At 42.1% G+C, this 72,089-nt stretch overlaps 2 protein-coding genes and 1 long non-coding RNA gene across 4 annotated transcripts in view; all 3 read left to right on the top strand.

The window, feature by feature from the left end:
- LOC133645457 (E3 ubiquitin-protein ligase znrf2-like) overlaps positions 1 to 1,088 on the top strand; it is a 4,036-nt gene extending 2,948 nt beyond the window's left edge. Inside the window, exons 3-4 of the mRNA XM_062040293.1 lie at positions 34 to 139; positions 224 to 1,088. Of these exons, the coding sequence (XP_061896277.1) occupies positions 34 to 139; positions 224 to 281 (164 nt within the window). The 3' untranslated portion in view covers positions 282 to 1,088. The remainder of the gene's footprint in view (positions 1 to 33; positions 140 to 223) is intronic.
- Positions 1,089 to 2,020: 932 nt separating this feature from the next.
- On the top strand, positions 2,021 to 7,341 carry LOC133645458 (thioredoxin-like protein 4A). 2 transcript variants are annotated; one of them, XM_062040295.1, is made up of 4 exons: positions 2,021 to 2,177; positions 2,439 to 2,617; positions 6,712 to 6,773; positions 7,065 to 7,341. In XM_062040295.1, the coding sequence occupies exons 2-4, from the start codon at positions 2,465 to 2,467 to the stop codon at positions 7,234 to 7,236; spliced, it is 387 nt and encodes a 128-aa protein (XP_061896279.1). In that variant the 5' UTR covers positions 2,021 to 2,177; positions 2,439 to 2,464; the 3' UTR covers positions 7,237 to 7,341. The 2 variants fall into 2 exon arrangements, with proteins under 2 accessions (XP_061896279.1, XP_061896278.1); XM_062040294.1 differs by having other exon boundaries at positions 6,712 to 6,815.
- Positions 7,342 to 30,527: 23,186 nt separating this feature from the next.
- LOC133645459 (uncharacterized) lies at positions 30,528 to 70,097 on the top strand. Its single transcript, XR_009825121.1, has 3 exons — positions 30,528 to 30,854; positions 54,417 to 54,500; positions 70,018 to 70,097. It is a non-coding gene; the product is annotated as an uncharacterized LOC133645459 (long non-coding RNA).
- Positions 70,098 to 72,089: the final 1,992 nt, after the last annotated feature.

Here is a 72,089-nt window from a genome sequence, read left to right as displayed (position 1 = left end):
ATACTCACATACTGTTGCTTTTTGTCCCCTCAGAAGACATCCTGTCCAGAGATTCTGGTGAATGTGCCATCTGCTTAGAGGAGCTGGAGCAAGGAGACACCATTGCCAGGCTCCCCTGCCTGTGTATCTACCATAAAGGGTACAAAAGAAGTATTATTGACTTGTAGAAAAGTACAATGATGGCACATACTGCAGGAAGCAATCATTTTGCCTTTCTTTCTAGATGTATAGATGAGTGGTTTGAGGTGAATCGCTCATGTCCGGAACATCCCTCCAACTAGCAAGAGTACAGCAATCAATCGACTGCACCTGACTTTATCTCTTAACACTGTACGCTCCAGTGTTGTAGTAAGACTTTATCTCTTAACACTGTACGCTCCAGTGTTGTAGTAATTATGTTTTAAGAACTCATCAGGGATCGTGAAACATGATTGTGTTAGAAGAGTATTCACGTGGCCTCGTGGGACATCGGTGGATTTATCGGATGGAGGATTTCATGTCATGGATTGTCTGGAGAACTTCTGGGGGAGTCTGTTTATGTGAATGTTCTTTGGGCCCGCTCTGCAGGCTCCAGCCTTCCCCAAAGCTTGGATCTCGTGGAACTGTCTGCTAAACAGGGTGTGATTTCTATGGCAGAGTAATGTGACATTTCAGCAGACACTTCTGGTTGCTGTTGCCTGTTCTGGCGGCTGTACAATGTGAAATACAGCCATACAGAATACAAAATGTCTATATCAGCTTTAAGGGATGATTAGTGTCGATGGCAGTTGTAGCTTTTTCCACTATTAAAAAACAAATGTGTCCTAGACCGAATTGTCTTATCATGAGCTAGCCACAACACTGGTAATCATTTGGCTATTCTGAACCACATCCATGATGCAATTGTGTAGCGTAGAAGTGGAATTAAAAGCTAGGCTCAGAAATATCTTAACAGTGATTTGTACACTCTTGAAAGGAGTGCCATGATATGCTGCTATGTCATAGACTGGAACCTTTCCTATAACCTTTGGATCTTTGTTCAGTGTCATTTTGTATTTGTACTGTGATGGATTGCACAACAATAAATGTTTTGTCATTGTGTCTGCACAAGAAAACGTCATTTATATATCAAGGTTGTATATACTGGAAATTGTGCATGCTAATATTTGATTACTTATTGTATTTGATAGGGATATATTTGTGATAAGAAAAACAGGATTAAATCAACTATAAACGCGCCGCCCATTTAAGCTCCAATTGTAACAAATATATCTGTTTGTATAAACGTGAGATTTGTTTTTCTCTCTTCACCTAGCCGACATTCTAAGCAACAATTTGGAATAGTGACAAGTGACCAATACTCTCATGTAAACTATTTGTTTGCATTTACTCTCATGTAAACTTTGTTTGCATTTACTCGCATGTAAACTATTTGTATTTATACTCGCATGTAAACTATTTGTATTTATACTCGCATGTAAACTATTTGTATTTATACTCGCATGTAAACTATTTGTATTTAGTCGCATGTAAACTATTTGTTTGTATTTATACTCGCATGTAAACTATTTGTATTTACTCGCATGTAAACTATTTGTTTGTATTTATACTCGCATGTAAACTATTTGTATTTATACTCGCATGTAAACTATTTGTATTTATACTCATGTAAACTATTTGTATTTAGTCGCAAGTAAACTATTTGTTTGTATTTATACTCGCATGTAAACTATTTGTATTTACTCGCATGTAAACTAGTTTTTTGTATTTATACTCGCATGTAAACTATTTGTTTGTATTTATACTCGCATGTAAACTATTTGTATTTACTCGCATGTAAACTATTTGTTTGTATTTATACTCGCATGTAAACTATTTGTATTTACTCGCATGTAAACTATTTGTATTTACTCGCATGTAAACTATTTGTATTTATACTCGCATGTAAACTATTTGTATTTACTCGCATGTAAACTATTTGTATTTATACTCGCATGTAAACTATTTGTATTTAGTCGCAAGTAAACTATTTGTATTTTATTTCCAAACAAAGCATTTGATCAAAACAGCTTAAGTCACTGGTGTACTTCCGGTGCATACTGATGACGTAGTAGCAAGTCTGCCGAAAAGCAAGACGGACCACCGTCGACAACCTTTTCTTTGTACCCTCAAACAACGCACAAAATAACATTATTTGGGTAAGTGAGACGCATTTGATCGGATTTTGAGGAGTCGTTGGATAAAAAGTGTTGGGGTTTGTCAGCCATTATGGAAACACTACAGTCCCCGATGACATCATTGCCCTAACAATTGCCGTCATAATGGCGGCATTACAAATGATTACAATAACATTTAGCGGCATTACAAATGATTACAATAACTTTACAAATGATTGCAATAACTTTACGAATGATTACAATAAGATTGTCACAGCAGGAGTGGGTTGTTGTTGTGTTCAGGAGTGTAAGCCGCCGTCCAACACAAGATGTCGTACATGCTCCCACATCTCCACAATGGCTGGCAAGTAGACCAGGCCATCCTCTCCGAAGAAGACCGAGTGCTCGTCATCCGCTTCGGACACGACTGGGACCCCACGTGTATGAAGATGGACGAGGTCTTGTACAGCATCGCCGAGAAGGTCAGCAGTCACGTGATTAGCAAGCCGCAGTCACGTGATTAGCTGCTTTATTAGCAGCCTACAATCCACAGTCACGTGATTAGCAAGCCACAGTCACGTGATTAGCTGCTTTATTAGCAGCCTACAATCCACAGTCACGTGATTAGCTGCTTTATTAGCAGCCTTCAATCCACAGTCACGTGATTAGCTGCTTTATTAGCAGCCTTCAATCCACAGTCACGTGATTAGCTGCTTTATTAGCAGCCTACAATCCACAGTCATGTGATGATGACTAGATCCCGACCTGTCCTGAATATGATGACTAGATCCCGACCTGTCCTGAGTATGATGACTAGATCCCGACCTGTCCTGAATATGATGACTAGATCCCGACCTGTCCTGAATATGATGACTAGATCCCGACCTGTCCTGAATATGATGACTAGATCCCGACCTGTCCTGAATATGATGACTAGATCCCGACCTGTCCTGAATATGATGACTAGATCCCGACCTGTCCTGAATATGATGACTAGATCCCGACCTGTCCTGAATCCCGACCTGTCCTGAATATGATGACTAGATCCCGACCTGTCCTGAATATGATGACTAGATCCCGACCTGTCCTGAATATGATGACTAGATCCCGACCTGTCCTGAGTATGATGACTAGATCCCGACCTGTCCTGAATATGATGACTAGATCCCGACCTGTCCTGAATATGATGACTAGATCCCGACCTGTCCTGAATATGATGACTAGATCCCGACCTGTCCTGAATATGATGACTAGATCCCGACCTGTCCTGAATATGATGACTAGATCCCGACCTGTCCTGAATCCCGACCTGTCCTGAATATGATGACTAGATCCCGACCTGTCCTGAATATGATGACTAGATCCCGACCTGTCCTGAATATGATGACTAGATCCCGACCTGTCCTGAGTATGATGACTAGATCCCGACCTGTCCTGAATATGATGACTAGATCCCGACCTGTCCTGAATATGATGACTAGATCCCGACCTGTCCTGAATATGATGACTAGATCCCGACCTGTCCTGAATATGATGACTAGATCCCGAGCTGTCCTGAATATGATGACTAGATCCCGAGCTGTCCTGAATATGATGACTAGATGACATGTTTGTCACCTGAGGGCATAACAAGGTGCTTGCTCAAACAGTAATGTGCTTCTACAGGTTGACTTTCTTCATGGAGAAAGACGTTCATGTCTCTTGTTTTCATGTCAGCATTTAAGCGAGCCAGTAGATGAGCAGTCTCACCGGTCTGTGACTTTTATCATCAATCACAGTTTTTAAACAGCATTTTCATTTCAGTTTTACGGCGGTGTATACTTCCATCTCTAAGACCTTGTTTCAGTTTTACGGCGGTGTATACTTCCATCTCTAAGACCTTGTTTCAGTTTTACGGCGGTGTATACTTCCATCTCTAAGACATCATTTCAGTTTTACGGCGGTGTATACTTCCATCTCTAAGACCTTGTTTCAGTTTTACGGCGGTGTATACTTCCATCTCTAAGACCTTGTTTCAGTTTTATGGCGGTGTATACTTCCATCTCTAAGACCTTGTTTCAGTTTTGCGGCGGTGTATACTTCCATCTCTAAGACCTTGTTTCAGTTTTACGGCGGTGTATACTTCCATCTCTAAGACCTTGTTTCAGTTTTATGGCGGTGTATACTTCCATCTCTAAGACCCTGTTTCAGTTTTACGGCGGTGTATACTTCCATCTCTAAGACCTTGTTTCAGTTTTACGGCGGTGTATACTTCCATCTCTAAGACATCATTTCAGTTTTATGGCGGTGTATACTTCCATCTCTAAGACCTTGTTTCAGTTTTATGGCGGTGTATACTTCCATCTCTAAGACCTTGTTTCAGTTTTACGGCGGTGTATACTTCCATCTCTAAGACCTTGTTTCAGTTTTACGGCGGTGTATACTTCCATCTCTAAGACATCATTTCAGTTTTACGGCGGTGTATACTTCCATCTGTAAGACCTTGTTTCAGTTTTACGGCGGTGTATACTTCCATCTCTAAGACCTTGTTTCAGTTTTACGGCGGTGTATACTTCCATCTCTAAGACATCATTTCAGTTTTACGGCGGTGTATACTTCCATCTCTAAGACCTTGTTTCAGTTTTATGGCGGTGTATACTTCCATCTCTAAGACCTTGTTTCAGTTTTACGGCGGTGTATACTTCCATCTCTAAGACATCATTTCAGTTTTACGGCGGTGTATACTTCCATCTCTAAGACCTTGTTTCAGTTTTATGGCGGTGTATACTTCCATCTCTAAGACCTTGTTTCAGTTTTATGGCGGTGTATACTTCCATCTCTAAGACCTTGTTTCAGTTTTACGGCGGTGTATACTTCCATCTCTAAGACCTTGTTTCAGTTTTACGGCGGTGTATACTTCCATCTCTAAGACATCATTTCAGTTTTACGGCGGTGTATACTTCCATCTCTAAGACCTTGTTTCAGTTTTACGGCGGTGTATACTTCCATCTCTAAGACCTTGTTTCAGTTTTATGGCGGTGTATACTTCCATCTCTAAGACCTTGTTTCAGTTTTACGGCGGTGTATACTTCCATCTCTAAGACCTTGTTTCAGTTTTACGGCGGTGTATACTTCCATCTCTAAGACCTTGTTTCAGTTTTATGGCGGTGTATACTTCCATCTCTAAGACCTTGTTTCAGTTTTACGGCGGTGTATACTTCCATCTCTAAGACCTTGTTTCAGTTTTACGGCGGTGTATACTTCCATCTCTAAGACATCATTTCAGTTTTATGGCGGTGTATACTTCCATCTCTAAGACCTTGTTTCAGTTTTATTGCGGTGTATACTTCCATCTCTAAGACCTTGTTTCAGTTTTACGGCGGTGTATACTTCCATCTCTAAGACCTTGTTTCAGTTTTACGGCGGTGTATACTTCCATCTCTAAGACATCATTTCAGTTTTACGGCGGTGTATACTTCCATCTGTAAGACCTTGTTTCAGTTTTACGGCGGTGTATACTTCCATCTCTAAGACCTTGTTTCAGTTTTACGGCGGTGTATACTTCCATCTCTAAGACATCATTTCAGTTTTACGGCGGTGTATACTTCCATCTCTAAGACCTTGTTTCAGTTTTATGGCGGTGTATACTTCCATCTCTAAGACATCATTTCAGTTTTACGGCGGTGTATACTTCCATCTCTAAGACCTTGTTTCAGTTTTATGGCGGTGTATACTTCCATCTCTAAGACCTTGTTTCAGTTTTATGGCGGTGTATACTTCCATCTCTAAGACCTTGTTTCAGTTTTACGCCGGTGTATACTTCCATCTCTAAGACCTTGTTTCAGTTTTACGGCGGTGTATACTTCCATCTCTAAGACCTTGTTTCAGTTTTACGGTGGTGTATACTTCCATCTCTAAGACATCTTTTCAGTTTTACGGCGGTGTATACTTCCATCTCTAAGACCTTGTTTCAGTTTTACGGCGGTGTATACTTCCATCTCTAAGACCTTGTTTCAGTTTTACGGCGGTGTATACTTCCATCTCTAAGACATCATTTCAGTTTTACGGCGGTGTATACTTCCATCTCTAAGACCTTGTTTCAGTTTTATGGCGGTGTATGCTTCCATCTCTAAGACATCCTTTCAGTTTTACGGCGGTGTATACTTCCATCTCTAAGACCTTGTTTCAGTTTTACGGCGGTGTATACTTCCATCTCTAAGACCTTGTTTCAGTTTTATGGCGGTGTATGCTTCCATCTCTAAGACATCCTTTCAGTTTTACGGCGGTGTATACTTCCATCTCTAAGACCTTGTTTCAGTTTTACGGCGGTGTATACTTCCATCTCTAAGACCTTGTTTCAGTTTTATGGCGGTGTATACTTCCATCTCTAAGACCTTGTTTCAGTTTTACGGCGGTGTATACTTCCATCTCTAAGACCTTGTTTCAGTTTTACGGCGGTGTATGCTTCCATCTCTAAGACCTGGTTTCAGTTTTAGGCGGTGTATACTTCCATCTCTAAGACCTTGTTTCAGTTTTACGGCGGTGTATACTTCCATCTCTAAGACCTTGTTTTGCTACTTCCTGTGTCACCTGGCAGGTGAAGAACTTTGCAGTCATCTACCTGGTGGACATCACGGAAGTGCCAGACTTCAACAAGATGTACGAGTTGTACGACCCTTGCACTGTCATGTTCTTCTTCAGGTACTTTTGTCCTGTGCAGCTACTCATGATGATATCTTTGTCCTGTGCAGCTACTCATGATGATATCTTTGTCCTGTGCAGCTACTCATGATGATATCTTTGTCCTGTGCAGCTACTCATGATGATATCTGCTCTACATGTTTACTTCTCTTCTTGCCTTATTTCTATTGGGCTTGATGGGATGATTTGGTGCAGGGGCAGGAGGGCATAGAAAGAAGACAAGAATGTCATCCCAATGTTTGTCCCCAGGAACAAGCACATCATGATCGACTTAGGCACCGGCAACAACAACAAGATCAACTGGACCATGGAGGACAAGCAGGAGATGATAGACATTGTTGAGACGGTGTACCGAGGAGCCAGGAAAGGACGAGGTCTGGTGGTGTCACCCAAGGATTACTCTACAAAATACAGATATTGACTTCACTTCTGCTGGACTTCCAGCCAAATATCTTTTTTTACAACACTCATTCTTGTTGTGTCCTTTTATCTGCTGACATTAAAATCCCTTTCATATCATGTGCGATACAGGCAGTCCTGCAGCGTGTTTACTTGTGTGTGTGTGATATCATGTGCGATACAAGCAGTCCTGCAGCGTGTTTACTTGTGTGTGTGATATCATGTGCGATACAGGCAGTCCTGCAGCGTGTTTACTTGTGTGTGTGATATCATGTGCGATACAGGCAGTCCTGCAGCGTGTTTACTTGTGTGTGATATCATGTGCGATACAAGCAGACCTGCAGCATGTTAAGTTGTGTGTGTGATATCAATCAATGTTTATTTATATAGCCCTAAATCACAAGTGTCTCAAAGGGCTGTACAAGCCACAACGACATCCTCGGTACAGAGCCCACATACGGGCAAGGAAAAACTCACCCCAGTGGGACGTCGGTGAATGACTATGAGAAACCTTGGAGAGGACCGCATATGTGGGTAACCCCCCCCCCCCCCCCCCCCCCCCCCCCCCCTCTAGGGGAGACCGAAAGCAACGGATGTCGAGTGGGTCTGACATAACATTGTGAAAGTCCAGTCCACAGTGGATCCAACACATCAGCGGGAGTCCAGTCCACAGCGGGGCCAACAGGAAACCATCCCGAGCGGAGACGGGTCAGCAGCGCAGAGATGTCCCCAACCGATGCACAGGCTAGTGGTCCACCCGGGGTCCCGACTCTGGACAGCCAGTACTTCATCCATGGCCACCGGACCTATGCAACTCCCCCTCGCAAGGGACAGGGGAGAAGAGGAGAGAAGAAAAGAAACGGCAGATCAACTGGTCTAAAAAAGGGGGGGGTCTATTTAAAGGCTAGATTATACAAATGAGTTTTAAGATGGGACTTAAATGCTTCTACTGAGGTAGCATCTCTAACTGTTACCGGGAGGGCATTCCAGAGTACTGGAGCCCGAATAGAAAACGCTCTATAGCCCGCAGACTTTTTTTTGGCTCTGGGAATCACTAATAAGCCGGAGTTCTTTGAACGCAGATTTCTTGTCGGGACATATGGTACAATACAATCGGCGAGATAGGCTGGAGCTAAACCGTGTAATATTTTATACGTAAGTAGTAAAACCTTAAAGTCGCATCTTAAGTGCACAGGAAGCCAGTGCAAGTGAGCCAGTATAGGCGTAATATGATCAAACTTTCTTGTTTTTGTCAGAAGCCTTGCAGCCGCATTTTGTACCAACTGTAATCTTTTAATGCTAGACATAGGGAGGCCCGAAAATAAAACGTTACAGTAATCGAGACGAGACGTAACGAACGCATGAATAATGATCTCAGCGTCGCTAGTGGACAAGATGGAACGAATTTTAGCGATATTACGGAGATGAAAGAAGGCCGTTTTAGTAACACTCTTAATGTGTGACTCAAACGAGAGAGTTGGGTCGAAGATAATACCCAGATTCTTTACCGAGTCTCCTTGTTTAATTGTTTGGTTGTCAAATGTTAAGGTGGTATTATTAAATAGATGTTGGTGTCTAGCAGGACCGATAATCAGCATTTCCGTTTTCTTAGCGTTGAGTTGCAAAAAGTTAGCGGACATCCATTGTTTAATTTAATTAAGACACGCCTCCAGCTGACTACAATCCGGCGTGTTGGTCAGCTTTAGGGGCATGTAGAGTTGAGTGTCATCAGCATAACAGTGAAAGCTAACACCGTACTTGCGTATGATGTCACCCAGCGGCAGCATGTAAATACTAAAGAGTGCAGGGCCAAGAACCGAACCCTGGGGAACTCCGCACGTTACTTTGACATAGTCCGAGGTCACATTGTTATGGGAGACGCACTGCATCCTGTCAGTAAGATAAGAGTTAAACCAAGACAAGGCTAAGTCTGACATACCAATACGTGTTTTGATACGCTCTAATAAAATATTATGATCGACGGTATCGAAAGCGGCGCTAAGATCAAGAAGCAGCAACATAGATGACGCATCAGAATCCATCGTTAGCAATAGATCATTAGTCATTTTTGCGAGGGCTGTCTCCGTAGAGTGATTTGCCCTGAAACCGGATTGAAAAGGTTCACAGAGATTGTTAGTCACTAAGTGTTCATTTAGCTGCTGTGCAACAATTTTTTCGAGAATTTTAGAAATAAACGGAAGGTGGGAGAGCGGTCGGTAGTTTACCATGAGGTCAGGATCGAGGTTAGGTCTTTTGAGCAGAGGATGAATAACCGCTTTTTTGAATGCTAGGGGAACAGTGCCGGAGGAAAGTGATAAGTTTATAATATTTAACACTGATGGACCTAATAATACAAACAGTTCCTTGATAAGTTTCCCAGGAGGTGGGTCAAGTAAACATGTTGTTTGTTTTATCCCACTTACACGCTGTAATAATTCCTCTAATGTTATTTCATCAAAAATAGAGAGACTATTTTGGAGGGCAGTGTCCGTCGTATATACAGTCGTATTTGTGTTAATAGAACCCAGTTGTAGCTGGGATGCGTTGTCTTCAATCTCCTTTCTAATGAGTTCAATTTTCTTCTTAAAGAAATTCATAAAATCATCTGCCGAGTGGGTGGAGCTACTGGGAGGAGTCCCTTGTTGGGTTAGCGATGCTAGCGTACTAAACAGAAATTTAGGATCATTTTTGTTGAGGCGGATGAGATTTGAGTAGTATTTAGCTTTAGCTAAGGTAAGCATGCGTTTATAAGTTATTAAACTATCACTCCATGCTTGATGGAAAACGTCAAGTTTAGTCGCGCGCCATTTGCGTTCCAGTTTTCTACATGATAATTTATGAGCTCTAATTTCTTCTGTAAACCATGGGGTACGCCTTTTAGGGGCCCTTTTTTGCTTTAGCGGTGCTATACTATCAATAATTTCGCGCAAGGCATCGTCAAAGTTGTTAGTGAGGTTATCAATAGAGCCGACATAATTTGGGAATGGTGCCATTACCGAAGGCAGTAGGTCAGCAAGAGTCATCGTTGTGGCAGCATTAATGTTGCGGCCGCTATAGCAGTTATTATTATTATTAGCTTGTTGACAAAGAGTCAAAACTTCAAATTTTATAAGGTAATGATCGGACATTACTTTAGTATATGGAAGTATCATAACTTTGGAGGTGGTGACACCCCTGACAAGCACTAGATCTATTGTATTACCGTTGCGATGCGTGGGTTCATGTATTATTTGTGTAAGACCACAGCTATCAATTATGGTTTGGAGCGCCACGCACTGAGGGTCCGATGGGGTATTCATATGGATATTAAAGTCCCCCATTATGATTATATTGTCGGCGTGCGTCACTAGATCAGCAACAAACTCTGAGAATTCACTGATAAAGTCCGAATAGGGCCCAGGGGGGCGGTAAATAACAGCTAGGTCGAGAGGTAGCGGTGTGACAGACCTCATAGTAAGCACCTCAAACGATTTATATTTATTATTTAGGTTAGGGGTAAGGTTGAAATTTTCATTGTATATTAGTGCGACACCCCCTCCCCTTTTAAGAGGGCGGGCAACATGCGCATTCGTATAGTTAGGAGGAGATGCTTCATTGAGCGCAAAAAATTCGTCCGGTTTGAGCCAGGTTTCGCTAAGACCAATGACGTTAAGATTGTTGTCTCTAATGACCTCATTAACTAATAACGCCTTGGGAGACAATGATCTTATGTTTAAAAAGCCCATATTATAGGTATTGGGCTGTTTTGACGAGTTTTTGTTAAGATTATCCGTAGTGGCAATATTAACAATGTTGCGTTTATTATGCGTAGTGCACTTTAAATAGTTTCGACCATATCTAGGAATTGATATGACGGGAATTTTCCGATTGTTTGCTTGGTGCTGCAATAGACTGGACATATCATAATTTGCCACCTCAGTAGAATGCATGTCCACCTCTGACACAGACACAACAGAAAAAACATTATGTGAATTGTGTATTATTCTAAGAGAATTGCTATGCGTACATGGATTATCCAGCCTGGCGCTGGCTAGTTCTAGCTTAACTGACTCCTCACCCGGACTAACAGACATTGTAATTGCCTGTGACCGGGCTTGCTCTAGTGTAGTCAGTCAAGTGAGACTTAAATAGTAGTCTATGTTTCTAGACAGGATGATGGCGCCTTCCTGGTTAGGGTGAAGGCCGTCTCTCATCAGCAAGCCTGGTTTGCCCCAGAAAGAGGGCCAGTTATCAATAAACGTTAGTCCCTGCTGCCTACAGTAGCTAGACAACCACTTGTTAAGCGAGACTAATCTGCTATATCTCTCATCATTGCCTCTCGCAGGCAGGGGGCCAGAGACAATTACTCGATGCCTGGACATCTTTCTGGCGAGATCACAAGTCCTGGCTATGTTTCTCTTTGTAATCTCTGACTGTCTCATTCTAGTGTCATTGGAGCCAACGTGTACAACTATATTCGCATAATTAGTGGTGCGATTAGCCTGTCGTACGTGTTTACTAGGCCTGTTGCGAGTTAGCTCCCTAAGATTAGCTTCAATGTCAGGTGCTCTGGCCCCGGGGATACACTTTATTGTGGCTGGTTTGCTAAGCTTTATGTTTCGGGTGATGGAGTCCCCTATGACTAAGGTGTGGTGCCCGGTAGACTGGGGTGTAGGACTAGCTAAAGAGCTAAATCTATTATGCGTCTCAACCGGTACACCGTAGCTTGTAGGCCGCTTAGGACTGCTACAAGCTGGGCTAGTTAGCTCGCTACAGCTAACGCTAGCAGATGTGTCCGCAACATCTAAAGTTACGACATTACTCTGCTCTAACTGGCGGACACGGCCCTCTAGCAGAGCCAACCTCTCCGTGAGTATGGTGCAAGACGCGCAGGAAGCCATTACTCACAGTGTTTTCTGTCACCAAGTGAAGTTCCTGCTGTCCTCAGGGAAGTGGTCGCGATACAAGCAGACCTGCAGCGTGTTAAGTTGTGTGTGATACCATGTGTGATACAGGCAGTGTTGACTTGTGCAAAGCTGGCCAGCCAGTCCACAATTCAAGTCATTTAGAAAAGGTAAAGATGCTTGGCAATAAGAGCTAGCAGCTACACAACAGCTAAGCACACAAGCTAGAAACATGTAATAATGATTGACAGCTAAGCACACACCACACCACAAGCACAACACTATATGACACTACACACAACAGCTAAGCACACAAGCTAGACATATGTAATAATGATTGACAGCTAAGCACACAACACTATACAACACTACACAACACAAACACACAACAGCTAAGCACACAAGCTAGACATATGTAATAATGATTGACAGCTAAGCACACAAGCCAGACATATGTAATAATGATTGACAGCTAAGCACACAACACTATACAACACAAACACACAACAGCTAAGCACACAAGCTAGACATATGTAATAATGATTGACAGCTAAGCACACAAGCTAGACATATGTAATAATGATTGACAGCTAAGCACACAACACTACACAACACTACACAAACACACAACAGCTAAGCACACAAGCTAGACGTATGTAATAATGATTGACAGCTAAGCACACAACACTATACAACACTACACAACACAAACACACGACAGCTAAGCACACAAGCTAGACATATGTAATAATGATTGACAGCTAAGCACACAACACACCACAACACTATACATGACTACACAACACAACAGCTAAGCACACAAGCTAGACATATGTAATAATGATTGACAGCTAAGCACACAACACACCACAACACTATACATGACTACACAACACAACAGCTAAGCACACAAGCTAGACATATGTAATAATGATTGACAGCTAAGCACACAACACACCACAACACTACACAACACAAACACACAACAGCTAAGCACACAAGCTAGACATATGTAATAATGATTGACAGCTAAGCACACAACACTACACAACACAAACACACAACAGCTAAGCACACAAGCTAGACATATGTAATAATGATTGACAGCTAAGCACACAACACTACACAACACAAACACACAACAGCTAAGCACACAAGCTAGACATATGTAATAATGATTGACAGCTAAGCACACAACACTACACAACACTATATGACACTACACACAACAGCTAAGCACACAAGCTAGACATATGTAATAATGATTGACAGCTAAGCACACAACACACCACAACACTACACAACACAAACACACAACAACTAAGCACACAAGCTAGACATATGTAATAATGATTGACAGCTAAGCACACAACACTACACAACACAAACACACAACAGCTAAGCACACAAGCTAGACATATGTAATAATGATTGAACAATATATATGTTTTAAAAAGCGCGTGTCAAATAAACAAGTATCAAATAATTCTAGTTGCATATTAGAAAATTAGAAAATATCTGGTAACAAATGTGTCCGCATCATGATTGTGAGCAGGAGGTGTGGCCTAAAACAAATACTTCAATTTGAAGACAGAATAAGTGCAATAAAAGTGTTTTCCCACACCTACTATTGTTCTGTTGGTATCACATTCCACACCACTCCATATGTATGATTCCTGCCCATAATGAATCGGATCAATAATGTATCGGTTTAGGTCGATTTTTAATATGTAAAACTCATTCACCCATTTAAAAAAAAACAAATATTGAAAAAATAGAAACATAATTGTTATTTATTTACATAAAAATGGTTAAAAACACATTTTTAACTTGCATTTTTATTTGCATTTCCTTCTATTATATTTCATAATATTTAAGGGACAAGTGGTAGCAAATTGATGGATGGATGGCCTTGTATTTACTGTGACGCTAAGTGCGTGTTCCTGCAAGCTCCACCAGGTGGTGCCAAACACTTTTTCCACCTGTGCTGCAAACACCTTTGTTGTCTTTATTGCATCACTTTGTTTGCCAAATAAGCTCAGATATCATCAGTTAGGATGATGATGATGCACACAAATAACCTCAGATATCATCAGTTAGGATGATGATGATGCACACAAATAACCTCAGATATCATCAGTTAGGATGATGATGCACACAAATAACCTCAGATATCATCAGTTAGGATGATGATGATGCACACAAATAACCTCAGATATCATCAGTTAGGATGATGATGATGCACACAAATAACCTCAGATATCATCAGTTAGGATGATGATGATGCACACAAATAACCTCAGATATCATCAGTTAGGATGATGATGATGCACACAAATAACCTCAGATATCATCAGTTAGGATGATGATGATGCACACAAATAACCTCAGATATCATCAGTTAGGATGATGATGATGCACACAAATAACCTCAGATATCATCAGTTAGGATGATGATGATGCACACAAATAACCTCAGATATCATCAGTTAGGATGATGATGCACACAAATAACCTCAGATATCATCAGTTAGGATGATGATGATGCACACAAATAACCTCAGATATCATCAGTTAGGATGATGATGATGCACACAAATAACCTCAGATATCATCAGTTAGGATGATGATGATGCACACAAATAACCTCAGATATCATCAGTTAGGATGATGATGCACACAAATAACCTCAGATATCATCAATTAGGATGATGATGATGCACACAAATAACCTCAGATATCATCAGTTAGGATGATGATGATGCACACAAATAACCTCAGATATCATCAGTTAGGATGATGATGATGCACACAAATAACCTCGGATATCATCAGTTAGGATGATGATGATGCACACAAATAACCTCAGATATCATCAGTTAGGATGATGATGATGCACACAAATAACCTCAGATATCATCAATTAGGATGATGATCAATCAACAATTTATGGCCACCAAGCAGGTCCAATTGTCTGAGTCAATCTGTCAATCATTGTGCAAATATCATCCAGGTACTCCATGTTAGCATTCGGAAGCTTCTAGCAGCAGCCAACCACTATTAGTTTGATACGTGGCAGATGCACTTGGATTCATATTTTCATGCATTAAATCAGATGGAAACTTGACTGGAAGGTGATCTTGTATGCCAATTGATGTGCCTCCACCACAACTACTTCTGTCCCTACCACATACAGAGAAAGTATTCATAGATATTAAAGAACCATCAAGGTGTGTTTCAGTTGCTGAATCACTAAAGTATTCATAGATATTAAAGAACCATCAAGGTGTGTTTCAGTTGCTGAATCACTAAGTGTCGTACCTGGGAACGCCACACAGCCTCCTCACCTTTGTTTTGGGCCTTAGGTGGCATATGTGAAGACATTCCTTATTGGGAGCTCCTCAACACAGGCTTGAGAATCAGCAGGTGCAGCAGGCCCAGAAGGAGATTCAGCAGGTGCAGCAGGCCCAGAAGGAGATTCAGCAGGTGCAGCAGGCCCAGAAGGAGATTCAGCAGGTGCAGCAGGCCCAGAAGGGGATTCAGCAGGTGCAGCAGGCCCAGAAGGAGTCCAGCAAAAATCCCTGCACAAAAGGAGCATCCACCACTTTTCAGTCCATGTGTCATCAAATATGGAGTCTTCCATTGTGTTGTGAAAGACTCCTGGAGGTTGTGAGTTAGATTACAAGAAAATGTTCAAGTAAGAAAAGCAGGAACAAGGTAGGATACAGGAAGTAGGACTTGTAGACTTTATATGTGTAAGTCAAATGGTGATCGATATATTGACACACTGCAATATTGATCAATGAAGGACTCACCATCCCATTCTGATTCCATTCAGAGTGGATTGAACACGGTTCTGGTTCCAGGTTCCAGGTTCCAGGTTCCAAAAGTTCATTTTGCCATTTCTGTGCAAATGTCAGAAAGTATCCCGCTTACATTACGCCAAGCAGCACTAACCTTCTGGAACAAAGTCATTTGGAGTGATGAGACCAAAATTGAACTTGTTGGCCACTCGACCATGCAGCCCATTTTTCTTCAAGTGCCTCCTTATTGTGCATCTTCAAACAGCCACACCACCATTTTCCAGAGAGTCCTGTATTTCAGATGAAGTTATTTGTGGATTTTTCTTTGCATTTCCAACAATTTTCCTGGCAGTTGTGTCTGAAATCTTTGCTGGTCTACCTGAATCCCTCATTTCCCACTTCTTAATCAGCGTTTGAACACTGCTGATTGGCATTCCCAATTCCTTGGATATCTTTTTATACCCCTTTCCTGTTTTATGCACTTCAATTATCTTTTCTTGCAGAAAGAATTTTACTAATGTCTTTATCTGATTTACATAGACATTTTTGTATTATATACACAATGTGTATCTTTATAATCCATAATCATGTGTATACATTATATTAAATAGCTTTTCAAAAAATATTTTACATTTTCAAATTATTTCCAAACAAAATGATATCTGTGTCTATATACTTATATATTATACTGTATACTTATACACATATACTGTAAATATATGTACACATATATACATACACACATATACATTAAATATATGTATATTTCTACAGTTGTGTATTTTACTAATCTCTTTAACTGATTTACATAGAAAACATAATATTATATACAAAACATAATATTATATACACATTGTTTATCTGTATAATCGATAATCATGTATAAACATTATGTTAATTAGCTTTTCCAAAAATGTTTTTAATTTTTCTAATTGATTCTATAAAAAGTTATATCTGTCTATATACTTATATATTATACTATTTACTTATACACATACATATAGATATATTTACAAATTATAAACATATACATACACATACATATATACATACATATACATATAAATATATTTGCACATATATATACACACACACACACACACACACACACACACATATATACGTATATACACATATGCATATATACATGTATATACATATACACATTTATACATCCATATATATAAATACATATACAGTATATACATATACAAAACCCAGAAGCAGTGAAGTTGTCACGTTGTGTAAATGGTAAATAAAAAGAGAATACAACAAATCCTTTTCAACTTATATTCAATTGAATAGACTGCAAAGACAAGATATTTAACATTAGAACTGGAAAACTTAATTTTTTGCAAATATTAGCTCATTTGGAATTTGATGCCTGCAACATGTTTCAAAAAAGCTGGCACAAGTGGCAAAAAAGAGTGAGAAATTTGAGGAATGCTCATCAAAGACTTATTTGGAACATCCCACAGGTGAACAGGCTAATTGGGAACAGGTGGGTGCCATGATTGGGTATAAAAGTAGATTCCATGAAATGCTCAGTCATTCACAAACAAGGACGGGGCGAGGGTCACCACTTTGTCAACAAATGCCTGAGCAAATTGTTGAAGAACAACATTTCTCAACAAGGAATTTAGGGATTTCACCATCTACGCTCCGTAATATCATCAAAAGGTTCAGAGAATGTGGAGAAATCACTGCAGGTAAGCGGCAAGGCTGAAAACCAACATTGAATGCCTGTGACCTTCGATCCCTACTGCATCAAAAAGCCACATCAGTGTGTAAAGGATATCACCACATGGAACACTTCAGAAAGCCACTGTCAGTAACTACAGTTGGTCGCTACATCTGTAAGTGCAAGTTAAAACTGTACTATGCAAAACCAAAGCCATTTATCAACAACACCCAGAAACGCTTCGCTGGGCCTGAGCTCATCTAAGATGGACTGATACAAAGTGGAAAAGTGTTCTGTGGTCTGACGAGTCCACATTTCAAATTGTTTTGGGAAACTGTGGACGTCGTGTTCTCCGGACCAAAGAGGAAAAGAACCATCCGGATTTTTGTAGGCGCAAAGTGTAAAAGGCAGCATGTGTGATGGTATGGAGGTGTATTAGTGGCCAAGACATGGGTAACTTACACATCTGTGAAGGCACCATTAATGCTGAAAGGTACATACAGCTTTTGGAGCAACATATGCTGCCATCCAAGCAACGTTACCATGGACGCCCCTGCTTATTTCAGCAAGACGATGCCAAGCCACGTGTTACAACTGTAGTAGAATTTCTGACCTTTGACCTATATTGCATGTCTGTCAAGAATGTACGCTCATTTAATTTCTCTTCTATTCTGTGCCAGTGGGACAAAAGTGAATATTAAGTCGTGCCAACCTGTCTACAGAATGTGTTGACTGTCTAAAGGATTCGAGTTGTTATGGAACAGATAGGGAAAACAAAAAGACATTGACGCACTAGATAAAAAACAATGACGCACAAGAGACATATAAAAAATGGCAGAAGACCGGAACTCGACAGTGATTTTGGCTTGTGTGTGTCTTGTTTACTCCGGAGTAACATGTGGTCTGTCTGCACGGCCAACTCAATTCAACCTGCACTTCTGATAATGGGTAAATAAATTTGTTGTACTAAACTACTTTTGTTGCCTGTTTAAGCTTCGGACAATCCACTACAGAAATTGGCGTCACTAACAGGATGGCACAGAAGCTACAGGTCGACAGCCGCTCCCGCTCTCTCAGTCAGGCAGACAGTGTGTTGCACGCCCGCATCACAAGGTAAGCAGTTTGCTTAAAGTGTAAACATTTTCTGCCTGGAGAGAGCCGGATCGATAAGACTAATTGCTGAATCTATTTTTGATAAAAGATAGGTTTAGTCAGGTTCTCCAAAAACAACCTGGAATGGGGTAAATTATGGTTGGATTGAGTTGTTTTATATGTGATCATTTGTCTGTGTGTTTGTTGAAAACTTGTGATTTCTTGTTTTTAACATAAGGGGATTGTTATTAGAATTTTGGTGGTTTGGAGTGTAGAAGCACAGACGATGTGAGACGAAAAATTTCTTTTAACCTCTTCATCCTCTGTCGTTGCTGGCAGAGGATGCTTCTTTCTGCAAGTGCATCAGAATTAGCCAGAGTTGGACAAAGATAAATTTAAGGCAAGGTTTGCTAACTGGTGTGACATTTGGCCCATATAAAATTGATACGTCTGTGAAAGTGCGAGACACCTGTCTATGTGGAAACTGCAGCGGTCCCTAGTCCTTGTGACTCAGCGTGTAAAAAAGCCTCATATTAGGTGACCATTCAGTGACTCCGGTAAAGGAGATCAACTGAGCCAAGTTGTCACGAATCTGTTTAATGGCTGCAGAATAGACAGGTGGCGTCTCGGGCTCCATATGGTAGAGCTTTGGTGAAACTTGGTGAAACTGTATGGGACTGACCAGACACGATGTCTGTAGGATTGCTGGGTGATTCCTAGTGGTCCTATGGCGCCTTAGGCCAGTGATCCGTGTTGGTCAGTTTGATAACGCAGGTGCTGCTCCAATGAAACGGGTTAATCACCGTTGTATGAGCAATGATGGAACCTGGTTTTTGTGATATGAGACGGCCGATTCCACAAAAGCACGCGTGCATTAGTTGTTTATGTTTGTCCGGACAATGGGGTGGTATGGTAATTTAACAATGTGTGTGTATAATGATGAATGCTGAAATATGTGTGTATTGCGTGAGTCAGTTTATGTTGGTACATTTAGATATATGCGTAATTTAATAACTTTTGTGTAGCACCTGGTTTCTTATCTGGTTTAATTCCCCCCTTCCCTTCCCCCCGCCCCCTCTCGCAACCTCCCTTCACGCTTTTTCTCACAGCCCCGCTATCTGTAAAAGTTGGGAAATTGTCTAAAATGTGTGTGATTGTGAGAAAGTAGACAAAGTTTATGTACAGAAAACATATGAGTGAATGATCTATCCATTTAATTATCTTATTCCGCTCTCGGAGGTTGGATCGCGGGGGCAGCAGCCTAAGCAGGGAAGTCCAGAATACCCTCCTTAAACTTGACTATTTGTCCATCAAAGAGTGAATGATAAATGTTGTTCTTATTATTAAGGTTCTGATATGATACAGCTGTGCTTCTGGATGAGAAAAATAGTTGTCTGTTGCATTTACTTTTAACTGTGCTGGTGATTGTAACTGTGTGACACTGTGGTTTGAAAAAAAAAAAAAAAAAAAAAGGAGGCCCTGCTGGAAGACATTTTAAGATAAGGGATGTGTGCGTGTGACGAGGTTGTGTGAGTGACAGCTGTGTGAGGCGTGGGCCGAAGAGGTGTGACACAGTTAGCATAGCATTGAGCTAGGTTAGCATTGAGCTAGGTTAGCATTGAGTTAGCATAGCATTGGATTAGTTTAGCATTGAGCTAGGTTTAAAGAATAAATAAATAAATAAATAAATAAAAAACTATATATAAATATATATAGTGGACAGCTGTACTCAATCTGAAGAGAAGGCTGACAGGTTGGTTTTGATAATAGGAAAAATAAAATATACTGTATATGAATAAATAAACATTTAAATATCAATACATACATTTGGACTGGGACATTGAAACATTGTTAAATTCATTAGTCATTAATTATGTGTGTAATATATTGTATTGAACAGCCTTGTTGCTTATCTGATCCATCCAGTTCCTGTGTGGAAGTTGAGACAAACACAGATTAGGACACATTGTAACTTTGAATTAATAGTTATACAACAAATAAATTAATAATATTGAATTTAAGTTTGATAAAGATAAATTGATTATACATTGACAGTTTAATTTTTTTTAGGAATAAACACACAATAAAATAAAAGTTAAATTTATATTCTAAAACATCTAAGGGCATCTGTGCAAACTGTGAAACATAGAGTCTGAAGAAGTACAGAAAAGAGGCGCCAACACTCAGCGCCATTGTCAAAACAAAACGTAGAGAAGCGTTAAACAAATTCTAATCAGAAGGAAGACAGACCAAAAAATGAGAACTTAAGTAAACAGACAGCAAGTAAACCAGAAATAATAATGTAAATAAATAACAAAGAAAGCACATTTCTATGTGACATTGGTGCATGTAGAATTACATGTAGAGAATAAAACTAAATGGAAATAACTGTCTGCAAGATGAGCATGACGTCATGAATTGTGCTCGGGTTAGTAATAGATAGATAGATAGACAGATAACACGTTATTGATTCCTTCAGGAGAGTTCCCTCAGGAAGAAGAAGTAAAAAGTAAACAGTAACTAATAAGGGTATAAATGGAAACAAAATAGAAAAATATTACAAGGAAAATAAAAAGAGAACAGTAAAATAAGAATATAACAAAAGAAACTAGGCATTAGCGACTGTGTTATGAAAAAGTATTGTACTGTTATTGTTTTGCATTCCCTGTTATCCTTATGTTATGTGAATGGTTTCTAGGAGAACAGAAAATAGAAACATTGTGTGAAGTGTAAGGAAGAGATGGATACAGGATGTTGTTTGTAAAGGAAAACGAAAGTGAAGAAAAGATGAGAAAGTGACAAATGAAGGTATTCGTAAATGGTATGCTGTTGATTGTGGTTAGCTGCAAGTTTGTTTAATTGTTTGTTTGTTTAGTTGTTTGAGTGAAAGGGGAAGAAATCAATAGGAATAATTACATGCAAAATGGAATAAAACTATGAGTGCGATAGATAATGAATGAATAAATGAAATAAGTTTATTTTGGTCATATAATAAACCATCAACCAATTTGTGTGAGCAGTTTAACAGTAAATTAGACATATTAACAATAATACACATTTACACACAGAACAAAAAAGAAAAAGAATGACCGAAAAAAAGAATAGGCGGAAGCCAAAGCTTATATTGGCCTATGATATACATTTACTGAACATTAAATTACCTGGAACATCAACGTTAAAAGATGAAAGTAATTGTTACTATATTTTATAATGTTCAAAAAACTTTACTTTTCAAGGGTCTCCAAAACCATAACAACAAACTACATGTGTTCAGCTCATCACTGAGGATGGTACATTATTTAACTCCTAAAACTGAAATACATTTGTGTTTTTATTTTATTTTACTTGACCTATTTCAAAAATCAATATCCCCCGTAAATGATAGTTTTCTCCTCATAATGTAAACAAGCTAAGAATACAAACTGGAAGGCTGTTGTTCTTTTCTCGGAAACATAATTGCCATTGTTTTAAAATTAAATTATCTGAACATTTAACACATTATGACTTATAAAAAATGGATTGATATGATCATAATAATAATGCTTTGTGTATTATTGAAATGAGCCTTTTAAGTTTAAGTATTGGGTCTATATTTCTTCTATAAACATTTCCCCAAACTTCAAAACAATATTACATATGGAAAAATAAATGAATAATATAACATGTGCAGACATTTCTTATTCAGCATGTGTTTTACTTTATACCGAATAGCAATGGATTTGGATATTTTTCTTTAATATGTTCAATATGCAGCTTCCAACATATTAATGATCAATTACTATTCTCAAGAATGTAGTTCATATACTCTGTCAATTTCCACTTGATTCAACTTTAATTTTTGTTTCACAATTTGACTTTGCACCCTGGACAGGTCGCCACCTCATCACAGGGCCAACACAGATAGATAGACAGACAACATTCACACACTAGGGCAAATTTAGTCTTATTAATTTCTACATATTGAGATCTATTACTTAAAATAACTACTAAACCACTATTGTGAAACACCTTTCTAATTTATGGGAGTATTGGGATAGGATTGAGGAAGATGTCTGCTGTGGTGGTGGTTAGTTTGGAAATCAATTTAATAAAAGTAAGTTTAAGTCAGGTAACTTTAAAGTGTAGTCTGACATTTTAGTTTGGAGTAATTTATATTTTTATTTAGACATTGCAGTACACCATACTTCTGGATGTTGAGCTAGAAGAGGATAATGGCATGACAGAATAAAGTTAGAGTTAAAGTTGGGGTGCCGGTGATTGTCACACACACACTGGGTGTGGTGGACCAACACCCGATACCTGACTGGAAGGAACCGAAAGGAGAGACAACACCTTGCCAGCGATGACGAGAACAACTAAGGTTGCCAGCCAATATGTGTCCACCGGGACTCCAGCAGCTGTGGAAAGAAGTGTCGGGAGTGCCGAAGCAGCGAGGAGGCCTGAAGCAAACCGAGGGCCTGGACCAAAGCCCCCACAGCTCCAACTCTACCTGAGTTTTCCCCAAAGCGGCCAGCGCGCACATGCCATTGCACAGTCTGCCCAATGGACTGAACCACACCCCAAAGAGAGACTGACTGTTTGAGTGGATCTCTTTCTTCACCAAGGCAGCCGAAAGCCCAACGAGGTGTCGGCAGGCCATCAGCCTGAGGCACCACCGAGCCATCTATACGAGCACTAATCGAACATGGACTCATACGAAATTCAGTTGTGTGTTCAAAATCAATTGATAATTAACAATATTGGTAACTACATTCATTGCAAATGCCGGGAAAAATATTTTTGCAAATGTCTTACAGTCATAAGTCTATATACATTCATCTATTTATGTTCAATGATGTTCATGATCAAAGTATTTCTTATTCCTTTACTAAATCAAAGGGTAGGCCACTAATTGTGTTCTGTGAGATGGTTTTACTGCAGGCTGGTAACAGCGATCGCTCTGAAGGAGGGTCATAGACGGAATTTTTGCCTCATATAAAAACATTGAGGTTTTTGCCTCTATCTGTGGTAGAGATTTAACTAGTGGTCTACATCAGAAATTGTTTTGGTCCAGGGTCTTAAGACCCTGGAAGGCGGGTATGTAGTAGAATTTCTGACCTTTGACCTATATTGCATGTCTGTCAAGAATGTACGCTCATTTAATTTCTCTTCTATTCTGTGCCAGTGGGACAAAAGTGAATATTAAGTCGTGCCAACCTGTCTACAGAATGTGTTGACTGTCTAAAGGATTCAAGTTGTTATGGAACAGATAGGGATAACAAAAAGACATTGACGCACTAGATAAAAAACAATGACGCACAAGAGACATATAAAAAATGGCAGAAGACCGGAACTCGACAGTGATTTTGGCTTGTGTGTGTCTTGTTTACTCCGGAGTAACATGTGGTCTGTCTGCACGGCTAACTTAATTCAACCTGCACTTCTGATAATGGGTAAATAAATGTGTTGTACTAAACTACTTTTGTTGCCTGTTTAAGCTTCGGACAATCCACTACACAACAGCGTGGCTTCATATTAAAAGAGTGTGGGTACTAGAATGGCCTGCCTGTAGTCCAGACATTGAAAATGTGTGAAGGCTAAAATATGAGAAGGGAGACTGTTGAACAACTTAAGCTTTTGAAGTGGAAAGAATTCCACTTCAAAAATGTGTCTCCTCAGTTCCCAAACCTTTACTGAGTGTTGTTAAAAGAAAAGGCCATGTAACACAGTGGTGAACACACTGACTTTTTTGCCATGTGTTGCTGCCATTCAATTCTAAGTTCATGATTATTTGCAAAAACAACAAAGTTTCTGGGTGTGAACATGAAATATCTTGTCTTTGCAGTCTATTCAGTTGAATATAAATTGAAAAGGATTTGTTGTATTCTCTTTTTATTTACCATTTACACAACGTGACCACTTCACTGCTTTGGTAGTTTGAACATATATACACATACAGTATATGCATGTATAAATATATACATATGCATATACAGTACTATTTCATTTTGGAAAAGAAAGAACATCTATTTTTCAAATATGAATGTGGGCTGCCATTAATTCTAAGAAATCTCCTGATGAGCGACTGTATCTCTGGCCATCTTCATCCTGCCTCCTCTACCTCTCCTAGCTGCTTGCCCACACTGCACCACCACCACCTTGTCTGCCTCCATCCATGCTTCCAAGGTGCCAGCTCAGGCAGAGCGTACTAAGTACTAAGTACTGAGTGCATGAGCTCGGCGGGGGTGCTGCGAGACTGTAGGAGGGGATGGGAGAGAACACATGGTGCTGTCAAGGACTCCAATAGGAGGACAGAAATAGGCACACGAGGAGGAGGAAGGCAGGTGAATGTGATGCTTTATGTGGAGAAAATGTTTGAAAATACTCTTGCTAAGTTTTGTGTTGAGAGGCGTACCTTTGATGCCAGCAGGCTAACATTTAGGGTCATGTGGGCCGATTGACCTTGCAGACAGACTGACCCCACCAAACACCACCGAAACCTACAAGATACAAGAAAAAAGGCCAACATGTGAATTCCATGTGTAAATGGAGGTGTGGTGCATCCCAGAGTGCTGATGTAACCCCATGGGCCAATCAGAAACATGATGTAACCCCATGGGCCAATCAGAAACAAGATGTAACCCCATGGGCCAATCAGAAACAAGATGTAACTCCATGGGCCAATCAGAAACAAGATGTAACCCAATGGGCCAATCAGAAAAAAGATGTAACCCCATGGGCCAATCAGAAACAAGATGTAACCCCATGGGCCAATCAGAAACAAGATGTAACCCCATGGGCCAATCAGAAACAAGATGTAACCCCATGGGCTAATCAGAAACAAGATGTAACCCCATGGGCCAATCAGAAACAAGATGTAACCCCATGGGCCAATCAGAAACAAGATGTAACCCCATGGGCCAATCAGAAACAAGATGTAACCCCATGGGCCAATCAGAAACAAGATGTAACCCAATGGGCCAATCAGAAACAAGATGTAACCCCATGGGCCAATCAGAAACAAGATGTAACCCCATGGGCCAAACAGAAACAAGATGTAACCCCATAGGCCAATCAGAAACAAGATGTAACCCCATGGGCCAATCAGAAACAAGATGTAACCCCATGGGCCAATCAGAAACAAGATGTAACCCCATGGGCCAATCAGAAACAAGATGTAACCCAATGGGCCAATCAGAAACAAGATGTAACCCCAAGGGCCAATCAGAAACAAGATGTAACCCAATGGGCCAATCAGAAACAAGATGTAACCCCATGGGCCAATCAGAAACCAGATGTAACCCCATGGGCCAATCAGTAACAAGATGTAACCCCATGGGCCAATCAGAAACAAGATGTAACCCCATGGGCCAAACAGAAACAAGATGTAACCCCATGGGCCAATCAGAAAACAAGTTGTAACCCCATGGTCCAATCAGAAACAAGATGTAACCCCATGGGCCAATCAGAAACAAGATGTAACCACATGGGCCAATCAGAAACAAGATGTAACCCCATGGGCCAATCAGAAACCAGATGTAACCCCATGGGCCAATCAGTAACAAGATGTAACCCCATGGGCCAATCAGAAACAAGATGTAACCCCATGGGCCAAACAGAAACAAGATGTAACCCCATGGGCCAATCAGAAACAAGATGTAACCACATGGGCCAATCAGAAACAAGATGTAACCCCATGGGCTAATCAGAAACAAGATGTAACCCCATGGGCCAATCAGAAACAAGATGTAACCCCATGGGCTAATCAGAAACAAGATGTAACCCCATGGGCCAATCAGAAACAAGATGTAACCCCATGGGCCAATCAGAAACAAGATGTAACCACATGGGCCAATCAGAAACAAGATGTAACCCCATGGGCCAATCAGAAACAAGATGTAACCCCATGGGCCAATCAGAAACAAGATGTAACCCCATGGGCTAATCAGAAACAAGATGTAACCCCATGGGCTAATCAGAAACAAGATGTAACCCCATGGGCCAATCAGAAACAAGATGTAACCCTATGGGCCAATCAGAAACAAGATGTAACCCAATGGGCTAATCAGAAACAAGATGTAACCCCATGGGCCAATCACAAACAAGATGTAACCCCATGGGCCAAACAGAAACAAGATGTAACCCCATGGGCCAATCAGAAACAAGATGTAACCCCATGGGCTAATCAGAAACAAGATGTAACCCAATGGGCCAATCAGAAACAAGATGTAACCCCATGGGCCAATCAGAAAACAAGATGTAACCCCATGGTCCAATCAGAAACAAGATGTAACCCCATGGGCCAATCAGAAACAAGATGTAACCACATGGGCCAATCAGAAACAAGATGTAACCCCATGGGCTAATCAGAAACAAGATGTAACCCCATGGGCCAATCACAAACCAGATGTAACCCCATGGGCTAATCAGAAACAAGATGTAACCCCATGGGCCAATCAGAAACAAGATGTAACCCCATGGGCCAATCAGAAACAAGATGTAACCACATGGGCCAATCAGAAACAAGATGTAACCCCATGGGCCAATCAGAAACAAGATGTAACCCCATGGGCCAATCAGAAACAAGATGTAACCCCATGGGCTAATCAGAAACAAGATGTAACCCCATGGGCTAATCAGAAACAAGATGTAACCCCATGGGCCAATCAAAAACAAGATGTAACCCCATGGGCCAATCAGAAACAAGATGTAACCCAATGGGCTAATCAGAAACAAGATGTAACCCCATGGGCCAATCACAAACAAGATGTAACCCCATGGGCCAAACAGAAACAAGATGTAACCCCATGGGCCAATCAGAAACAAGATGTAACCCCATGGGCTAATCAGAAACAAGATGTAACCCCATGGGCCAATCAGAAACAAGATGTAACCCCATGGGCCAATCAGAAACAAGATGTAACCCAATGGGCTAATCAGAAACAAGATGTAACCTCATGGGCCAATCAGAAACAAGATGTAACCCCATGGGCCAATCAGAAACAAGATGTAACCCCATGGGCCAATCAGAAACAAGATGTAACCCCATGGGCCAATCAGAAACAAGATGTAACCCCATGGGCCAATCAGAAACAACATGTAACCCCATGGGCCAATCATAAACAAGATGTAACCCCATGGGCCAATCAGAAACAAGATGTAACCCCATGTCCACGCGATGTTGCAGAGTCTTGTCAACCAAGACAGCCCCACAGCATCCAGAACCTTAAGGAACTCCGGGCGGATCTCATCTTGGGCCTTGCCACCGAGGAGCTTTTTAACTACCTCGGCAACCTCAGCCCCAGAATCAGGAGAGCCCACCACAGATACCCCAGGCACTGCTTCCTCATAGGAAGACGTGTTGGTGGGGTTGAGGAAGTCTTCGAAGTATTCCCTCCACCCATCCACAACATCTGCAGTCGAGGTCAGCAGCACACCATCCTCACCATACACGGTGTTGACAGTGCACTGCTTCCCCTTCCTGAGGCGGCGGATGGTGGTCCAGAATTGCTTCGAAGCCGTCCGGAATTAGTTTTCCATGGCTTCCCCGAACTCATCTCATGTCCGAGTTTTTGGCTCCGCGACCACTGAAGCTGCACACCGCTTGACCTGTCGTTACCTGTCCACTGCCTCCTGAGTCCTGTGAGCTAAAAGGACCCGATAGGACTCTTTCTTCAGCTTGACGGCTTCTAGGATTACCGCCACAAAAGGCACCAACCACCTTGCGGCCACAGCTCCAATCAGCCACCTCGACAATAGAGGTACGGAACATGGTCCACTCAGACTCAATGTCCAGCACCTCCCTCGTGACATGTTCAAAGTTCTTCCGGAGGTGGGAATTGAAACTCTCTCTGACAGGAGTCTCTGCCAGACGTTCCCAGCAGACCCTCACAATGCATTTGGGCCTGCCAGCTCTGTCTGGCATACTCCCTCACCAACTCCGCAGCCAACTCACCACCAGGTGGTGATCGGTTGAGAGCTCCGCCCTTCTCTTCACCCGAGTGTCCAAAACATGAGCCTGCAAATCTGATGACACAACTATTAAGTCCATCATGGAACTTTGCTAGCTTATGTAGCCGAGGATCAGACTGCCAAGTGCAATGCCTTCGGCAACCGCCCAGCTCACATTGCAGCCGACCTCTATGGCCCCCCTCATGAGTGGTGAGCCCATTGGAGGGGGGACCCATGTTGCCTCTTCGGGCTGTGCCCGGCCGGGCCCCATGGGGACAGGCCCGGCCACCAGGCGCTCGCCATCGTGCCCCACCTGCGGGCCTGGCTCCAGAGGAGAACCCCGGTGACCCGCGTCCGGGCAGGGGAGATCTGAGTCCTTTGTTCTTCTTTTTCATCGAGGTCTTGGAGCTGCTCTTTGTGTGATCCCTCACCTAGGACCTGTTTGTCTTGGGAGACCCTACCAGGTGACATAGAAGCCCCCGGACATCACAGCGCCTAGGATCATTGGGACACGCAAACTCCTCTACCACCATAAGGTGGCAGCTCAGAGAGGAGCCAAACTTTATTTTGTAAAAAAAATGTAATCAAATTAACGAAACTTTATTTTAATTTTAATTCAATTCATTGGGAAATATATTGTTCCACACATCGTTATTTTAGTGCAAAATAACAAATTGAACATGAATAATCCTGGTACAGGATTTGAACCCAGTAGGACTGTTTACCCGCCCAGCACTAATGCCGACACAAGGGTCAATGAGGGGAATGTTTTGATCAGTGAGAGAGCAGGAAGGGGCTTGTAATAAGTGTGTGGTAGAATATCATATGATGTCATTCATTTACTGACATTTTACGTCAGCAAAATCATGAATTATGGATTATTAATATCTAATGCTTTTCATTACTTTCATGCATTTTCAAACTCACATTTCAGAAAATAAACTTCACATTGTTCACCATTTTAAATGTGCCAATAGACTGAAATGTACACAAACTTGAAGGATTTCATGTATATTTGGGGGATGTTTCATTATTTAAAGGCATGTCTGGCTCACAAAAAAATAAATAATAATAATGAAAAGAAAAGGCTAAAATAAAAGCAAACACTTTATTTAGCAAAAAAAATCAACAAACCCCGTTTCCAAATGAACATATTTCATGTTCAAACTCATAAACTTGATTTTTTTTTTGCAAAAATGATTTGCAAAAAAAAATGTTTATGAGTTTGAACATGAAATATGTTGTCTTTGTAGCATATTCAACTGAATATGGCTTGAAAAGGATTTGCAAATCATTGTATTCCGTTTATATTTACATCTAACACCATTTCCCAACTCATATGGAAACGGGGTTTGTAATAAATGTTGCTGCATTTTTTAAAATACTTTTTTAACCAAACTTTAAAATATTTTGCGTGTTTGTGACGCGCTCCCAGGGAAATATTGATCACTCTCAATTTGATAGTTTGTCGGTCATGTGACTTTCACACCCACACAGGTTGGCAACATAGCCTCCACCACACAACATCGCCTCCACCACACAACATCGCCTCCACCACACAACATAGCCTCCACCACACAACATCGCCTCCACCACACAACATCGCCTCCACCACACAACATCGCCTCCACCACACAACATAGTCTCCACCACACATCGCCTCCACCACACATCGCCTCCACCACACAACATCGCCTCCACCACACAACATCGCCTCCACCACACAACATCGCCTCCACCACACAACATCGCCTCCACCACACAACATCGCCTCCACGCGTGTCCAGCATCAGCGTGATGCACTTTCACAGCAAACAGGCGATATATGTGGGGGAGTCAGGGGGGGAGGGGGTGTGGTGAGGGCCTTTGTGAGTGGGAGTGGGCTTGTATTTTAGTGAGTGGGAGTGGGCTTGTACTTCTCCTGGACAACAGCTGCTGTGCAGAGAGGAAGAGGAGGAGGAGGAAGAGGCGGAGGCAGTGCGTGTCTTCAGTCCACAGCAGTGTTCCTCGCTGCAGGATCAAATACTTCCTCCCAGCAGAACACACACAAGGGATTCTTTTTTCTTTAAACCGCCGACATTGCTGCTCGTCCTCACCCCGCCTCCCTTTTTTTTTTTACCCTTTGTCCTCCTCCTTTGTCCCCCCCCAGGCCCCCCACCCCCTCGTCCCCCCTCCCCAGCCCCCCCTCAGCCTCCCCTCAGCCCCTGCATCCACCTCAGCGAGAGAAGGCGCCCTTGTCATCCTACAGCCGGTAAGCTAGCTCCACTCCTTCATCCACGCAGGGAGGTGATGGACACGGGCTGGTCCTCCTCTCCTGCATGATGCTGCATCCACGCAGGGAGGTGATGGACACGGGCTGGTCCTCCTCTCCTGCATGATGGTGCATCCACGCAGGGAGGTGATGGACACGGGCTGGTCCTCCTCTCCTGCATGATGGTGCATCCACGCAGGGAGGTGATGGACACGGGCTGGTCCTCCTCTCCTGCATGATGCTGCATCCACGCAGGGAGGTGATGGACACGGGCTGGTCCTCCTCTCCTGCATGATGCTGCATCCACGCAGGGAGGTGATGGACACGGGCTGGTCCTCCTCTCCTGCATGATGCTGCATCCATGTTGTCTTCCCACGCTACGTGGGTGACCTCACCGTGTGGGAAACAAAAGCATTGCTAATGGAGGGAGGAGAGAGGAGGGAGGAGGCATGATTGAATGAGTGGAATTGCGCTTTTAGCTCAGGTGACACGTCTGCGATGACCAGGATGTCCGCTATCGGTTCCTGTTATCGCGGTCACCATGACAACCCGGCTCAGGTGTCCCGCCAAAGACAAGGAGCGCCGTCATGATGGGTCCAGGAAGAAACATCCCCCCCTTCATTTTGACTCCACTGTTGCTAGGACACGCCCTCTCCACGTCATGACGTCTCATTGGCTGGCAGAGATGATGCAAGACTCCCTCACCCAGAATCTGTCCTGAGCACCCATAGAAACATCACCAAGATCATCACATTTATTTGTGTTCCTCTCAGTCTGCCATAGAAACATCACCAAGATCATCACATTTATTTGTGTTCCTCTCAGTCAGCCATAGAAACATCACCAAGATCATCACATTTATTGGTGTTCCTCTCAGTCTGCCATAGAAACATCACCAAGATCATCACATTTATTTGTGTTCCTCTCAGTCCGCCATAGAAACATCACCAAGATCATCACATTTATTTGTGTTCCTCTCAGTCTGCCATAGAAACATCACCAAGATCATCACATTTATTTGTGTTCCTCTCAGTCCGCCATAGAAACATCACCAAGATCATCACATTTATTTGTGTTCCTCTCAGTCTGCCATAGAAACATCTCCTGGCCCAGCAAGTAGCACCTTGATCACAAGACATTCTGTTGGGGGAGTTGCATCATCTTCTATTAGCGATCGACTAATTATCGGCACTGATATTTGGCATTTTGATGTGTATCGGTCTTCTTTTATCTGTATCCATTTTTTGGACAGAATCAGCAGATATGATAGCAGTATTTAAAAAATACTTAGTAAACTACAAACCTTGTTTCCATATGAGTTGGGAAATGGTGTTAGATGTAAATATAAACGGAATACAATGATTTGCAAATCCTTTTCAAGCCATATTCAGTTGAATATGCTACAAAGACAACATATTTCATGTTCTAACTCATAAACATTTTTTTTGTGCAAATAATCATTAACTTTATAATTTGATGGCAGCAACACGTGACAAAGAAGTTGGGAAAGGTGGCAATAAATACTGATAAAGTTGAGGAATGCTCATCAAACACTTATTTGGAACATCCCACAGGTGTGCAGGCTAATTGGGAACAGGTGGGTGCCATGATTGGGTATAAAAGTAGATTCCATGAAATGCTCAGCCATTCACAAACAAGGATGGGGCGAGGGTCACCACTTTGTCAACAAATGCCTGAGCAAATTGTTGAAAAGTTTAAGAACAACCTTTCTCAATCAGCTATTGCAAGGAATTGAGGGATTTCACCATCTACGCTCCGTAATATCATCAAAGGGTTGAGAGAATGTGGAGAAATCACTGCACGTAAGCAGCATGGCCGGAAACCAACATTGAATGAGCGTGACCTTCCATCCCTCAGACGGCACTGTATCAAAAAGCGACATCAATCTCTAAAGGATATCACCACATGGGCTCAGGAACACTTCAGAAAACCACTGTCACTAAATACAGTTGGTCGCTACATCTGTAAGTGCAAGTTAAAGCTCTACTATGTAAAGCCAAAGCCATTTATCAACAACACCCAGAAACGCCGCCGGCTTCTCTGGGCCCGAGATCATCTAAGATGGACTCATGCAAAGTGGAAAAGTGTTCTGTGGTCTGACGAGTCCACATTTCAAATTGTTTTTGGAAATATTCGACATCGTGTCATCCAGACCAAAGACGAAAAGAACCATCCAGACTGTTATAGACGCAAAGTGTAAAAGGCAGCATGTGTGATGGTATGGGGGTGTATTAGTGGCCAAGACATGGGTAACTTACACATCTGTGAAGGCACCACTAATGCTGAAAGGTACATACAGCTTTTGGAACAACATATGTTGCCATCCAAGCGCCGTCTTTTTCATGGACGCCCCTGCTTATTTCAGCAAGACAATGCCAAGCCACATTCAGCACGTGTTACATCAATGTGGCTTCGTAAAAAAAGAGTGCGGGTACTTTCCTGGCCCGCCTGCAGTCCAGACCTGTCTCCCATGGAAAATGTGTGGTGCATTATGAAGCCTAAAATAGCAGAAGGGAGACCCCGGACTGCTGAACAACTGAAGCTGTACATCAAGCAAGAATGGGAAAGAATTCCACTTTCAAAGCTTCAATAATTAGTTTCCTCAGTTCCCAATCATTTACTGAGTGTTGTTAAAAGGAAAGGCCATGTAACACAGTGGTGAACATGCCCTTTCCCAACTACTTTGTCACGTGTTGCAGCTAAGTTCAGGCCTGGCCCTAACCAATCTGGCGCCCTAGGCAAGATTTTAGGTGGCGCCCCCCCACATCGGCAATGAAGTGTATATACTCACAAGAAACCGAATAGCTTTGTCTTTGACCTTTTTTTTACTTAAAGAAAGCAAATTAACATATTATATGAGAATGTTATGTTATGATTATCTTTAACCGAATCACAGCAGTGCTCAAATTAAAAAACAGCATTCCCTCTCATGTGATATTGCTTAATTAACATTAATGATGTGCACTTTAACAACTAGGCTTACAACTATACCTAATATATAAAGGGGTGGAAAAGTGACTATTACCTGCAGGGCAAACATTAGCTAACCAGAAGGCAATAACAATGTCAACAAAAAACACCTGCTTAAAAGATCTAATACAAATGTCCCTGAGGAATGTAAGGTGGGAGTACTGGAATTACCTAACGTTACATTATTATTTTCCATAACAATTTAGCCCCCTCCACAATATTAACCCGACGTTAAAACAGAACTAGCTATTTATTGATTAGCAATTGCCGAATCATGTAACATTAGCTTAATGCTAAAAAGCCAGGTTATTATCACATTCTGTAACAGACAAATAATTTAATGTAGGCTAACGTTACTCGTATACCTGCTACCTTTGTCTTTTTCTCGTTTCTCCTCCTCTTCTTTTCTCTTTTTTTCCCCTGAGCACCTGACAGTTTTGGCCGTTTTGACATTTGTGGTGACGTCCAAAAAGAGTCATGATACGGGAAGGGAGGGGGGGCGTAATGTTGTAACAAATAATATTTCTATTAAATAGGCTTTACTTTGCATTTTAATTAACGTGGGATTATTTTTTGCATTTAGAAATAATAGTACCAACTTTTTTTTTTTCTCCAACATTTGTGGCACTGGCGTGGCGCCCCCTGATGGTCGGCGCCCTTAGCATTTGCCTATACAGCCTATGCCACGGGCAGGCCCTGGCTAAGTTAATTATTATTTGCAAAAAAAAAAAAGTTTATGAGTTTGAACATGAAATATGTTGTCTTTGTAGCATATTCAACTGAATATGGCTTGAAAAGGATTTGCAAATCATTGTATTCCGTTTATATTTACATCTAACACCATTTCCCAACTCATATGGAAACGGGGTTTGTAGTATACATAGTAATACTTTGTCAACGTAGTATATATAATAATACTTTGTCAAAGTAGTGTATATAATAATATTTTGTCAAAGTAGTATGTATAATAATATTTTGTCAAAGTAGTATACATAATAATAGTTTTGATGCACACAACCTAGAGACTCCTGCAGTGTTTAGTGATCAACAGGCGGTGAAATATGTGTCAGAAAATACACAAAAATAAACGTATTAGCCTCATTTTGCCAAAATCCTCATGAGCTTTGGAGCAATGATGACTTGATGAAGTGTGATGTCTCCAATGTATTAGAACCACTTCACTATATATCTCCCTGCTTTGATGTTTTGGTTTATTGAATGCTGCTTTTTACTGCAATAGTGATGAGTTTGGATTATTGAGAGTGCGATATAACACATGTATGTATGTATGTATGTATGTATGTATGTATGTATACATGCATGCATGTATGTATGTATGTATGTATGTATGTATGTATGCATGCATGCATGTATGCATGCATGCATGTATGTATGTATGTATGTATGTATGTATGTATGTACGCACGCACGCACGCACGTACGTACGCATGTATGTATGTATGTATGTATGTATGTATGTATGTATGTATGTATGTATGTATGCATGTATGTATACATGCATGCATGCATGCATGCATGCATGCATGTATGTATGTATGTATGTATGTATGTATGTATGTATGCATGCATGCATGCATGCATGCATGTATGTATGTATGTATGTATGTATGTATGTATGTATGTATGTATGTATGTATGTATGTATGTATGTATGTATGTACGTACGCACGCACGCACGCACGCACGCACGTATGTATGCATGTATGTATGTATGTATGTATGTATGTATGTATGTATGTATGTATGTATGCATGTATGTATGTATGTATGCTTGCTTACCTGGCACAAGGAACTCTTCTTATTGGCCCTTCCCTTGCCATACTTTGGGGTTGGGGCTGGGGGGTTAGGTTTGGTTGATATCAGCACTTCAGTCATCAACAATTGTATCATCTGAGAAATGGACATTGAAACAGAGTAGGTGTGACTTGGTAGGATATGTACAGCGAGCAGAGAACATAGTGAGTTCAGAAAGCATAAGAACAAGTATATACATTTGATTATTTACAATCCGGGGAGGTGGGATGTGGTGGGGGGAGGGTGTTGGGGTTGAGGTTGAGGTTGTTTTCACAACACTCAGTTTAAGTCTCCATGTTTTCAGGTACCCTGCTATTTGTGACATGTCTGAGGTTAGGGGCTCCTCTACTGTTGACCAGTTTCTGTGTGAATGTAAGAGGGTGAGGTATCTGTACTGCCTTGATGTTGTGGAGGGCAGATCGCTGATGTATAGGTTGAAGAGCAATGGAGCCAGTACTGATCCTTGGGGGACTCCATTTTTGAGGTGCCGTGGGCGGCTGGCCTGTCCATCGCTTGTCTTCAGTATGAAGCTGCAGTTGGAGAGGATTGTGCATATAAACCGTACTAGATGGCAGTCTGGAACACTCCAGAGGAGTTTCAAGATAAGGCCCTGGTGCCAGACGGTGTCATAAGCCGCAGCGAGGTCCACCAGAACAACGCCCGCTTTGTGACGTGTTTTGAAGCTGTCTTCGATGTCGTTCGTCAGCTTTACGATTTGGTGGACCGTGCTGTGTCCGCGACGGAGTCATGCTTGTTGGTCAGGTAGTTGGGGGGTCTCTGGTGGGGTCCAGGCGGGCCAGGAGGAGTCGCTCCAGGACCTTGAATGAGACGCAGAGAAGTGAGATTGGTAGTTCTTGGGGTTGTCCGTTGGTTTGTTGGGTTTTGGTAAGGCAATGATTGTTGCCCTTCGCCAGATCTTGGGTATTGCTAGCCTGTTGAGGCAGGAAGTATAAAACTCCTTGAGCCAGTTCTGACTTTTTTGGCCACAGTGTAGCAAGAAGTGATGTGAAGTGATTTATATTTATATAGCACTTTTCTCTAGTGACTCAAAGCGCTTTTACATAGAGAATTCTGGTGGGATGTTGTCTGGCCCCTGGCCTTTCCTGCTCTTCAGTTGTCCGATGGCAGTGGAGAGCTCTTCAGATGTGAAGGGTGTCGACATGGGGCCGTCTGCTCCTGGGTCTTGCCAGAGGTTTTTGTGGTTTCTTGCTTGACGGAAGGAGCTCTTGCTTGACGAAAGGAGTGTGGTCTTTTACAGTGTCCGTGAATCGGCCATTTGCAAGAAGTTGTTCAGCAATTGAATTGGCTGATACAGGACATTGTGTTGGTCTGGAGCTTCTGCCTGTGAGGCCATTGAAGGTCTTCCAGGTCATTCTGCTAGTGGGTGAAGTCGAGGCCTTGGAATGTTTTCTCCCATCCATCCCCATGCTTTTGAGGCTGCCTCTTCGCCGGGTTCAGCATGCAGTCATTCATCGTAGTGTGTGTAACAATCCCCGTCCCAGTTTGGGTATATACCCACGGCGGAAGCCACGAGGGATGGCCTTATTTGCTGCCCTGATGGGGCAAGTGTGTTTGTGTATAGTATCTCCAGTAGTGTGTAAGTGTGTTTGTGTATAGTATCTCCAGTACTGTGTAAGTGTGTTTGTGTATAGTATCTTCAGTAGTGTGTAAGTGTGTTTGTGTATAGTATCTCCAGTAATGTGTTTGTGTATAGTATCTCCAGTAGTGTGTAAGTGTGTTTGTGTATAGTATCTCCAGTAGTGTGTAAGTGTGTTTGTGTATAGTATCTCCAGTAGTGTGTTTGTGTATAGTATCTCCAGTAGTGTGTAAGTGTGTTTGTGTATAGTATCTCCAGTAGTGTGTAAGTGTGTTTGTGTATAGTATCTCCAGTAGTGTGTAAGTGTGTTTGTGTATAGTATCTCCAGTAGTGTGTTTGTGTATAGTATCTCCAGTAGTGTGTAAGTGTGTTTGTGTATAGTATCTCCAGTACTGTGTAAGTGTGTTTGTGTATAGTATCTTCAGTAGTGTGTAAGTGTGTTTGTGTATAGTATCTCCAGTAGTGTGTAAGTGTGTTTGTGTATAGTATCTCCAGTAGTGTGTAAGTGTGTTTGTGTATAGTATCTCCAGTAGTGTGTAAGTGTGTTTGTGTATAGTATCTCCAGTAGTGTGTAAGTGTGTTTGTGTATAGTATCTCCAGTAGTGTGTAAGTGTGTTTGTGTATAGTATCTCCAGTAGTGTGTAAGTGTGTTTGTGTATAGTATCTCCAGTAGTGTGTTTGTGTATAGTATCTCCAGTAGTGTGTAAGTGTGTTTGTGTATAGTATCTCCAGTAGTGTGTAAGTGTGTTTGTGTATAGTATCTCCAGTAGTGTGTAAGTGTGTTTGTGTATAGTATCTCCAGTACTGTGTAAGTGTGTTTGTGTATAGTATCTTCAGTACTGTGTAAGTGTGTTTGTGTATAGTATCTCCAGTAGTGTGTAAGTGTGTTTGTGTATAGTATCTCCAGTAGTGTGTAAGTGTGTTTGTGTATAGTATCTCCAGTAGTGTGTAAGTGTGTTTGTGTATAGTATCTCCAGTAGTGTGTTTGTGTATAGTATCTCCAGTAGTGTGTTTGTGTATAGTATCTCCAGTAGTGTGTAAGTGTGTTTGTGTATAGTATCTCCAGTAGTGTGTAAGTGTGTTTGTGTATAGTATCTCCAGTAGTGTGTTTGTCTATAGTATCTCCAGTAGTGTGTAAGTGTGTTTGTGTATAGTATCTCCAGTAGTGTGTAAGTGTGTTTGTGTATAGTATCTCCAGTAGTGTGTAAGTGTGTTTGTGTATAGTATCTCCAGTAGTGTGTAAGTGTGTTTGTGTATAGTATCTCCAGTAGTGTGTAAGTGTGTTTGTGTATAGTATCTCCAGTAGTGTGTAAGTGTGTTTGTGTATAGTATCTCCAGTAGTGTGTAAGTGTGTTTGTGTATAGTATCTCCAGTAGTGTGTTTGTGTATAGTATCTCCAGTAGTGTGTTTGTGTATAGTATCTCCAGTAGTGTGTTTGTGTATAGTATCTCCAGTAGTGTGTAAGTGTGTTTGTGTATAGTATCTCCAGTAGTGTGTTTGTGTATAGTATCTCCAGTAGTGTGTTTGTGTATAGTATCTCCAGTAGTGGGTAAGTGTGTTTGTGTATAGTATCTCCAGTAGTGTGTAAGTGTGTTTGTGTATAGTATCTCCAGTACTGTGTAAGTGTGTTTGTGTATAGTATCTCCAGTAGTGTGTAAGTGTGTTTGTGTATAGTATCTCCAGTAGTGTGTAAGTGTGTTTGTGTATAGTATCTCCAGTAGTGTGTTTGTGTATAGTATCTCCAGTAGTGTGTTTGTGTATAGTATCTCCAGTAGTGTGTAAGTGTGTTTGTGTATAGTATCTCCAGTAGTGTGTAAGTGTGTTTGTGTATAGTATCTCCAGTAGTGTGTAAGTGTGTTTGTGTATAGTATCTCCAGTAGTGTGTTTGTGTATAGTATCTCCAGTAGTGTGTTTGTGTATAGTATCTCCAGTAGTGTGTAAGTGTGTTTGTGTATAGTATCTCCAGTAGTGTGTAAGTGTGTTTGTGTATAGTATCTCCAGTAGTGTGTAAGTGTGTTTGTGTATAGTATCTCCAGTAGTGTGTTTGTGTATAGTATCTCCAGTAGTGTGTTTGTGTATAGTATCTCCAGTAGTGTGTAAGTGTGTTTGTGTATAGTATCTCCAGTAGTGTGTAAGTGTGTTTGTGTATAGTATCTCCAGTAGTGTGTTTGTGTATAGTATCTCCAGTAGTGTGTTTGTGTATAGTATCTCCAGTAGTGTGTTTGTGTATAGTATCTCCAGTAGTGTGTAAGTGTGTTTGTGTATAGTATCTCCAGTAGTGTGTAAGTGTGTTTGTGTATAGTATCTCCAGTAGTGTGTTTGTGTATAGTATCTCCAGTAGTGTGTTTGTGTATAGTATCTCCAGTAGTGTGCAAGTGGTGACACCAATGATGGTATTTGGAGAGGTGAAATGGGACTAAGTAGGACATGACTGAAGGCCTAGGTGAGAAATGCACTGCTTATTTAACACAAACTTTAGGCTTAGGTCAGGCTGATAATAAAAATAAGTGCTGTTGAAACCATTGAAACCAGTAACCATCACCATGGTGTAACCAGCCCCATTGAAACCAGTAACCATCACCATGGTGTAACCAGCACCATTGAAACCAGTAACCATCACCACGGTGTAACCAGCACCATTGAAACCAGTAACCATCACCACGGTGTAACCAGCACCATTGAAACCAGTAACCATCACCATGGTGTAACCAGCACCATTGAAACCAGTAACCATCACCACGGTGTAACCAGCACCATTGAAACCAGTAACCATCACCATGGTGTAACCATCACCATGGTGTAACCAGCACCATTGAAACCAGTAACCATCACCACGGTGTAACCAGCACCATTGAAACCAGTAACCATCACCATGGTGTAACCATCACCATGGTGTAACCAGCACCATGGTGTAACCAGCACCATTGAAACCAGTAACCATCACCACGGTGTAACGAGGCCCTGGGGCTGTCAGGAGATGATTTGAGCTCTGATAATAGCTGAAATATTTGTGATGTCATCCAAAGCCACAGGTTGTTGTCCAGGTAACAAGAGGGAGGTCTTTCACCAGGTGTGACAAGTGTTGTTGTCCAGGTAACAAGAGGGAGGTCTTTCACCAGGTGTGACAAGTGTTGTTGTCCAGGTAACAAGAGGAAGGTCTTTCACCAGGTGTGACAAGTGTTGTTGTCCAGGTAACAAGAGGGAGGTCGTATGTGATATCAGATATAAGAACCTTACATGCACGACTGCTTCCTTCTCTGTTTTGAGTATTAAAAGACTAACCTGATCCTCACACTCCTGGTTCCTGCATCTTGGGGTCACAACTACTGCAGCCATGCCAGTTGCCAACATAATCCTCCAGCCCTGAGGAACAGGCATATATAGCAGCCTGATTGGCAGCTGCAAGCAGGTGTGCCAGGCTGCCACTCAGAGACAGGTGAACAGGCATATATAGCAGCCTGATGGGCAGCTGCAAGCAGGTGTGCCAGGCTGCCACTCAGAGACAGGTGAACAGGCATATTTAGCAGCCTGATTGGCAGCTGCAAGCAGGTGTGCCAGGCTGCCACTCAGAGACAGGTGAACAGGCATATATAGTAGCCTGATTGGCAAGTGCAAGCAGGTGTGCCAGGCTGCCACTCAGGGACAGGTGAACAGGCATATATAGCAGCCTGATTGGCAGCTGCAAGCAGGTGTGCCAGGCTGCCACTCAGAGACAGGTGAACAGGCATATATAGCAATCAATCAATCAATCAATCAATGTTTATTTATATAGCCCTAAATCACAAGTGTCTCAAAGGGTTGTACAAGCCACAACGACATCCTCGGTACAGAGCCCACATTCGGGCAAGGAAAACTCACCCCATTGGGACGTCAATGTGAATGACTATGAGAAACCTTGGAGAGGACCGCATATGTGGGTAACCCCCCCCCCCCCCCCCTCCCCCCCTCCCCCCCCTCTAGGGGAGACCGAAAGCAATGGATGTCGAGTGGGTCTAACATAATATTGTGAAAGTCCAACACATCAGCGAAAGTCCAGTCTATGGTGGGGCCAGCAGGAATCATCCCGAGTGGAGACGGGTCAGCAGCGTAGAGATGTCCCCATCTGATGAACAGGCTAGCGGTCCAACCCGGGTTGGGAGCAGAGTAGAAAAGAAAAGAAAAGAAACGGCAAATCAACTGGTCTAAAAAAGGGGGGTCTATTTAAAGGCTAGAGTATACAAATGAGTTTTAAGATGAGACTTAAATGCTTCTACTGAGGTAGCATCTCTAACTTTTACCGGGAGGGCATTCCAGAGTACTGGAGCCCCAATAAAAAACGCTCTATAGCCCGCAGACTTTTTTTTGGCTCTGGGAATCACTAATAAGCCGGAGTTCTTTGAACGCAGATTTCTTGTCGGGACATATGGTACAATACAATCGGCAAGATAGGCAGGAGCTTGACCGTGTAGTATTTTATACGTAAGTAGTAAAACCTTAAAGTCGCATCTTAAGTGCACAGGAAGCCAGTGCAAGTGAGCCAGTATAGGTATATATATATAGGTATATATGTATATAAAGGTATATACAGTATAGGCGTAATATGATCAAACTTTCTTGTTTTTGTCAAAAGTCTAGCAGCCGCATTTTGTACCATCTGTAATCTTTTAATGCTAGACATAGGGAGACCCGAAAATAATACGTTACAGTAATCAAGACGAGACGTAACGAACGCATGGATAATGATCTCAGCATCGCTTGTGGACAAAATGGAACGAATTTTAGCGATATTACGGAGATGAAAGAAGGCCGTTTTAGTAACACTCTTAATGTGTGACTCAAAGGAGAGAGTTGGGTGGAAGATAATACCCAGATTCTTTACCGAGTCACCTTGTTTAATTGTTTGGTTGTCAAATGTTAAGGTGGTATTATTAAATAGATGTCGGTGTTGAGCAGGACCGATAATCAGCATTTCCGTTTTCTTAGCGTTGAGTTGCAAAAAGTTAGCGGACATCCATTGTTTAATGTCATTAAGACACGCCTCCAGCTGACTACAATCCGGCGTGTTGGTCAGCTTTAGGGGCATGTAGAGTTGAGTGTCATCAGCATAACAGTGAAAGCTAACACCGTATTTGCGTATGATGTCACCTAGCGGCAGCATGTAAATACTAAAGAGTGCAGGGCCAAGAACCGAACCCTGGGGAACTCCGCACGTTACCTTAACATAGTCCGAGGTCACATTGTTATGGGAGACGCACTGCATCCTGTCAGTAAGATAAGAGTTAAACCAAGACAAGGCTAAGTCTGACATACCAATACGCGTTTTGATACGCTCTAATAAAATATTATGATCAACAGTATCGAAAGCGGCGCTAAGATCAAGAAGCAGCAACATAGATGACGCATCAGAATCCATCGTTAGCAATAGATCATTAGTCATTTTTGCGAGGGCTGTCTCCGTAGAGTGATTTGCCCTGAAACCGGATTGAAAAGGTTCACAGAGATTGTTAGATGCTAAGTGTTCATTTAGCTGCTGTGCGACAATTTTTTCGAGGATTTTCGAGATAAACGGAAGGTGGGACACCGGCCGGTAGTTTACCAGGAGATCAGGATCGAGGTTAGGTCTTTTGAGCAGAGGATGAATAACCGCTTTTTTGAATGCTAGAGGAACAGTACCAGAGGAAAGTGATAAGTTTATAATATTTAACACTGATGGACCTAATAATACAAAAAGCTCCTTGATAAGTTTCCCAGGAAGTGGGTCAAGTAAACATGTTGTTTGTTTTGTCCCATTTACACATTTTGACAATTCCTCCAATGTTATTTCATCAAAGAGAGAGAAACTATTTTGGAGGGCAATGTCCGTCGTATATACAGTCGTATTTGTGTTAATAGAACCCAGTTGTAGCTGGGATGCATTGTCTTTAATCTCTTTTCTAATGACTTCAATTTTCTTATTAAAGAAATTCATAAAGTCATCTGCTGAGTGGGTGGAGCTACTGGGAGGAGTCCCTTGTTGGGTTAGCGATGCTACTGTACTAAACAGAAATTTAGGATCATTTTTGTTGAGGTGGATGAGATTTGAGTAATATTTAGCTTTAGCTGAGGTAAGCATGCGTTTATAAGTTATTAAACTATCACTCCATGCTTGATGGAAAACCTCAAGTTTAGTCGCACGCCATTCGCGTTCCAGCTTTCTACATGATAATTTATGAGCTCTAATTTCTTCTGTAAACCATGGGGTACGCCTTTCAGGGGCCCTTTTTAGCTTTAGCGGTGCTACAATATCAATGGTGTCGCGCAGGGCGTCATTAAAGTTGTTAGTGAGGTTATCAATAGAGCCCACATAATTTGGGAATGGTGCCATTACCGAAGGCAGTAGGTCAGTAAGAGTCGTCGTTGTGGCAGCATTAATGTTGCGGCTGCTATAGTAGTTATTATTATTATTATTAGTTTGTTGACAATGAGTCAGAACTTCGAATTTTATAAGGTAATGATCGGACATTACTTTAGTGTACGGGAGTATCGTAACTTTAGAGGTGGTAACACCCCTGACAAGCACCAGATCTATCGTATTACCGTTGCGATGCGTGGGTTCATTTATTATTTGTGTAAGACCACAGCTATCAATTATAGTCTGGAGCGCCACGCATGGAGGGTCCGATGGGGTATTCATATGGATATTAAAGTCCCCCATTATGATTATATTGTCGGCGTGCATCACTAGATCAGCAACAAACTCTGAGAATTCACTAATGAAGTCCGAATAGGGCCCAGGGGGGCGGTAGATAACAGCCAGGTGGAGAGGCAGCGGTGTGACAAACCTCAAAGTGAGCACCTCAAACAAGTTATATTTATTATTTAGGTTAGGTGTAAGATTATAGTTTTCATTGTATATTAGTGCGACACCCCCTCCCCTTTTAAGAGGTCGGGCAACATGTGTATTGGTATAGTTAGGAGGAGATGCCTCATTTAGCGCAAAAAAATCGTCTGGTTTGAGCCAGGTCTCGGCGAGACCAACGACGTCAAGTTTGTTGTCTCTAATGACTTCATTAACTAATAGCGTTTTGGAAGATAATGATCTTATGTTTAAAAAGCCCATATTATAGGTAGTGGGCTGTTTTGAGGATTGTTTGTTGATTATCCGAAGTAGCAATATTAATAATGTTGCGTTTATTATGCGTATTGCACTTTAAATAGTTTCGACCATATCTAGGAATTGATACGACGGGGATATTCAGATTGTTTGCTTGATGTTGCGATAAACTGAACGCATCATAGTTAGCTACCTCAGTACAATGTATGTCTGCCTCTGACACGGTCACAAAAGAAAAAACATTATGTGAGTTGGGTTTTATTCTAAGAGAATTGCTATGTGTGCAGGGATTATCCAGCCTGACGCCGGCTAGTTCTAGTTTAAATGGCTTCTTACCCGGAGACTCCACGCTTCTTTGGTTAGCTTTTCTCTTTGTTGTTAGCCCCGCTCGGCAACCCCGCTTCTGCTTCCGCTCGCACCGCTTACGTCGTCTCCATTGGCGGTCACCGCTAGCACTTGACTCCGCTGCTACAAAGGCCGCTCGATGTAGCCCACGAAGTATTCCCATGCTAGCGAGGAGGTCCACCGTACATGCATCTTTCAGTCTATAACGACCCGATCCATCCACATCCAGAATTGTTTGTCGGTCGTATGTGATCACAGAGTGTTCACGCTTTGAGCCAGCCATGAAATTGACAGTAATGATGGGTGTTTTTTGCCAAATCGCTCTACACTCCCAAGAGCGTTAGCATAGCCGCAGCATAGCCATAGCCATGCGCCGCCATAGCAGCCTGATTGGCAGCTGCAAGCAGGTGTGCCAGGCTGCCACTCAGAGACAGGTGAACAGGCATATATAGCAGCCTGATTGGCAGCTGCAAGCAGGTGTGCCAGGCTGCCACTCAGAGACAGGTGAACAGGCATATATAGCAGCCTGATTGGCAGCTGCAAGCAGGTGTGCCAGGCTGCCACTCAGGGACAGGTGAACAGGCATATATAGTAGCCTGATTGGCAGCTGCAAGCAAGTGTGCCAGGCTGCCACTCGGGGACAGGTGAACAGGCATATTTATCAGCCTGATTGGCAGCTGCAAGCAGGTGTGCCAGGCTGCCACTCAGAGACAGGTGAACAGGCATATATAGCAGCCTGATTGGCAGCTGCAAGCAAGTGTGCCAGGCTGCCACTCAGAGACAGGTGAACAGGCATATATAGTAGCCTGATTGGCAGCTGCAAGCAAGTGTGCCAGGCTGCCACTCAGGGACAGGTGAACAGGCATATATAGTAGCCTGATTGGCAGCTGCAAGCAAGTGTGCCAGGCTGCCACTCGGGGACAGGTGAACAGGCATATTTATCAGCCTGATTGGCAGCTGCAAGCAGGTGTGCCAGGCTGCCACTCAGAGACAGGTGAACAGGCATGATTGGCAGCTGCAAGCAGGTGTGCCAGGCTGCCACTCAGAGACAGGTGAACAGGCATATATAGCAGCCTGATTGGCAGCTGCAAGCAGGTGTGCCAGGCTGCCACTCAGAGACAGGTGAACAGGCATATATAGCAGCCTGATGGGCAGCTGCAAGCAGGTGTGCCAGGCTGCCACTCAGAGACAGGTGAACAGGCATATATAGTAGCCTGATTGGCAGCTGCAAGCAAGTGTGCCAGGCTGCCACTCAGAGACAGGTGAACAGGCATGATTGGCAGCTGCAAGCAGGTGTGCCAGGCTGCCACTCAGAGACAAGTGAACAGGCATGATTGGCAGCTGCAAGCAGGTGTGCCAGGCTGCCACTCAGAGACAGGTGAGGAAAGCGAGCGCTCAGAGGAGACATGCAGGAAATGGAAATGAAATAAGAGCGCTGGCAGGAAGTAAACACAGGTGAAGTGACAGTTACTCTTCAAACTAATGGTACACTGGCCAAAAATATTGAATATACATTTTGGTTTTTAATGAATGTTTAGGTCTACTACGTTTATTTTGGACATGTTAAAAACAAATCAAAATAAATCATTGAAAAAGTCTTGCTAACATTACAGATATGGAAACAAATACTTCCCAATGAAAACTCAAATGAAAACAATCCATCATTATTAGGACTTTCATATCCAAAAAGGAGTTGGAAGAAGTGAAACATATTTATTGCCAGCCATGATTTTTAAATCAAATAACTCCTTTTCTTATCATCATCATTATTATTATTATGAACAATCATGCATTTGCCAGACTTATTACAATATATGATCAATAATCTTTACTTACTTTCCTTTGGCACATATGTACATTATACACATACATGAATACAAGTACTACTACTAACATATGTACAATATACACACACATGAATACAAGTACTAACATATGTACAATATACACACACATGAATACAAGTACTAACATATGTACAATATACACACGTACATGAATACAAGTACTAACATATGTACAATATACACACACATGAATACAAGTACTAACATATGTACAATATACACGTACATGAATACAAGTACTAACATATGTACAATATACACACACATGAATACAAGTACTAACATATGTACAATATACACATACATGAATACAAGTACTAACATATGTACAATATACACATACATGAATACAAGTACTAACATATGTACAATATACACACACATGAATACAAATACTACTACTAACATATATACAATATACACACACATGAATACAAGTACTAACATATGTACAATATACACACACATGAATACAAGTACTAACATATGTACAATATACACACACATGAATACAAGTACTAACATATGTACAATATACACACACATGAATACAAGTACTAACATATGTACAATATACACACACATGAATACAAGTACTAACATATGTACAATATACACACACATGAATACAAGTACTAACATATGTACAATATACACACACATGAATACAAGTACTAACATATGTACAATATACACACACATGAATACAAGTACTAACATATGTACAATATACACGTACATGAATACAAGTACTAACATATGTACAATATACACACACATGAATACAAGTACTAACATATGTACAATATACACGTACATGAATACAAGTACTAACATACTATACTAACATGCTTGGCTGGGGTAGACAACGTGGAGAAAATGATGACTGGAGATGTGAACACAGATATTCAACGTAAAGATGCACCTGTCTTCAGATCCTACACCAAGGGTGGGCAATTAATTTTTACCGGGGGCCGCATGAGCAACCCGAGCACTGCTGGAGGGCCACATCGACAATATTTCAATTCAATTTTGCTCAATATTATTTTTGGTATACACCGTAAGATAAATAATAATAATAATAATAATTAATAATAATAATAATACTTTCATTTAACCTAACTTAACTTTATACCAAAAGCACTGCTTTGGAAATCATTTGTCCCCCTTTCAGAGATCACATTTAGTTGCCCTTAAACATCCTCATGTTGCACAATGAAATGTAAGCATAGGATGAAGTGGAACTTTCTCTAGTAACAGCATTCCATGATTAATATCAATAAATTAACATTAATAATAAATGACAGTAAAATAAGCACACGTCTGACTGAGGAGTCATAGTGTAACTTTGTGTGGTGTTTGACTTGTCCGACTTTTTGTGTGGCCATAAACGCACCAGTGGTTTAGTGCTATGCGTGTTGGTGACAGATGACAAGTTGCTTTTGGCCTGGTTTGTACGGCAGAAAATGACTAGTTTTTCCAGATAGAAGTGTTTTACTCATGTTTTTGGTGTGGTTATGTCACAATATAATCAGTTTTGCTCAATAAAGTGATGGATATAATTCCTGTCCTCGAAGCATCTCGATAGACGTTACAATAATTGAAGGGTGTTGACGAACACCGTTAGGGCCGCTTGTTGTCACTGTCACTCAGAGTTGCATTGCAATATTACACAGAATAAATGTGTTTATTTTTTTTAGAATTCAGATGATTTGATTTGGTGCGCGGCATATATTTGCTGTGCGCAGAGGACGCTTGAACAGTGCACAATTGTGCAGGCGCGCACCTTAGAGGGAACGTTGCTTGGCAGTCCATGTCTTGTTGAAAACACGCCATTCCTCATCAACTTTTCTCTTTTTAGCGTCTCGGCGGTAACCGTGCATCACTTGTCGCTGTGCACCTTCACTCGCAGGTTACACACGGACATACGCACATAAATAACACTTTTCAAAATAAAAGCAGCACAGTTGTATTGCTCGCACGACATAGATGTTTTTTAAACTTTATTTTGTAATTTGTGATTGCAGCTGTTCACGTTCACTCACAATCACGCACACGCATACGTCCACACGGAAGTAATACAAATAACGCTTTTCAAAACAAAAGCAGCACCGTTGTATTGCACACTCGACGTAGATACTTTTTAAAATTCATTTTGTAATTTATGTTTGGCCTCACGCGGGCCGGACATGGATGAACAAGGGGCCGGATGTGGCCTGCGGGCCGCAGAATGCCCAAGTCTGTCCTACAGCAAGCTTTGTAATCTACACGGTCTCTCCCAGCTAATAACACTACCCACAAGGGTGTGTGATTCCACCCAATCAACCATAGATCTCATTCTCACATCAAACTGGCCTAAAATAAAATCATCACACACATAATAAACCTCTCAATTACACAAGGCCAAGTACCAAAATATTTTAAGATAGCAAGAGTAACTCCCCTCTTCAAAAAAGGAAGCAAATTGGAACCTAGCAACTACCGACCTGTTTCTAATCTCAGTTCCATTTCGAAAGTAATGGAGAAAATAGTTTATGAACAGGTGGATAGTTACCTTGCCACTAATAAACTCATGTACAAATTCCAATCCGGCTTCAGAACTAACCACTCCACTGACACATGTCTTCTCTATCTGAGCGACCACATCAAACATGAGGTGGACGCGGGCAAATACTGCGGCATGGTCATGCTGGACCTTCAGAAGGCCTTTGACACCGTTAACCACGCTATACTGATGGATAAGCTCAGAGCAATCGGATTTAACAAAACCTTTGATTGATTGATTGAGACTTTTATTAGCTGGATGCAATCTTACTTGGAGGGGAGGGAGCAGGTGGTAGAAGTGAACAGCACCGTGTGTCCCCCCCCCTCTCGGTGAGCTGTGGAGTCCCCCAAGGCAGTATATTGGGGCCTATACTGTTCCTAATATACATAAATGACTTGTCATCAGCATGCGACTGTGAATTGTTCTTGTTTGCGGATGACTCTGTCTTGCTGGTATCAGACAAGGACAAGTCACAGGTGGAGAAAATCGTCAGTGCTGAGCTGTGTAGAACTTGCACCTGGCTCGCTGACAACAAGCTATCCATACACTTGGGTGAAACTGAATCCATCCTGTTTGGGTCCCACATCAACCTTAAGAAAGTCAATGACTTCACCATAAAAGTGGGTGACATTGTTATCACCAGGAAAGATGAGGTCACCTACCTAGGTTCCATTCTAGAGGCTAACCTTTCCTGTGATAAAATGGCAACCAAGGTCATCAGAAAGGTTAACCAACGAAGGAGATTTCTCTACAGAATCTCCTCTCTGGTCAACAAAATCACCTTGAGGATTCTGGCGGGAACTCTCGTTCAACCCTTTTTCCATTACGCATGCACCTCCTGGTACCCTAGCACCTCCAAAACCCTCAAATCTAAACTCCAAACATCCCAGAACAAGCTAGTCAGGTTACTGCTAGACCTCCACCCCAGATCCCACCTCACTCCTACCCACTTCTCCAAAGTGGGCTGGCTCAAGGTGGAGGACAGAGTTAAACAACTTGCACTGAGCCTAGTCTATAAAATCCACTACACCTCCCTGATACCGAAGTACATGTCAAACTACTTCCTTAACGTAAATGACCGCCATAACCACAACACCAGGGGGAGCTCCACTAACCACGTTAAACCCAGATTACCAGCTAACAAACTCCCAACAGGTGTAAAAGAAAGGGCATCTCTATCCTCCTTCAAAAGCGCACTAAAAGAACACCTACAGGCAACTTCAACCCTAAACTAACACCCTCCCTTCCACATCCCACCTCCCCGGATTGTAAATAATCAAATGTAGATACTTATTCTTATACTTTCTGATCTCTCTCTCTATGTCCACTACTTGCTGTACATATCAACTACCAAGTCAGTCCTACACTGTTTCAATGTCCATTTCTCTGATGATGCAATTGTTGATGACTGAAGTGTTGATATCAACCAAACCTACCCCCCCCCCCCTCCCTCCACATCCCACCCCCCGGATTGTAAATAATGTAAATAATTCAATGTATATACTCTGATGATTAACTTGTGTGATGACTGTATTATGATGATAGTATATATCTGTATCATGAATCAATTTAAGTGGACCCCGAGACTTAAAGGCCTACTGAAAGCCACTACTACCGACCACGCAGTCTGATAGTTTATATATCAATGATGAAATCTTAACATTATAACACATGCCAATACGGCCGGGTTAACTTATAAAGTGACATTTTAAATTTGCCGCTAAACTTCCGGTTCGAAACGCCTCTGAGGATGACGTATGCGTGTGACGTAGCCCGGGGAACACGGGTATGCCTTCCACATTGAAGCCGATACGAAAAAGCTCTGTTTTCATTTCATAATTCCACAGTATTCTGGACATCTGTGTTCGTGAATCTGTTTCAATCATGTTCATTGCATTATGGAGAAGGAAGCCGAGCAAGCAAAGAAGAAAGTTGTCGGTGCGAAATGGACGTATTTTTCGAACGTAGTCAGCCACAACAGTACACAGCCGGCGCTTCTTTGTTTACATTCCCGAAAGATGCAGTCAAGATGGAAGAACTCGGATAACAGAGACTCTAACCAGGAGGACTTTTGATTTGGATACACAGACGCCTGTAGAGAACTGGGACAACACAGACTCTTACCAGGATTACTTTGATTTGGATGACAAAGACGCAGACGTGCTACTGTGAGTATGCAGCTTTGGCTTTTTTTTGCGTATGTACGTAACTTTTTTAAAATATATAAGCTTTATGAACCTTGGGTTAGGTGAACGGTCTTTTGGGCTGAGTGATTGTGTGTGTTGATCATGTGTTTGAATTGTATTGGCGTGTTCTATGGAGCTAGGAGCTAGCAGAGGAGCTAGGAGCTAGCATAACACGTACCGTACCGTACGTGCGCGTCACGTACGTAACTTTTTAAAAATATATAAGCTTTATGAACCTTGGGTTAGGTGAACGGTCTTTTGGGCTGAGTGATTGTGTGTGTTGTGCAGGTGTTTGAATTGTATTGGCGTGTTCTATGGAGCTAGGAGCTAGCAGAGGAGCTAGGAGCTAGCATAACAAACACGCAGGTGTTATTATGCAGGATTAATTTGTGGCATATTAAATATAAGCCTGGTTGTGTTGTGGCTAATAGAGTATATATATGTCTTGTGTTTATTTACTGTTGTAGTCATTCCCAGCTGAATATCAGGTACCGTGAGTATGCAGCCTTGGCTGCTAAACATTCGATAACTTGACCGTATGTGCGCGTCACGTACGTAACTTTTTAAAAATATATAAGCTTTATGAACCTTGGGTTAGGTAAACGGTCTTTTGGGCTGAGTGATTGTGTGTGTTGATCAGGTGTTTGAATTGTATTGGCGTGTTCTATGGAGCTAGGAGCTAGCAGAGGAGCTAGGAGTTAGCATAACAAACACGCAGGTGTTTTTATGCAGGATTAATTTGTGGCATATTAAATATAAGCCTGGTTGTGTTGTGGCTAATAGAGTATATATATGTCTTGTGTTTATTTACTGTTGTAGTCATTCCCAGCTGAATATCAGGTCACCCCCAGCTCTCACAGCATCTTCCCTATCTGAATAGCTTCAACTCCCCACTAGTCCTTCACTTGCACTTTACTCATCCACAAATCTTTCATCCTCGCTCAAATTAATGGGAAATTGTCGCTTTCTCGGTCCGAATCTCTCTCACTTCATGCGGCCATCATTGTAAACAATAGGGAACTTTGCGTATATGTTCAACTGACTACGTCACGCTACTTCCGGTAGGGGCAAGCCTTTTTTTTTATCAGATACCAAAAGTTGCAATCTTTATCGTCGTTGTTCTATACTAAATCCTTTCAGCAAAAATATGGCAATATCGCGAAATGATCAAGTATGACACATAGAATAGATCTGCTATCCCCGTTTAAATAAAAAAAATTCATTTCAGTAGGCCTTTAAACAAGTTGAAAAACTTATTGGGGTGTTACCATTTAGTGGTCAATTGTGGTCAAAGTCTCCAAGGCGTATTAGAAAGTATCCAGTAACTGACCCACAAGTCATTATCTGTCACTTTGCTGGCTGAACGATATCACTCTGATGGATCCTTTTGTCTTAAACTCCACTTTAGCGTCAGAGCCACAACAGCACCTGTGCAAAAACCTCATCTGCACCTGTGCAAAAACCTCATCTGCACCTGTGCAAAAACCTCATCTGCACCTGTGCAAAAACCTCATCTGCACCTGTGCAAAAACCTCATCTGCACCTGTGCAAAAACCTAATCTGCACCTGTGCAAAAACCTCATCTGCACCTGTGCAAAAACCTAATCTGCACCTGTGCAAAAACCTCATCTGCACCTGTGCAAAAACCTAATCTGCACCTGTGCAAAAACCTAATCTGCACCTGTGCAAAAACCTCATCTGCACCTGTGCAAAAACCTCATCTGCACCTGTGCAAAAACCTCATCTGCACCTGTGCAAAAACCTCATCTGCACCTGTGCAAAAACCTCATCTGCACCTGTGCAAAAACCTCATCTGCACCTGTGCAAAAACCTCATCTGCACCTGTGCAAAAACCTCATCTGCACCTGTGCAAAAACCTCATCTGCACCTGGTCGTGTTGAAAGTAATCAAGTCAGCATTGCAGCAGTTTGAGTTGTGTGAACATGTTTCCTGTTACTGCTCTGATGCAGGAGTCTTACTTTGTATTATCCATTAGTACAAGCGCACATCTTTTTCTAACAATGAAACATCTTTTTCTACCAATGAAACATCTTTTTCTACCAATGAAACATCTTTTTCTACCAATGAAACATCATTTTGTACCAATGAAACATCATTTTGTACCAATGAAACATCATTTTGTACCAATGAAACATCATTTTGTACCAATGAAACATCTTTTTCTACCAATGAAACATCATTTTGTACCAATGAAACATCATTTTGTACCAATGAAACATCATTTTGTACCAATGAAACATCATTTTGTATCCACATGCACAGGAAGTACCTGACTTTTTTTTCTTTTCTGACTGCGTGCGACTGAAATTTGCAAACAACAGCCTGGTTTCCTGTCTGACTGTCTGTTGTCTGTCTGACTGTGTGCTGTCTGTCTGACTGTGTGCTGTCTGTCTGACTGTGTGCTGTCTGTCTGACTGTGTGCTGTCTGTCTGCCTGTCTGTTGTCTGTCTGACTGTGTGCTGTCTGTCTGACTGTCTGTTGTCTGTCTGACTGTGTGCTGTCTGTCTGACTGTCTGTTGTCTGTCTGACTGTGTGCTGTCTGTCTGACTGTGTGCTGTCTGTCTGACTGTGTGCTGTCTGTCTGACTGTGTGCTGTCTGTCTGAATGTCTGTTGTCTGTCTGACTGTGTGCTGTCTGTCTGACTGTCTGTTGTCTGTCTGACTGTGTGCTGTCTGTCTGACTGTCTGTTGTCTGTCTGACTGTGTGCTGTCTGTCTGACTGTCTGTTGTCTGTCTGACTGTCTGTTGTCTGTCTGACTGTGTGCTGTCTGTCTGACTGTGTGCTGTCTGTCTGACTGTCTGTTGTCTGTCTGACTGTGTGCTGTCTGTCTGACTGTCTGTTGTCTGTCTGACTGTGTGCTGTCTGTCTGACTGTGTGCTGTCTGTCTGACTGTCTGTTGTCTGTCTGACTGTGTGCTGTCTGTCTGACTGTCTGTTGTCTGTCTGACTGTGTGCTGTCTGTCTGACTGTCTGTTGTCTGTCTGACTGTGTGCTGTCTGTCTGACTGTGTGCTGTCTGTCTGACTGTCTGTTGTCTGTCTGACTGTCTGTTGTCTGTCTGACTGTCTGTTGTCTGTCTGACTGTCTGTTGTCTGTCTGACTGTGTGCTGTCTGTCTGACTGTGTGCTGTCTGTCTGACTGTCAGGTGGCGGCTGCTGACGCTCGACCAGCGTGTGGAGCTGACAAGTTGATGTGGTGAAGAGTCCTGCAGGAGTTCACACAAGCAAAGGTAATCACGGTGGTTGGTTGTGACATGTGAGGGTGTGGAGAGGACGGAGGTTGGTTGTGACATGTGAGGGTGTGGAGAGGACGGAGGGTGGTTGTGACATGTGAGGGTGTGGAGAGGACGGAGGGTGGTTGTGACATGTGAGGGTGTGGAGAGGACGGAGGTTGGTTGTGACATGTGAGGGTGTGGAGAGGACGGAGGTTGGTTGTGACATGTGAGGGTGTGGAGAGGACGGAGGGTGGTTGTGACATGTGAGGGTGTGGAGAGGACGGAGGGTGGTTGTGACATGTGAGGGTGTGGAGAGGACGGAGGTTGGTTGTGACATGTGAGGGTGTGGAGAGGACGGAGGTTGGTTGTGACATGTGAGGGTGTGGAGAGGACGGAGGGTGGTTGTGACATGTGAGGGTGTGGAGAGGACGGAGGTTGGTTGTGACATGTGAGGGTGTGGAGAGGACGGAGGTTGGTTGTGACATGAGAGGGTGTGGAGAGGACGGAGGGTGGTTGTGACATGTGAGGGTGTGGAGAGGACGGAGGTTGGTTGTGACATGTGAGGGTGTGGAGAGGACGGAGGGTGGTTGTGACATGTGAGGGTGTGGAGAGGACGGAGGTTGGTTGTGACATGAGAGGGTGTGGAGAGGACGGAGGGTGGTTGTGACATGTGAGGGTGTGGAGAGGACGGAGGTTGGTTGTGACATGTGAGGGTGTGGAGAGGACGGAGGGTGGTTGTGACATGTGAGGGTGTGGAGAGGACGGAGGTTGGTTGTGACATGTGAGGGTGTGGAGAGGACGGAGGTTGGTTATGACATGTGAGGGTGTGGAGAGGACGGAGGGTGGTTGTGACATGTGAGGGTGTGGAGAGGACGGAGGTTGGTTGTGACATGTGAGGGTGTGGAGAGGACGGAGGGTGGTTGTGACATGTGAGGGTGTGGAGAGGACGGAGGTTGGTTGTGACATGTGAGGGTGTGGAGAGGACGGAGGGTGGTTGTGACATGTGAGGGTGTGGAGAGGACGGAGGTTGGTTGTGACATGTGAGGGTGTGGAGAGGACGGAGGGTGGTTGTGACATGTGAGGGTGTGGAGAGGACGGAGGTTGGTTGTGACATGTGAGGGTGTGGAGAGGACGGAGGTTGGTTATGACATGTGAGGGTGTGGAGAGGACGGAGGGTGGTTGTGACATGTGAGGGTGTGGAGAGGACGAAGGTTGGTTGTGACATGTGAGGGTGTGGAGAGGACGGAGGTTGGTTGTGACATGTGAGGGTGTGGAGAGGACGGAGGGTGGTTGTGACATGTGAGGGTGTGGAGAGGACGGAGGTTGGTTGTGACATGTGAGGGTGTGGAGAGGACGGAGGGTGGTTGTGACATGTGAGGGTGTGGAGAGGACGGAGGTTGGTTGTGACATGTGAGGGTGTGGAGAGGACGGAGGTTGGTTATGACATGTGAGGGTGTGGAGAGGACGGAGGGTGGTTGTGACATGTGAGGGTGTGGAGAGGACGGAGGTTGGTTGTGACATGTGAGGGTGTGGAGAGGACGGAGGTTGGTTGTGACATGTGAGGGTGTGGAGAGGACGGAGGGTGGTTGTGACATGTGAGGGTGTGGAGAGGACGGAGGTTGGTTGTGACATGTGAGGGTGTGGAGAGGACGGAGGGTGGTTGTGACATGTGAGGGTGTGGAGAGGACGGAGGTTGGTTGTGACATGTGAGGGTGTGGAGAGGACGGAGGGTGGTTGTGACATGTGAGGGTGTGGAGAGGACGGAGGTTGGTTGTGACATGTGAGGGTGTGGAGAGGACGGAGGTTGGTTATGACATGTGAGGGTGTGGAGAGGACGGAGGGTGGTTGTGACATGTGAGGGTGTGGAGAGGACGGAGGTTGGTTGTGACATGTGAGGGTGTGGAGAGGACGGAGGGTGGTTGTGACATGTGAGGGTGTGGAGAGGACGGAGGTTGGTTGTGACATGTGAGGGTGTGGAGAGGACGGAGGGTGGTTGTGACATGTGAGGGTGTGGAGAGGACGGAGGTTGGTTGTGACATGTGAGGGTGTGGAGAGGACGGAGGGTGGTTGTGACATGTGAGGGTGGGGAGAGGACGGAGGTTGGTTGTGACATGTGAGGGTGTGGAGAGGACGGAGGGTGGTTGTGACATGTGAGGGTGGGGAGAGGACGGAGGTTGGTTGTGACATGTGAGGGTGTGGAGAGGACGGAGGGTGGTTGTGACATGTGAGGGTGTGGAGAGGACGGAGGTTGGTTGTGACATGTGAGGGTGTGGAGAGGACGGAGGGTAACAAGACCTCCACATGGAGATTATAGACTGAGCGGCAGAAGGAGCCCTTAGGGGCAGACAGGAGTAACTTTGAGGGTAGAACTGAAAGGAGGCCGCGAGCGTCGCTTTGCCAGCTTGGCTTCCTGTTTGCAGCCAGCTTTTTGCTTTCAGCCGCCATGTGGGAAGTACTCTGTGCTTTCAAGGGGCCTCTTGCTTGCTTGCTTGCTTGCTTCCTTCCTTCCTTCCTTCCTTGCTTGCTTGCTTGCTTGCTTGCTTGCTTGCTTGCTTGCTTGCTTCCTTCCTTCCTTCCTTGCTTGTTTGCTTGCTTGCTTGCTTCCTTGCTTGGGACTACAAATGTCAGCTGTGTAGTGTGGAAGAAGTCAAAAGTGCCCACAGATACTTTCATTGACACTTCTGCTTGACTAACTGCAGAGTCTGCTTGGTCTCTTAGTGCAGTGTCTACAACACAACATTGATGGTGCTGTGTCTACAACACAACATTGATGGTGCAGTGTCTACAACACAACATTGATGGTGCAGTGTCTACAACACAACATTGATGGTGCAGTGTCTACAACACAACATTGATGGTGCAGTGTCTACAACACAACACTTGCCAGCAGGTACACAACATTGATGGTGCAGTGTCTACAACACAACATTGATGGTGCAGTGTCTACAACACAACACTTGCCAGCAGGCACACAAAATTAATGGTGCAGTGTCTACAACACAACACTTGCCAGCAGGCACACAACGTTGATGGTGCAGTGTCTACAACACAACATTGATGGTGCAGTGTCTACAACACAACATTGATGGTGCAGTGTCTACAACACAACATTGATGGTGCAGTGTCTACAACACAACATTGATGGTGCAGTGTCTACAACACAACATTGATGGTGCAGTGTCTACAACACAACACTTGCCAGCAGGCACACAACATTGATGGTGCAGTGTCTACAACACAACACTTGCCAGCAGGCACACAACATTGATGGTGCAGTGCCTACAACACAACATTGATGGTGCAGTGTCTACAACACAACATTGATGGTGCAGTGTCTACAACACAACATTGATGGTGCAGTGTCTACAACACAACATTGATGGTGCAGTGTCTACAACACAACATTGATGGTGCAGTGTCTACAACACAACATTGATGGTGCAGTGTCTACAACACAACATTGATGGTGCAGTGTCTACAACACAACACTTGCCAGCAGGCACACAACATTGATACAACGTTGATGACACAAGTCCTTTAAAGCAGACTTTGAAAGAGTGTGGTGAAATAGTTGTATTTGTAAATTGAGCCAAGGTTGTTGGTTGGCTAATGAGCACATTTCAATGTCAAATCAACGTCACAAGCTGTACGAGTGAAAATGAATTTGTCCTACAACATGTGAAGTATACAAACCCCGTTTCCATATGAGTTGGGAAATGGTGTTAGATGTAAATATAAACGGGATACAATGATTTGCAAATCCTTTTCAAGCCATATTCAGTTGAATATGCTACAAAGACAACATATTTCATGTTCAAACTCATAAACTTGATTTTTTGTGCAAATAATAATGAACTTAGAATGTCATGGCTGCAACACGTGCCAAAGTAGTTGTGAAAGGGCATGTTCACCACTGTGTTACATGGCCTTTCCTTTGAACAACACTCAGTTTTGGTTTGGGAAGTGAGGAGACACATTTTTGAAGTGGAATTCTTTCCCATTCTTGCTTGATGTACAGCTTAAGTTGTTCAACAGTCCGGGGGTCTCCCTTCTGCTATTTTAGGTGCCACACATTTTCAATGTCTGGACTACAGGCAGGCCAGTCTAGTACCCGCACTCTTTTACTATGAAGCCACCTTGATGTAACACCTGGCTTGGCATTGTCTTGCTGAAATAAGCAGGGGCGTCCATGGTAACGTTGCTTGGATGGCAACATATGTTGCTCCAAAAGCTGTATGTACCTTTCAGCATTAATGGTGCCTTCACAGATGTGTAAGTTACCCATGTCTTGGCCACTAATACACCCCCATACCATCACACATGCTGACTTTTACACTTTCACCCTAGAACAATCCGGATGGTTCTTTTCCTCTTTGGTCCGGAGGACACGACGTCCACAGTTTCCAAAAACAATTTGAAATGTGGACTCATCAGACCACAGAACACTTTTCCACTTTGTATCAGTCCATCTTAGATGAGCTCGGCGTTTCTGGGTGTTGTTGATAAACGGTTTTGGCCTTGCATAGGAGAGTTTTAACTTGCACTTACAGATGTAGCGACCAACTGTAGTTACTGACAGTGGCTTTCTGAAGTGTTCCATGTGGTGATATCCTTTACACACTGATGTGGCTTGTTGATGCAGTACAGCCTGAGGGATGGAAGGTCACGGGCTTAGCTGCTTACCTGCAGTGATTTCTCCACATTCTCTGAACCCTTTGATGATATTACGGAGCGTAGATGGTGAAATCCCTCAATTCCTTGCAATAGCTGCTTGAGAAAGGTTGTTCTTAAACTGTTCAACAATTTGCTCAGGCATTTGTTGACAAAGTGGTGACCCTCGCCCCATCCTTGTTTGTGAATGACTGAGCATTTCATGGAATCTACTTTTATACCCAATCATGGCACCCACCTGTTCCCAATTTGCCTGTTCACCTGTGGGATGTTCCAAATAAGTGTTTGATGAGCATTCATCAACTTTATCAGTATTTATTGCCACCTTTCCCAACTTCTTTGTCACGTGTTGCTGCCATCAAATTATAAAGTTAATGATTATTTGCACAAAAAAAAAAGTTTATCAGTCGTATGTTGTCTTTGTAGCATATTCAACTGAATATGGCTTGAAAAGGATTTGCAAAGCATTGTATTCCGTTTATATTTACATCTAACACCATTTCCCAACTCATATGGAAACGGGGTTAGTAGAACTACACCTCAACTAGGAAGTCTATGTTTTTACCCAGAAGGCTTAGCGCTGTAGGCAGGGACAGGAAGGGAGGACGAGGATGGAATATATGTTGTTGTTGTTGTTTCTTGGTCGACACAAGAGAGAAACAGAAGTGTTGATCAGACGTACACGTTTGAGAGAAATTGATTGGCAAAAATGATTGTGATTGTACAAAAAGTGTGCGAATTTGCAGGCAAATAATCTGCGTGAACTGAAGAGAATAATAATACTTGGATCAGTATTTAGCTAGCTCAAAAAGGTCTTTTTCAAAAACATTCTCTGAGACCATTTGACGTACTGCTCTTCTCAACGAGCAGCGGGGTCTGCTCTTCTCAACGAGCAGCGGGGTCTGCTCTTCTCAACGAGCAGCGGGGTCCTGCTGGGCCCTCACGGGCTTGGGACACAAAAACCGTGAAAATTTGCAATTTCTGTTTCAATTTTTGTTTGAATAATTATGTGCAAGTTATCACACGCCTCTTATGCTTAAAGGCTGTTGCTATAGTTATTATCAATTGTGCTCAAGTTGTACTTTTCTATCTGTGCAAAGGCACACAACTTGTTATCTTCCACTGCAAGTGGCCTCGTAGCAGCAGTTTGTTTGCAGACCCTGCCTGCTGACAGCCAAGGTCGGACTTGAAGGACCTCAAGGAAGATAAGACCACAGCACGCAGACTAAACAGAGACAAGGCCATCACAAGGACCCCAGCACATTCCATTGTGAATAATCACATATTGTGCGTCGCATGATATGTGTGGCCACTCCCTTTAGAGGCGGCCTCACTGATGCTAACTAGGGAACTCCTGAGGAAATAGAGGAGCCCGGGGGCTGTACCTTAGAGCGTGGTGGGAGACTGTAACTGAGTGTGCAGCACCAAACCTTTCTCCCCATGAGCAAAATGGAACTCTGTCTCTGCCTGATTCCTTGCTTCTTGTCTTGTGTAATAGATAGTTGGGTGTTTGAACCTGACACTAAACATATGACAGGGTAAATATGCAAATGAGAGGATGATGTCAGAGATAGATTGCAGTGGTGGGGGAACCCTGCAGACACTTTGAGGTCAGAAGTGATGCAGTGTACTAAAGAAGAGAAGTGATGCACTGTACTAAAGAAGAGAAGTGATGCACTGTACTAAAGAAGAGAAGTGATGCACTGTACTAAAGAAGAGAAGTGATGCACTGTACTAAAGAAGAGAAGTGATGCAGTGTACTAAAGAAGAGAAGTGATGCACTGTACTAAAGAAGAGAAGTGATGCAGTGTACTAAAGAAGAGAAGTGATGCACTGTACTAAAGAAGAGAAGTGATGCACTGTACTAAAGAAGAGAAGTGATGCACTGTACTAAAGAAGAGAAGTGATGCAGTGTACTAAAGAAGAGAAGTGATGCACTGTACTAAAGAAGAGAAGTGATGCAGTGTACTAAAGAAGAGAAGTGATGCACTGTACTAAAGAAGAGAAGTGATGCACTGTACTAAAGAAGAGAAGTGATGCAGTGTACTAAAGAAGAGAAGTGATGCAGTGTACTAAAGAAGAGAAGTGATGCACTGTACTAAAGAAGAGAAGTGATGCACTGTACTCAAGAAGAGAAGTGATGCAGTGTACTAAAGAAGAGAAGTGATGCACTGTACTAAAGAAGAGAGGTGATGCACTGTACTCAAGAAGAGAAGTGATGCACTGTACTAAAGAAGAGAAGTGATGCAGTGTACTAAAGAAGAGAAGTGATGCAGTGTACTAAAGAAGAGAAGTGATGCAGTGTACTAAAGAAGAGAAGTGATGCACTGTACTAAAGAAGAGAAGTGATGCACTGTACTAAAGAAGAGAAGTGATTCCGTGTACTAAAGAAGAGAAGTGATGCACTGTACTAAAGAAGAGAAGTGATGCAGTGTACTAAAGAAGAGAAGTGATGCACTGTACTAAAGAAGAGAAGTGATGCAGTGTACTAAAGAAGAGAAGTGATGCAGTGTACTAAAGAAGAGAAGTGATGCACTGTACTAAAGAAGAGAAGTGATGCACTGTACTAAAAAAGAGAAGTGATGCACTGTACTAAAGAAGAGAAGTGATGCACTGTACTAAAGAAGAGAAGTGATGCAGTGTACTAAAGAAGAGAAGTGATGCAGTGTACTAAAGAAGAGAAGTGATGCACTGTACTAAAGAAGAGAAGTGATGCACTGTACTAAAGAAGAGAAGTGATGCAGTGTACTAAAGAAGAGAAGTGATGCACTGTACTAAAGAAGAGAAGTGATGCACTGTACTAAAGAAGAGAAGTGATGCAGTGTACTAAAGAAGAGAAGTGATGCACTGTACTAAAGAAGATAAGTGATGCACTGTACTAAAGAAGAGAAGTCATGCACTGTACTAAAGAAGAGAAGTGATGCACTGTACTAAAGAAGAGAATTGATGCACTGTACTAAAGAAGAGAAGTGATGCAGTGTACTAAAGAAGAGAAGTGATGCACTGTACTAAAGAAGAGAAGTGATGCACTGTACTAAAGAAGAGAAGTGATGCAGTGTACTAAAGAAGAGAAGTGATGCAGTGTACTAAAGAAGAGAAGTGATGCACTGTACTAAAGAAGAGAAGTGATGCACTGTACTAAAGAAGAGAAGTGATGCAGTGTACTAAAGAAGAGAAGTGATGCACTGTACTAAAGAAGATAAGTGATGCAGTGTACTAAAGAAGAGAAGTGATGCACTGTACTAAAGAAGAAAAGTGATGCACTGTACTAAAGAAGAGAAGTGATGCACTGTACTAAAGAAGAGAAGTGATGCACTGTACTAAAGAAAAGAAGTGATGCACTGTACTAAAGAAGAGAAGTGATGCACTGTACTAAAGAAGAGAAGTGATGCACTGTACTAAAGAAGAGAAGTGATGCACTGTACTAAAGAAGAGAAGTGATGCACTGTACTAAAGAAGAGAAGTGATGCACTGTACTAAAGAAGAGAAGTGATGCACTGTACTAAAGAAGAGAAGTGATGCAGTGTACTACAGAAGAGAAGTGATGCACTGTACTAAAGAAGAGAAGTGATGCACTGTACTAAAGAAGAGAAGTGATGCAGTGTACTAAAGAAGAGAAGTGATGCACTGTACTAAAGAAGAGAAGTGATGCACTGTACTAAAGAAGAGAAGTGATGCAGTGTACTAAAGAAGAGAAGTGATGCACTGTACTAAAGAAGAGAGGTGATGCACTGTACTAAAGAAGAGAAGTGATGCAGTGTACTAAAGAAGAGAAGTTATGCAGTGTACTAAAGAAGAGAAGTGATGCAGTGTACTAAAGAAGAGAAGTGATGCACTGAACTAAAGAAGAGAAGTGATGCACTGTACTAAAGAAGAGAAGTGATGCAGTGTACTAAAGAAGAGAAGTGATGCAGTGTACTAAAGAAGAGAAGTGATGCAGTGTACTAAAGAAGAGAAGTGATGCACTGAACTAAAGAAGAGAAGTGATGCACTGTACTAAAGAAGAGAAGTGATGCACTGTACTAAAGAAGAGAAGTGATGCAGTGTACTAAAGAAGAGAAGTGATGCACTGTACTAAAGAAGAGAAGTGATGCAGTGTACTAAAGAAGAGAAGTGATGCAGTGTACTAAAGAAGAGAAGTGATGCACTGTACTAAAGAAGAGAAGTGATGCACTGTACTAAAGAAGAGAAGTGATTCCGTGTACTAAAGAAGAGAAGTGATGCACTGTACTAAAGAAGAGAAGTGATGCACTGTACTAAAGAAGAGAAGTGATGCAGTGTACTAAAGAAGAGAAGTGATGCACTGTACTAAAGAAGAGAAGTGATGCACTGTACTAAAGAAGAGAAGTCATGCACTGTACTAAAGAAGAGAAGTGATGCACTGTACTAAAGAAGAGAATTGATGCACTGTACTAAAGAAGAGAAGTGATGCAGTGTACTAAAGAAGAGAAGTGATGCACTGTACTAAAGAAGAGAAGTGATGCACTGTACTAAAGAAGAGAAGTGATGCAGTGTACTAAAGAAGAGAAGTGATGCACTGTACTAAAGAAGAGAAGTGATGCACTGTACTAAAGAAGAGAAGTGATGCACTGTACTAAAGAAGATAAGTGATGCAGTGTACTAAAGAAGAGAAGTGATGCACTGCAGTAAAGAAGATAAGTGATGCAGTGTACTAAAGAAGAGAAGTGATGCACTGTACTAAAGAAGAGAAGTGATGCACTGTACTAAAGAAGAGAAGTGATGCACTGTACTAAAGAAGAGAAGTGATGCAGTGTACTAAAGAAGAGAAGTGATGCACTGTACTAAAGAAGAGAAGTGATGCAGTGTACTAAAGAAGAGAAGTGATGCAGTGTACTAAAGAAGAGAAGTGATGCACTGTACTAAAGAAGAGAAGTGATGCAGTGTACTAAAGAAGAGAAGTGATGCACTGTACTAAAGAAGAGAAGTGATGCACTGTACTAAAGAAGAGAAGTGATGCACTGCACTAAAGAAGAGAAGTGATGCAGTGTACTAAAGAAGAGAAGTGATGCACTGTACTAAAGAAGAGAAGTGATGCACTGTACTAAAGAAGAGAAGTGATGCACTGTAATAAAGAAGAGAAGTGATGCAGTGTACTAAAGAAGAGAAGTGATTCACTGTACTAAAGAAGAGAAGTGATGCAGTGTACTAAAGAAGAGAAGTGATGCAGTGTACTAAAGAAGAGAAGTGATGCACTGTACTAAAGAAGAGAAGTGATTCCGTGTACTAAAGAAGAGAAGTGATGCACTGTACTAAAGAAGAGAAGTGATGCAGTGTACTAAAGAAGAGAAGTGATGCAGTGTACTAAAGAAGAGAAGTGATGCACTGTACTAAAGAAGAGAAGTCATGCACTGTACTAAAGAAGAGAAGTGATGCACTGTACTAAAGAAGAGAAGTGATGCAGTGTACTAAAGAAGAGAAGTGATGCACTGTACTAAAGAAGAGAAGTGATGCAGTGTACTAAAGAAGAGAAGTGATGCACTGTACTAAAGAAGAGAAGTGATGCAGTGTACCAAAGAAGAGAAGTGATGCAGTGTACTAAAGAAGAGAAGTGATGCACTGTACTAAAGAAGAGAAGTGATGCACTGTACTAAAGAAGAGAAGTGATGCACTGCACTAAAGAAGAGAAGTGATGCAGTGTACTAAAGAAGAGAAGTGATGCAGTGCACTAAAGAAGAGAAGTGATGCAGTGTACTAAAGAAGAGAAGTGATGCAGTGTACTAAAGAAGAGAAGTGATGCAGTGTACTAAAGAAGAGAAGTGATGCACTGTACTAAAGAAGAGAAGTGATGCAGTGTACTAAAGAAGAGAAGTGATGCAGTGTACTAAAGAAGAGAAGTGATGCAGTGTACTAAAGAAGAGAAGTGATGCACTGTACTAAAGAAGAGAAGTGATGCACTGTACTAAAGAAGAGAAGTGATGCACTGTACTAAAGAAGAGAAGTGATGCAGTGTACTAAAGAAGAGAAGTGATGCACTGTACTAAAGAAGAGAAGTGATGCACTGTACTAAAGAAGAGAAGTGATGCAGTGTACTAAAGAAGAGAAGTGATGCGCTGTACTAAAGAAGAGAAGTGATGCACTGTACTAAAGAAGAGAAGTGATGCAGTGTACTAAAGAAGAGAAGTGATGCAGTGTACTAAAGAAGAGAAGTGATGCAGTGTACTAAAGAAGAGAAGTGATGCACTGTAGTGGCCTGAAAGGACAGTGAGAAGAACGAGGATGTTAAAGATGGCCGCTATCATATCAGCTGCGTATCATTTGACTGGGGACTTTTACCAGCCTGGAGGAGACCACATCACCAGGCCAACGGTTACCTGGCAACCGTAAGCCGAGGGCTGCTCTGGCTACGCTGCGCTAGTCACTGGCCACAACATTAGGTACACGAGCACAGGCATCTTTCTTTAGGACCTTTCACACTGTACCTAATGACGTGTCCACCAGCTCCTTTTTCACTGGACTCCACTTCAGCCTCCCTCATCCTTCCTGCACTGCGTGCTGGGTCACAGCAGGAGGGCGCCATCTTGGAAACATCTTCACTGTACTGCTTTCAAATGTCCTCCTTTTGTCATCCCAACAACATGACACAACCTCGGTTACACGTGCAGGTCCTGTGGAACTTACAACCCCGTTTCCATGTGAGTTGGGAAATGGTGTTACATGTAAATATAAACAATTTGCAAATCCTTTTCAAGCCATATTCAGTTGAATATGCTACAGAGACAACATAGGCTAATTGGGAACAGGTGGGTGCCATGATTGGGTATAAAAGTAGATTCCATGAAATGCTCAGTCATTCACAAACAAGGATGGGGCGAGGGTCACCACTTTGTCAACAAATGCCTGAGCAAATTGTTGAACAGTTTAAGAACAACCTTTCTCAAGCAGCTATTGCAAGGAATTGAGGGATTTCACCATCTACGCTCCGTAATATCATCAAAGGGTTCAGAGAATGTGGAGAAATCACTGCAGGTAAGCAGCTAAGCCCGTGACCTTCCATCCCTCAGGCTGTACTGCATCAACAAGCCACATCAGTGTGTAAAGGATATCACCACATGGAACACTTCAGAAAGCCACTGTCAGTAACTACAGTTGGTCGCTACATCTGTAAGTGCAAGTTAAAACTCTCCTATGCAAGGCCAAAACCGTTTATCAACAACACCCAGAAACGCCGAGCTCATCTAAGATGGACTGATACAAAGTGGAAAAGTGTTCTGTGGTCTGACGAGTCCACATTTCAAATTGTTTTTGGAAACTGTGGACGTCGTGTCCTCCGGACCAAAGAGGAAAAGAACCATCCGGATTGTTCTAGGGTGAAAGTGTAAAAGTCAGCATGTGTGATGGTATGGGGGTGTATTAGTGGCCAAGACATGGGTAACTTACACATCTGTGAAGGCACCATTAATGCTGAAAGGTACATACAGCTTTTGGAGCAACATATGTTGCCATCCAAGCAACGTTACCATGGACGCCCCTGCTTATTTCAGCAAGACAATGCCAAGCCAGGTGTTACATCATCATGGCTTCATAGTAAAAGAGTGTGGGTACTAGACTGGCCTGCCTGTAGTCCAGACATTGAAAATGTGTGGCACCTAAAATAGCAGAAGGGAGACCCCCGGACTGTTGAACAACTTAAGCTGTACATCAAGCAAGAATGGGAAAGAATTCCACTTCCAAAATGTGTCTCCTCACTTCCCAAACCAAAACTGAGTGTTGTTCAAAGGAAAGGCCATGTAACACAGTGGTGAACATGCCCTTTCACAACTACTTTGGCACGTGTTGCAGCCATGACATTCTAACTTAATTATTATTTGCAAAAAATAAAGTTTATGAGTTTGAACATGAAATATGTTGTCTTTGTAGCATATTCAACTGAATATGGCTTGAAAAGGATTTGCAAATCATTGTATTCCGTTTATATTTACATCTAACACCATTTCCCAACTCATATGGAAACGGGGTTTGTAGTTTGAAGCAACTTTGCAAAATAGTTGTATTTGTTGATTGAGACCATAGTCTACTCCCATTAGCTGCATTGTTAGCCACCTCCTGCTTGCCCTATTTTACAACTTAGAATGCATGAAAAAAGAAAAGCCTGTGTTACATGAGGATGGTGAATGACAGGTAAAGTGTTACATGACAGGTAAAGTGTTACATGACAGGTAAAGTGTTACATGACAGGTAAAGTGTTACATGACAGGTAAAGTGTTACATGACAGGTAAAGTTGCCATCAAGCACGACATGGCGCTGCTGGTTCAGTCTCAACTCGTCTGCTGAGTGTCATGATCTGAGCCTCGTATTGTTTTCCTGTGTTTACTTTCTTAGTTCCGCTTTAGCGCTCTTATTTTGCTCCTTCTTCCTGTTTTGTTTGTGTTCCTGCTTCACTCTGAGCCTCTTCTCCTCCCAGCTCTTTTCATTTTGTAAATACAACTATTTGACTTGAGCCTTTGTCAAAGCATTTCTTCATGTATGTTGACACGTTGTGGACGCTTCTCCTTTTCACTCGTCAGTTTTTGCTGTTCTCCAGCATTCCATTTTGACTATACCCTGATCAGTTTAGTTTCGTTTTGCACAGCCTTCCCTAGGTTTTGGTGGCCTTCCTAGCGACACTCGTCTTTCATTTATTTGAGCCGTCAAATACCTTTTCACCTGCACGTTGACTTTCCGCATCTTGGCAACGCGCCAAATGATGGCCGTCACTTGAAGCAAGCGTCACACCTGCTCTGTAAAAATGGTGTTATTGCAAAAAGAGCAACGTTTGTGCCCTGCTCCTTTTAAGGAAGCAGACACTTTCATTTCCTCAGTGGGTTTACACTAAACTTTTGTTTATTAAGCAAATGAAATAAGGTTGACTTCCTATTTTCTTAAGGAACTGCACTCCATTATGAGACATAACTTATGTCTTCTGCCCATTATGAGACATAACTTATGTCTTCTGCCCATTATGAGACATAACTTATGTCTGCAATGGTAATATCGCAGACTTCTGGTTAGGGATGCACCATATTATCGACCAATAATAGCTCATTCTTTTCAATTCAAGTGAGCAGATAATAATAAAGGTGTATCCTCTCTGTGTTTGTCCTCGGTCTCTCTGTTGTGGTCTGGGCCTCAGCCCCTCCCGTCTCCTACGCCACTGTTTCTGAGCCATAGGGCCGGCAAAAAAACATATTTTTCTCAGCTGTGGTCCGTATGGGCCGCAATACACTTTCCCACCTCTTGTGGCAGTAATGACAATCTCAAACAAACAGAAGAAGTTTGTTTAGTGCAGAAATGATGACTGAAGTGCTGAAGATGTATTTTTATTTGCACTTTAATTCTATTGATAGTTTCGTTAAAACACATTTGTACATTTTGTTTAATTTTAGCACAGCATCATTTTAAGTTCAATTATTTTTCGACAGTTATTAAAGAGTTCTTTCTTTTGCAGTGTATTTAGTTAGTATTTATTTTTCTAATCAGCCTGACCTAAGCCTAAGGTTTATGTGTTAAATAATATTAGTGATTAAGACATACTTGCATATCATTATTGAATACCATTCAAATCAAGAGTAATTCAGTTTGAGGGTCCCTCTGTAGTGAAAAAGTTGGGCCCAAGGTCAATTGGGTTAAGAAAAGCAGCCCTATGGTATGGTGGCTTATTTGTGATGTTGTGGTACTGCGTGTGTGCAGAGAAACGCATCATGTCACCAATGTGGGCTTTCTTTAGCATGTCAGAAGACGACATTTCACTCGTACTTTGCAAAACGTGTTGTGCAGGAATTTAAGGAGAAGACAAACTTCAACACAGTAACACGTGATAAGTCGGCCTACAATTCACTAACATGAAGTAGTACAAATCTGCTTGTGCTGCTCGGCCGAGACCGGGTGTTATTAGCGGCGACCTCAGCAAGCCACAGGACTGACGAGGAAGCGCGAGAAAGAAAAGACCTTAGGGCGCAAGAAGTTGACAACAGCATGTGTAGTTGATGTTTACCTTCTTGGTTCATCTGGAGGCAAAAGTAACAAAGTTCACTGTTAGGATTTCTTTGTGGGGAAAAATGCACTGCAGTTCTTTATGTTGTACAATTGAATGTTGCCTTTCCAAGGAGCAGAGACACAAATTGCATGACTTTATTACTGTCATGGAAAAATGTCATTGTGTTTTTGTGTTGTTGCTAACGGCAATGTGGAATCTTATTGGCTTAGTTCTATTACCCTTATTTATTTATATATGTTGTGTTGGACAAATTGTTTTGTTTTTTCATTTGGTGAAATCATATTCAGAATGTTTGAGTTGCTTGTTGTGTATCAATGAAATCATTGATTAATGGATTGATTGAGAAGTTTATTGACATGTTAAATCATTGAATCCATGTAACGCTTCAAGAAGGCAAATGGATGGCCAAATGTCCCGAGTTGGTGTACCTAATGTAGTGGCAGCTTCTGAGGCCACACGAGGAGTTGGTGTACCTAATGTAGTGGCAGCTTCTGAGGCCACATGAGGAGTTGGTGTACCTAATGTAGTGGCAGCTTCTGAGGCCACACGAGGAGTTGGTGTACCTAATGTAGTGGCAGCTTCTGAGGCCACATGAGGAGTTGGTGTACCTAATGTAGTGGCAGCTTCTGAGGCCACACGAGGAGTTGGTGTACCTAATGTAGTGGCAGCTTCTGAGGCCACATGAGGAGTTGGTGTACCTAATGTAGTGGCAGCTTCTGAGGCCACACGAGCAAACATGTACGCAGCATTAGGTGCAGCAGGCAGACTGTGATCAGGTTACTGTGGCCATGGAAATGTCTGAGGATGAAATAGGCAGCATGTTTTACATCAGCCGTGTCATTCTTGTCTGCATTTTGTGCTCCCAGGTCGCCAGCCATGGGGAACCTCATCAAGGTCCTTGGCAAGGACTTGGAGAACTGTCCTCATTTTTTCCTGGACTTTGAAAGTAAGTAAGTGGGTGTGTGCGTGTGCTTGAGTTGTGAGTGTCTGCAGAGGTGCATTGTGGGAGGCGGCAGGATGGAGCGTTGTTGTGTTGTCGTCATCTCTTTGGTCCCACTCTTCTCAGGCCACAACATTAAGTACACACACAGGAGCCAATCAAATAAGCTGGATCAATCATTTCAAGATGGTCATGCTGATTGACATCATCCATTATTAATATAGTTAACTAACTGGTTAATAGAAGTACTGTTAATAGCCATCTTGACTAACTGGTTAATAGAAGTACTGTTAATAGCCATCTTGACTAACTGGTTAATAGAAGTACTGTTAATAGCCATCTTGACTAACTGGTTAATAGAAGTACTGTTAAAAGCCATCTTGAATAACTGGTTAATGGAAGTACTGTTAATAGCCATCTTGACTAACTGGTTAATAGAAGTACTGTTAATAGCCATCTTGACTAACTGGTTAATAGAAGTACTGTTAATAGCCATCTGGACTAACTGGTTAATAGACGTACTGTTAATAGCCATCTTGACTAACTGGTTAATGGAAGTACTGTTAATAGCCATCTTGACTAACTGGTTAATGGAAGTACTGTTAATAGCCATCTTGACTAACTGGTTAATAGAAGTACTGTTAATAGCCATCTTGACTAACTGGTTAATAGAAGTACTGTTAATAGCCATCTTGACTAACTGGTTAATAGAAGTACTGTTAATAGCCATCTTGACTAACTGGTTAATAGAAGTACTGTTAATAGCCATCTTGACTAACTGGTTAATAGAAGTACTGTTTATAGCCATCTTTACTAACTGGTTAATAGACGTACTGTTAATAGCCATCTTGACTAACTGGTTAATGGAAGTACTGTTAATAGCCATCTTGACTAACTGGTTAATAGAAGTACTGTTAATAGCCATGTTGACTAACTGGTTAATAGAAGTACTGTTAATAGCCATCTTGACTAACTGGTTAATAGAAGTACTGTTAATAGCCATCTTGACTAACTGGTTAATAGAAGTACTGTTAATAGCCATCTTGACTAGCTGGTTAATAGAATTACTGTTAATAGCCATCTTGACTAACTGGTTAATAGAAGTACTGTTAATAGCCATCTTGACTAACTGGTTAATAGAAGTACTGTTAATAGCCATCTTGACTAACTGGTTAATAGACGTACTGTTAATAGCCATCTTGACTAACTGGTTAATGGAAGTACTGTTAATAGCCATGTTGACTAACTGGTTAATAGAAGTACTGTTAATAGCCATCTTGACTAACTGGTTAATAGAAGTACTGTTAATAGCCATCTTGACTAACTGGTTAATAGAAGTACTGTTAATAGCCATCTTGACTAACTGGTTAATAGAAGTACTGTTAAAAGCCATCTTGAATAACTGGTTAATGGAAGTACTGTTAATAGCCATCTTGACTAACTGGTTAATAGAAGTACTGTTAATAGCCATCTTGACTAACTGGTTAATAGAAGTACTGTTAATAGCCATCTGGACTAACTGGTTAATAGACGTACTGTTAATAGCCATCTTGACTAACTGGTTAATGGAAGTACTGTTAATAGCCATCTTGACTAACTGGTTAATGGAAGTACTGTTAATAGCCATCTTGACTAACTGGTTAATAGAAGTACTGTTAATAGCCATCTTGACTAACTGGTTAATAGAAGTACTGTTAATAGCCATCTTGACTAACTGGTTAATAGAAGTACTGTTAATAGCCATCTTGACTAACTGGTTAATAGAAGTACTGTTAATAGCCATCTTGACTAACTGGTTAATAGAAGTACTGTTTATAGCCATCTTTACTAACTGGTTAATAGACGTACTGTTAATAGCCATCTTGACTAACTGGTTAATGGAAGTACTGTTAATAGCCATCTTGACTAACTGGTTAATAGAAGTACTGTTAATAGCCATGTTGACTAACTGGTTAATAGAAGTACTGTTAATAGCCATCTTGACTAACTGGTTAATAG

Source organism: Entelurus aequoreus, unplaced genomic scaffold, assembly GCF_033978785.1.
Source record: "Entelurus aequoreus isolate RoL-2023_Sb unplaced genomic scaffold, RoL_Eaeq_v1.1 HiC_scaffold_112, whole genome shotgun sequence".
Taxonomy (NCBI): domain Eukaryota; kingdom Metazoa; phylum Chordata; class Actinopteri; order Syngnathiformes; family Syngnathidae; genus Entelurus; species Entelurus aequoreus.
Note: the sequence above shows the minus strand (reverse complement) of the source record. Positions and strands in the feature narration are given on the sequence as shown.

Bases quoted from the DNA above. Each gene is read 5' to 3' on its own strand.
- LOC133645458 (XM_062040294.1), top strand. From the start codon at position 2,465: ATGTCGTACATGCTCCCACATCTCCACAATGGCTGGCAAGTAGACCAG. The intron at 2,618-6,711 runs GTCAGCAGTCAC...GTCACCTGGCAG, and splicing joins TGTACAGCATCGCCGAGAAG to GTGAAGAACTTTGCAGTCAT. The intron at 6,816-7,064 runs GTACTTTTGTCC...GTTTGTCCCCAG, and splicing joins ACTGTCATGTTCTTCTTCAG to GAACAAGCACATCATGATCG.